The sequence below is a fragment of the Lathyrus oleraceus genome, chromosome 2 (genome assembly GCF_024323335.1).
Source record: "Lathyrus oleraceus cultivar Zhongwan6 chromosome 2, CAAS_Psat_ZW6_1.0, whole genome shotgun sequence".
Taxonomy (NCBI): Eukaryota; Viridiplantae; Streptophyta; class Magnoliopsida; order Fabales; family Fabaceae; genus Lathyrus; species Lathyrus oleraceus.
In genome coordinates, this window is record NC_066580.1 from 126,962,789 (window position 1) to 127,034,877 (window position 72,089).

The window sequence follows — 72,089 nt, forward strand, 5'->3', positions numbered from 1 at the left end:
GCTATCATCAAAGCCTACAAAACAACCAAATGTTAGAAATCAATAGAAAATATCAACATTCAAATGATGAAGCAATATCAACCATGGAAATTGGATGCTTGAACCTGAAATTCAAAGCTCACATGTAAGTACAAACCACTAGGTCAAAGCCTAGGGTCAAAGGTGAAGAAAAAATCCAAAACAGGAGCTAATATTCAACACAATGCAACTTCAAACACATATTAACATGTCCTAAAAAGGAACAAAACAAAATCATCAAGCAAAGGCATTTCATGTGCAAGGGAAGTCAAAGACAATTTCAAAGCTCACATTTGGACATTGAGAAAGAAAATTCCAAATCAAAACAGAAATGATTCAAATAATTCTAGAAAAATTCATGAGCATTCAACACATCCAATACAATCATCATACCAAAAATCAGAATCAACAGAGGTCATTTGATATGGAAATGAAATTGCACAAGTTGAACATCAAATTGTGTGACACAAATTGTCACACCATACAAACATGTGTGTAAAACAGAAATGGTAAACGAGAAAAATGCACAATTAAGCCTCAAACATCCATCAATATGTAAAGAATCATCATGCAAAATTTCATGTCCATTGGATTAAAATCAAGCATTTTATGATAAGATGAATGGAGCAAGGTCACAAATGTACACATGTTCACATATTCTAGCACAATCCAAAATCCAGCCATGCACAACTTCAGAATTTATCATCATCAAATAGAGGACATCTCAATAAACAAGTAGCAAAAAACTAGGGATTATTTGGAGCATTTTTCAATTTGTTATGAATTTACAAAGTTGGATAAAAAAAATTTGAAATGAAAATGAAGCATAGCATGAAATATGGAGGGAATTGGATAATTGATGTGAAATTTGAAAAACTGCTTGCGCCAGGAATCGAACCATGTCCATTTTCAAAAGAAGCGCGCGCCAAAACGGAACGCCGTCGTTTCACACGCAAACCCTAGCGAACTAGAGTGGACGCAAGGAAGGACGCTAGGTCGTCGCTAACCTGGAAAACATCGTCTTCCTCGCGAAGACGATGATGAACAGTAGACCTTCAAACAAATTTTCCAGAATTTTTCCAGAATTTCTAAAATCATACATCATCATGAAGCTCTTTCATTGGAGATCACATATCAACTAATATCTAATCCTAATTCATCAAGATCAAAGAGAATCGAGCAAAATAAAATTGATGCATCAAACTTCCATCACACATGACTCACTCAATAATGCACCAAATCATGTGAAATTTAGCTCAGAATTATCAGCAACACAAGATCTATATGAACATACACATAAAACAGAGAATTAAAAGGATCTAAAATGTGACCTCTTGAAGAACAACTCTTGAAAACGCACGATCCAAGGCCTTGCAATGATCCAAATCAGCTCCAGAGTACTTGTAATGATGTTTGATGAAGAATTTGAAGCTTGGAAATGTGTAGATCTAGCTCAACAATCAACTTCCATTTTCACCTTCATGAACTTGCTACACTTGATTCTTCCACAATCCAAAGCTTGATCTGCACTATATCAGTACTAGAGAACAAGAATATGAAATAAAATTGCAATGTTATTTGAAGAAAATTTGAATTATGATTGGAAGAAAATTTTGGAGGGAGAGAGAATTTGGATCTAGAAATGGTGAAAAAATGATTAACCTCCTTGAAATTCTGTTAGGTTTTAGTATTTATATGCTCTCTTAATCACATTGCTAATCCACACTTAATTTGGTTAATTGAAATTAGGCAAAATAAGGTGTTTTAGCAAAAATTGAAAATTGCATGGTGCATGTAGTAAACCCACGTGAACAGTGTCATGTGCTTGATCAAAGTCACTCAAAATCATTTTTTAAACACATTGGCAATGGTGGAAAGTTCTCATGATGCACCATTTTTGAATTTTCAAGTTTCCCTCCAAAATTGACTTGAATGCACAAATGATCATATGATGGAAATTCATGCAATGTGATGAATGGTTTGGAAACTTCATGTCATGACAAGCAATTTAGAAAAATAGGCACCAAATTTGGAGTTATGAATCAAAAGTTATGGCCATTTGAAGTTCCATATACACTTGGCAATGATTGGACCATATCTCCTCAACCATTCATCAGATGCTCATGATCTTGGACTTTTTGGAAATGGGAGAGAGAGATATTCAACTTTCATGTTGGACAAAAATTCATTTGAAGCTTCTTTGATGTTGGAAAGTTGAGTTGAAGTTGAACCAAAAACTTTCCATTTTTGGAAACTTGAAATTATAGGTCACTTTCCATTTTTGGAAACTTTTGACTTGACCTCAAATTCTTCAACCTTGATCTTTGGTATGATGAATAAGCATTGTTTGGACATGAATGGGAAGAAGAAACTCAATTTCCACACTCAAAATCCATAGTTGACTTTTCAGTTGACTGCATTGGTCCTTAGATGACCTGAACATGTTCTGATGAACTGGAGCTTCAACCACTTGGGGATTTGGTTCCAAAATGAACCTATAGCTCATATAAGCTCCATATGATGATCACATGATTCATATCTCAAGAAAATACCATCTGCTATTTGTACCATGAATTCACCTGATGCCTTGATCTGTTGATTGCTTAAGCTGCAAGTAACAAAGGTTAATGACATATTTTTGTGCATTTTTGGTTAGTGATGAAAAGAAAAGCAATGATATACAAATGCAAGCAATTCTTGGTGATCAAGAACCACTCTCAAGAGATATCCCACCCACAGGGAAGGAAGCAATGTGTCCAATGATCCTTGAGGCAATGCAATGAAATGATATGATGCCATGAGGGATCTTAGGGCCAAAATTGGGGTCTTACAGATGCCCCTATTTAAGGTCATTCTAGCCGGAGAAGTGAAGGTTAAAATCTTCATCTCGACGCGGTAGAATGGGCTTAAATAACAATAGTGAGACAAATTTTGGTCCCTAAGAGACCTCATGATGCAAATGTATGAATGCAAAAGAAATAAACTCTGCGGGGATATGTCCACAGAGGAGAAAAGACGATCCATCGGAGTAATACACTCACCAGTAACAGAGACTCTAACAGGACTCTTATGGGGATAAGAAAAAGATATGCATGAGCAGGACACGACTCGGAATTAGGGGAAACAGGAACTTGACACTGCGCGAGCAGCACATGACTCGACTGGAGACCTTACTGGGGAGTAAAGGACTCAAACTGGGGAAAAGAAATTTCCAAAGGGACAAAATCCATTGGAAAGACTCAAGCTGACTCAAAGATGCGTGTATTGGGGAAAACGCCAATACAACACAACTATCCACAAAGGATACTTCGGATAAAAATCCGGACTCGGACTGGGGAAAAGATTCACACAGAACCTCCCTGTCGGGGAAAAATTGCATATATTGGGGAAAATGCCAATACAGCAAAAGGGTAAAAATCACAACAGAAACTCCGCTGGGGAACGTCTAACAAAGACACTCTCCTGGGGAAAATCTGCAAGATGAGGTGTTACCGGTTACTGGGTAACAAGCTCAAAGAGACATGTGATCTAAACACCGGTTACTAGGTGAAAGAACAACAAGCTCAGGAAGAATGAATATCTAAGACCGGTATAGGGGTGAGAGATATCAATCAACCAAATCATCTGAGGAAGACCTGAAAAAGGTACGTCAACTCAGGAAAATCTGACTCCACAGGGGACCAAGGTCATAATAGGGAGCAGAAAAGAAGGAACACCAAGGATACCAGTTACTGGGTATATAATAGGTGACCAACCAAAGATGTGAATTGGTTTGTGTTCCAAAACACTCGTCATCCTGAAGAAAGCTGGAAAAGCAGACTTGTTTATAGGATGGACATTCGATTCTGTAAAGAATGCGAACCTTACTCAGTTGGGGAAACAAACAAAGGATTCAACCAAAGAGTGCATGAGATATATTATCTATAGCCGTCAAAACGTAGATAATATACTCGCATGGAAGATTATCCATAACCGGGTTGTAGGTTGTTAAAGGATAGATCAACCGAAATCGTGAATTGGTTTGTGTTCCAAAACACTCATCATCCTGAAGAGAGCGAAAGCAAACTTGTTTATAGGATGGACATTCGATTCCACAAAGGGAAATACGAATCTTACTCTGCTGGAGAAAAAAAAATCAAAAGATTTGACCCAAAGAGTGCTTGAGATATATTATCTATTACCGTCAAAACGTAGATAATATACTCGCATGGAAGGAACACCAGGGATACCGGTTACTGGGTATATAATAGGTGACCTACCGAAAAGAGAAACAATCATTACCAACAACAACAGGGTAGACGAGAGATAACTCGCTGGGGATAAATTACAAGCATACGACAATTATCAGAACAACTGGGGAATATTCGACTCCACAAAGGGACAACGAATCTTACTCGACTGGGGAAACACGAAAGGCTTCGACCGAAGAGTGCATGAGATATATTATCTATATCCGTCAAAACATAGATAATATGCTCGCAAGGAAGATTATCCATAACCGGGTTGTAGGTTGTTAAAGGATAAATCAACCGAAAAGAAAGGCATCGGGATACCAAACTAGGTATGATAATGATGACCAATCAAAAGGGACAACAAACATTACCGGCAAACGGTGAATGAAAGAGGACCCGCTGAGGATAAAATTGCTTACTCGGAGCAAATACCCACAAGGAAAGGGAAGACCCGCTGGAGATAAAATTGCTTACTCGGAGCACATATCCAAAAGGGGAAAGGAAAATCAATACTGCCAACTGGGTAATGATAACCGCAAAGAGGGGATTACATCTACCGGTTAGTAGGTAAAAGACCAAAGACTAAGCTGAGGATCAAAGGATAGGATTTATAACTACCGAATACTGGGTAAAAAACCATAAAATCCGCCATCAACCAGAATGAACCACAAAGGTTACCTCTGCTAGGGGACATAAATAGGATTTATAACTACCGGTTAGTAGGCAGTAAACCACACAGATAGGACTTACGACTACCGATTTGTAAGTAGAAAGCCAAAAGTTCCACTGAGGATAAGATGAATGAGTGCCGGTTAGTAAGCAACTATTCATTTATACCACAGGGAAGCACAAGAGACAGTTGAAAAAGGGCCAATTCAGGATCAAACTTAAAGGCAAACTGAATCAAGACTCATCCTAATGAGGAAATAACTCAAAAGGGAAAACCCATCCCATTATGTGTGTTGGGAGGAAACTGAAACAACCGTCATCCATGAGGATATATCTCAGTGGGGAACTGCAGAAGAAATGACAGACACTTTCTGCTCAAGGGGTTGACTCTATGTTGAGAGATTAGACACCCGACATCTGCTTGGGGAGATCTACTGGGGAGATCTATATCACCACTTAGCAGGAGACAACAATAAAAAGATATATGGCAAAAGAATGCAACATGAATATCTGAATGTTGAAAGTATGCATGAATATACGTGATTTATGTTTGATGAATGCTGACAAAACAGACATTTCTAACACAAACAGGCCCAAGAATCAAACGTCTGGTACTACACCACAGGAGAGAAACCTAGGATCGCCGGAGAGCGAACAATCTGCCGGGATCAAAGATAACCAAATCATCTGCAAGGATGGATCATCGTTCTCAACTGGGAAAGAGAGCTCACTGCATAAGCAAGAACTGCCACGAAATCAACTCCAAACAACTTCAATGGGGAAGACCCGTCTGAAGGAAAAAAAGATCACACAAGTAGATCCTGCCACACAAGCCACTCTATTGGGGATCAGAAGTATCAGGCAATCACCAAAGCTCTGCAGGGGAGGAAGGCCTCAAGAAGTTTCCAGAGGGATCGTCAGTCACCACCAGAGAAAAGAGTTCAATGCACAGGCAGAAACGCCGCAACAACAACTCATGCTTAGGGATCGGAGATGTCAGGAAGAAACCAGATCTCTGATGGGGATAGATAGCATAGATGAAGTTCATCATACCAACAACTCTGCTGAGGATCTATCCAAGGAAATGACGAAGTACTGGGATGTCAACCACCAACTACCAAATCTTCCAAAGAAAAGCACCCATGCTGGGGAGAGAATAATGCTGGAGAGGCAAGTTGAAGTCTTCAACAAGTACTCTGCTCGGGACTGGCCCACAAAAATGTTCAAACAACACTCTAATGGGGATGAAAACCACCATAGGGCTAGAACAACACTCCACTGGGGACAAAAACCACCATGGGGCTAGTAGAGGCTAGGAGGAAGAATGATGTACTGTCGGGGAAATGAAGCTGAACAACTTCAACCAACACTGCACTGAGCAACCTCGCTGAGGAGAAACCATGAAAGGTTCTACAAAAAAAAGATACAGTAATCTGAGATATGAACAAATGTCTTACCCTATTGGAAATCATACCACCCTCGGGAGAGCACTGAGGATCTCCTAAGTATCCTTTGATCATTGTGAATGTTCACTTTGTTTAAAGGTTGTTTTTTGTGAAAAATTTGTTTATTTTGAAAACAATGATATTTTATCAATTAAAACATGCAAAATATTTGTTGACTTGAAACAAATAAGAGTGCAAATAATTGGATAAAAGCTCAAATTGATTTGATGGAATGGTAGTCTGCAAATGGCAAGACTCCATAGATCTGTACAAATTTGAAATCAGTGATATATATTGGAAAGGGCTACATTGAACATAATGATCATTTCTCTACCAATTTGAATCCAATGTGTTTGAAGCTTCAACTGACGATGACTGAGCGAGAATCTTTGACGAAAAGACAGTTGTGGAACAGAAAGTCTTGTCAGGATGCAGTTACTTGCCAAATCCCTAATTTTTGCCTAGATTGCCCCAGGGTGAGGTACTCAATCTAGCGGGATGCAAATTTATTTTTTCATGTCTCTAATTTTGCCTAGATCGCCCTTTCGGGTTTTCAACTTAGCGAGCTATTCTGTTTTTTCTTTTTAGGCGAAGTATTTCTTGACTGCATCTGAATTCACATGACGAGTGAAATCCTCACCATCCATAGTTGTGAGCATCAAAGCTCCGCCTGAAAAGGCTCTCTTGACAACATATGGCCCCTCGTAGTTTGGAGTCCACTTGCCCCTGGAATCGGGCGCGAAAGACAAGACTTTCTTGAGCACAAGGTCACCTTCTCGGAATACACGAGGTTTGACCTTCTTATCGAATGCTTTCTTCATTCTCTGCTGATATAACTGACCATGGCACATGGCAGTTAATCGCTTCTCTTCAATCAAATTCAGTTGGTCATAACGACTCTGAATCCATTTAGCATCAGTCAACTTGGCTTCCATCAAGACTCTCATTGTTGGGATCTCCACCTCTACTGGGAGAACAACCTCCATGCCGTAGACAAGAGAGAAAGGGGTTGCCCCTATTGAAGTGCGGACAGACGTACGATATCCATGCAAAGCAAATGGCAGCATCTCATGCCAATCTTTGTACGTGACTATCGTCTTCTGGATAATCTTCTTGATATTTTTGTTAGCAGCTTCAACAGCCCCATTCATCTTGGGTCTGTAAGGAGAGGAATTATGGTGTGCAATCTTGAACTCAGCGCACAACTCTTCCATCATTTTGTTGTTCAAGTTAGATTCATTATCAGTAATGATCTTATCAGGCACACCATAACGGCAAATCAGCTGATTCTTGACAAACTTCACGACCACCTGCCTGGTCACATTAGCATACGACGCCGCTTCAACCCATTTGGTGAAGTAGTCAATTGCTACGAGAATAAACCTGTGTCCGTTGGACGCTTTCGGTTCAATCATGTCGATCATGTCGATTCCCCACATAGAGAAAGGCCATGGTGATGAAATCACATTCAGAAGTGTCGGAGGAATATGAATCTTATCCGCGTAAATCTGACACTTGTGGCATTTCTTCACATATTTGCAGCAGTCAGACTCCATTGTCAGCCAATAGTAGCCTGCTCTCAGCATCTTTCTAGCCATGGCATGTCCATTGGAATGAGTACCAAATGAACCCTCATGGACCTAAGTCATTAACAGGTTTGCTTCGTGTCTATCCACGCATCTGAGCAGAACCATGTCAAAATTTCTCTTATAAAGCACTTCACCACTGAGGTAGAAACTGCTTGATAACCTTCTCAGAGTTTTCCTATCTTTCACAGATGCCCCAGGCGGGTAGACCTGGTTCTGGATAAAATTCTTGATATCAAAATACCAAGGCTTATCATCTTTGACTTCTTCAATTGCAAACACGTGAGTTGGTCTATCCAAGCGCATCACGGTGATATTGGGAACTTCATTCCAATATTTGACCATAATCATTGAAGCAAGCGTAGCAAGAGCGTCTGCCATTCGATTATCCTCTCGATGAATATGATGAAAGTCAACTTCTGTAAAGAATGTTGAAATTCTCCTCGCATAATCTCTGTATGGAATAAGACCAGGTTGATTCGTTTCCCATTCACCCTTGATCTGATTGACAACCAGGGCCGAATCACCATAAACATCGAGATGCTTGATCCTCAGATCAATGCACTCTTCTAATCCCATAATGCAGGCTTCGTACTCAGCCATATTATTCGTGCATTTGAAAGTTAGCCTTGCTGTAAACGGAATATGTGTGCCCTGAGGAGTAATGATTACTGCCCCAATTCCATTTCCGTACTGATTTACAGCGCCATCAAACACCATCGTCCATTTGGAACCAGGTTCTGGACCTTCATCAAGTGTAGGCTCATCACAATCTTTCATTTTCAAATACAGAATTTCCTCGTCTGGGAAATCGTACTGAATTGACTGATGATCTTCAATCGGCTGGTGTGCCAAACGGTCAGCCAAGATACTACCTTTGATAGCTTTCTGAGCTCGATACTTAATATCATACTCAGATAACAACATCTGCCAACGGGCAATCCTCCCGGTTAAGGCATGCTTCTCGAAGATATACTTGATTGGATCCATTCTAGATATCAACCAAGTTGTATGATTTATCATGTACTGGCGTAAACGCTTAGCAGCCCAAGCTAATGCACATCACGTCTTCTCAAGCATAGAGTACCGAGACTCACAATCAGTTAACTTCTTACTCAGGTAGTAGATAGCAGATTCTTTCTTTCCCGATTTGTCTTGTTGACCAAGGACACAACCCATGGAGTCTTCAAGAACAGTCAGATACATGATCAGAGGTCTTCCTTCTACGGGCGAAGACAAGATCGGAGGTTCAGACAGATATTCTTTGATACTGTTGAAAGCTTTCTGGCAATCCTCGGTCCAATCAAGAGACTGATCTTTCTGGAGGAGCTTGAATATCGGCGCACATGTGGCAGTCATGTGGGATATTGTCGCATTACGCGAAAAACCGGCGGGAAACAGAACAACAGAGCCGCCACTGTGCGTTATTTATCCCAAAAGAGGGAAAGGAAACGCTCAGAGTAAACTTGGAAAAGACATGGTCTCGCGACCAAAGAGAATGGGATCGGGAGTCGGTTATGCGAAAGGAAGGTATTAGCACCCCTACGCATCTGTCGTACTCGACGGGATCCACGCACAAAAGGAAGGAATACGGTTGCTAAAACACTGCTCACAAACACACAAACATTGGCTGAAAGAGACACAAGAAAACAGCGAACTTGACTCGGCAGGATATCGCATCCTAGGCCTACGTAGTCTATCAGGCACAGACATCAGAGTCGACGTAGTTCGGACTGGGGGGAAAACATGCTTGCTAGGATGTCGCATCCTATGCATACGTATCTTCTTGGACTAAGAAGAATCAGAGCATCCGTAGCTCGGCTAACGCACGCAAACAAAACAGACACAGGCAAACGTGGAATCCGAATGCCAATCGCTGGACTTACATCAGACTCCGGACCAAAACACACCCACACTGGAAACCAGATGCCACTTGATGGACTTATACCGGACTCCAAGTACACAACAAGAGGATACAGAAAGCCAATCGCTGGGCTTACATCCATCTCCTAACACACACAAAGACAAAACAAAAAGGGCGCCCGAAGAGATCAGCTCATCACCTGCCTACGTACCTCATCTGGTATGAGGATCAGAGCGACGTAGTTCCCCTACGCAGGGACAAAGGACTAGCCTAACCAGATAACAGAGGGAGACACATCTAGGGAGACTAACTCGAGCCTAGATGTTATCATGCAAAAATCATCCCTAAGTTAAGGTTGCTATCTAACTTGCACAGGGAGCAAGCTATCCTAATCAGCACAGGCAAAACAAAGCAAACAATCACAAATAGCACACACTATATACACACAAAGTGGGCTCACACAAGGGTTAGGCTGCAAAAGCAAGCCAACTGTATCAGGGTGATGTTACCTCTTAACCCTAACATTGAGAGTTAGGGTGAAGCAGATGAAATAGGAAGTGAGGGGTGTGCCTCACAGCTCTTATCCCTGGCCTGGGAGAGCTTCAGACAAAAGAAGTGTGGGTTCAGAAAGTGGGAACCCTTCTACACTTATGACACTGACTCAACATAGATCTTGGGTTAATATCCACAATGCATCAACACAGTGGTGTGAGCAGATGGATGACTCAACAAGAATAGCAGGAGATGGATTGCACATCTCTTGTATCTGCCAATTGCCTTATCAAAGGTCTTTTCCTGCTTGGGGACAAAAATAAACAAGCACAAGCATTGCCTCTTAAGGAGGACTTCAGACAGGTGCCTGGCCAAGTAACAGGCCAGGTCTTCCAGACTACATGAAGTTAGAGACATTATACCTCAATGCTCAAGCTAGCAAGCAAAGCAAAAGCAAGTTCACAAGGGAACTATAGCAACTAAGGTACCTAAAAACAATCCAACATAATCAGTACTCAGCTAAAACAAAAGGCAAACAGACAATTACAAGTTCACAGCACAAACAGATAACAAGCATCAATGCACAAAGATGCAAGCCACAAGGCCTAAGCATAAGTCTCAATGCCTACAAAACAAACTCAAGGTTAGTCATAAAAAAGCAATAGACCAACTCCAATTGAGTGCACATCATCAAGTATAAGCAATTGTGCTCTTTGACCTGAAACAAAGCTCAAACATTAAGCACTAACCACTAGGACATGGCCTAGGGTCAAAATGGGAGCAATAAACCAAAACAGAACATGAAAATTATCAAGAATCAAGATTAATCAAATAAGAAACTAATCCAAGTGGTTTCACATTCATATCATCAACCAATTTCATTTCATGAGGCAAAGAAGGCAAAGCATGCAATTTAGAACCTCATAGGACCAAACAGAAAGATCCAATTCAAATCAACTCACAAACATTTCAATAAATCCCCAAACAATTCATGGCCAAACAGAATTCATAACATGATCTACACACCAAATTTCAAGTCATTTGGACAAAGGGAAGCAAGTCAATTAAATTCATCAAGCCAAAGCATACTCAAACAAGCTCATACAAGGCACCAAATCATGCATCAACTTCAAGCAAGCATAAAACAGAATTGGCATAAGATAAATGAACAAAATCAAAGCCATGGCACACTTCAAGCTGTCTAGAACACACATGCAAAATTTCAAGTTCATCCAATAAACAACAAGAATTTCACAAATCAAATAAGATCATGACTCACAAAAAGTCCACAATAGGTCAAACAGGGAAGAAAATCTGAATCAAATTGGAAATGCACTCAAAAAATCCACAAAACTTCACATTCAAAAGATTCAACATGCAAAAATTCAGGTCATTTTGAGTTCATATGGCATGGTAATGAAAATCCACAAGTTGGACAAGAAATGGTGTGACACACATTGTCACACATCTAATGATCAGGTCATATCTCACAAACCAGGAATGCAAAAATCACAAACTATATACCAAAATGTTCCTCAAGGTGTCTAGAATAAGCATGCAAAGTTTCAAGAATTTTGGATCAAGCATCCGGATTTCACAATCCAAATGGTAAGCAAGGTGTAACAAAACACATGTTCACATAAACCCTAAGCCCAAACAGATTCCACACGTGCACAATTTTCATAAAAATCATCAAAAAATAGTAGACATGGCAAGGATCATGGCACAAAAAATCTCATCTCAAATGGATTAATATTTTATGAGTTATGATTTTTTAGTGTGGAGAAAAAATAAAAATCATGTGGAAATGCATATGAATATGTGAAGCATACAAGAGGAAAATGCAAAAGCCAAAAAAAAGCAACTGCTGGAGCGGAGTATCGAACTCCGCTCGAATTCAAATCCAGTGCACGCTCCACGAAGCACTGCGTTTCACTAATACAGGTGGCGAGGCGCTATTGGTTACATGGCACACAAACACGAGATTCATGCAAAACACGGCCAGGCAGGATCAAAACAATTCTGGAAACGTGAAACCCTAAGCTTCATCATACATTCATCATGTTCATCAATCACCAAGAACAAACCATTCCAGAAATTCATGAAAATTATACCAATCGCTTCATCTTGCAATGCACATTAACAATCTAACAACAATTAAACCTAATTTTCACGAACAAGCTTGGATCGATCAAAAGAAGTTTTGCATCTCAAACTTAGAATCAGCATATCTTTCTTGTTTCTCAATGAAAATAAAAAATTCAAAGCTCAGCGTGTTCATCATGGAAAGATCTTTCATAAACACATGATAATTGCATGAATCGTGGAATTCGAAAACTGACCTTCAATCAAGTGCAGTGATGAAATCGTAGTTTTCTGGCTTTGTAATGGTGAAACAGAAGCTCCTTGATGCTCAGGTTGATGACTGGAAGAAGGAATGTTGCTCAATTGCCTTGGATCTAGCTCAGAAATGCATTTGCCATTGATGAAACTTGATGCAACAGTCCACGATTCAGCTTGAAATCCTTGCTCTCTTGCTTCAATCCAGCTCAATGATGATTGTAGATGATGATTCAATCGTGGAAATGGCAAGGTTCTATGAAAAATTTGCAGAAAAAATGAAGAGAAAAAGTTGAGAGAATTTGCACTTTTTTGATCTAGATCTGTGTGAATGAATGTTAACCCCAAATTCAGTTAGAATTATCTATTTATATGTGCTGCTAATCAATTTTGTTAATCAAGCTTAGCCAAAACCAAAGTGATTAATGAAATGAGTTTTTGTGCTAAATGGCCAAAGTAACCTTCATGTGCATGAGAACTTTGCTACAGTGCACGTTTTTCTGTCCAAACACACTCCAAATATCATTTAAGACCAAGTGCAAGTGAAATTATGTGTGGAAAATGCATATTTTTGAAAGTCACTTTTTCCCTCCCTTTTTTAAATTCAAATCACATGAAAAATGCCATTTTTGTGTGATGCGTTTTTATGAAATGTAATGAATGATTTGGATAGAGCATGTCAAAAGTGAAATGTTCCAAAAAGAACCACATGATTTGGCCAATTGGTGTGAAAGTTATCCAAGTTTGAAGTTCAAAATATCTTGACAATGATTTGATCATAACTTGCCAACCACACATGAGAAATGGATGTTCTTGGACTTTTTGGAAAGGTGAGAGCAAGATCATCAACTTTCATGTTGGACAAAATTTCATTTGAAGCTTTTATGATGATGTAAATTTGAGGAGAAGACCTTTCCATTTTTGGCAGTTTGAAATTACAGGTCACTTACTATTTTTGGAAACTTTTCTTCTGACCTCAAATTCTTCAATGTTGATCTTTGATATGTCAAATGAGACTTGTATGGACATGAATGAGGCCTTTCAAACCATCTCCCACCTTCAAATCCATGAATTCAGGCACAGTTGACCACAGTTGACTTTCTAGGGTTTCAGATGAAATTCAGCTTGACTGATGAACTTTGATCATCCAATCTTTGGCCAAACCTCTTCAAAATGATCCCTAGATCATATGAACTTGATGAACCAACCCTAGGGCTTTGCTTCAATAGGAAATGCACTTGCTTGCTTGCTCAACTGATCCTCCTAACCAGTCTTGACCTAATGACTTGCACTTGGGCAAATGGACAATGCAATGTTATGCAGTGGACAATGTAATGTTAATGACCTAATCATGAAATAGGAGGTGCAAATTTGAGGTGCTACAGCTGCCCCTATTCAATCAACTGAGAACCCGAACGGATGAGAGCAACGGCTGTCAGACTTTCAGGGTAAACAGGGATTGAATACCGAAGAACCGTAAAAATTTGCACAATGCGGGGATCCACCAACGGGAACGTCCACTGGGATCTGATATTTATTACTGAGGATTTTGATTTTTCTTTCAAAGGTATAGACACATCCAGACATCGAGACGGTGAATGGGAACGGAAATCATAACTAGATGCCAACGGACAACTAGGAAAAACTCGACGTTTACCGAGACCAACGGAGAGGTACCCAGACATTAACGAATGAACTGGGAAAGATACAACCATACGTCAATGGACGTAGTGGGAAAAACTCATCGTTTACCGAAACCAACGGAGAGGTAACTCAACTGGGGACGACCAGGAAAAACTCGACGTTTACCAAGACCAACGGAGAGGTGACCAGACATCAACGGATGAATGGGGAGACTCGACCAGACGTCAACGGAAGAAAGGGAGAAGCTCGACGTTTAACGACACCAACGGAGAAGGAGAAAACTCGACCAGACGTCAACGGATGAATGGGGAGACTCGACCAGACGTCAACGGACGAAAGGGAGAAGCTTGACGTTTATCGACACCAACGGAGAAGGAGAAAACTCGACCAGACGTCAACGGACGAAAGGGAAAAGCTCGACGTTTATCGACACCAACGGAGAAGGAGAAAACTCGACCAGACGTCAACGGACGAAAGGGAGAAGCTCGACGTTTATCGACACCAACGGAGAAGGAGAAAACTCGACCAGACGTCAACGGACGAAAGGGAGGAGACTTCACTAAGAAAGGGATATAACAACCGGAAATCGAATAGGACGTACACCGACGACTCTACTGGGGGATTCTGGCTGGGGGTCAACCAGACATTAATGAATGATTGGGGAATATGATATACAATCAGACGTCAACGGATGAATGAGAAAAAACTCCACGTTTACCAAGACCAACGGAAAGGTAACTCTGCATGAGGAAGGGTACAAATAGGCGCCAACGGACGACTAGAAAAAACTCGACGTTTATCGAAACCAACGGAGAGGTAACTCTACTGGGGAAGAAAACAACCAATCATCAACGGACGCTCGGGAAAAACTCGACGTTAACGAAACCAACGGAGAGGTAACTCTGCAGGGAATCATCAGGCATTACCAAATGATCTGTGAGGAACGAACAACTATACATCATCGGACGCATAGGAAAAACTCAATGTTTATCGAGACCAATGGAGAAAGGTGACTTTTATTGGGGATAATGAACACTACCAATCATCAACGGACGATTGGGAAAAACTCAACGTTTATCGAGACAAACGGAGAGGTAACCCTGGGGAGGGTAAGGGATGTTACGAACATCGAAAGATGATGTTTACCGACATCAAGGAAGACCAGACATTGACCGATGACTGGGGTGAGACTCGATGTTTACCGACACCGAAAGATGGTGTTTACCAACACCAAAGAAAGACGACCAGACATTAACGAAAATACGACTCGATGTTTACCGACACCGAAAGATGGTGTTTACCGACACCAAAGAAACAACACACGCGGGTGTTGTCATGACACTAATCAGTATCACAGGATGACATCTACATATGTCAGGGCAAGGCTAAACACTTGCTGGGATCTCACTGGGGAGAATCAGGCTTTCCTGTCACCAACGGATGAGGAAATAAACCTCTCTGGGGGGTATCAATCCTGAATGTTGCCAGGAGCAACTGTAGCAAATGTGCCGTACAGATGTTGAACAAATGATCCGCCTCTGTCGGGGATACGGTCTACTGGTTAACACATGAATGCATATGTTTGAATTTCTCTATGGCGTAATGCTCCATATGAAATGGAAATGCTACGCGTTTAGAGGATGCAATGATCACTATATGCAAAATGCAAATGAACTCCGGCTGGGGAGCCAAAACTGGTCAGATACTCCAACTCTGCGGGGAGACTCTGCCTGAGGAATGCTCTGCGGGGAGAGCACCGACTTCTCACTCATGCTGGAGAAACAATACTGTTGCTAGGAAAAGGATAGACTCCACTGGGGGACATCCTTCACAGGACCCATCCACTCGGGGATTCCGCTCGGGGAAACAGTCAATACAACTTTGCTGAGGACTACCCAACAACGACTGCGCTGAGGAACCATCAATACTACTCCGCTGGGGAGTAACAAGACGACTTTGCTAAGGATAACCAGGAGACTTCACTAGGGAGAGCCAACCAATCCACCAATAGGATAAACTCTGCTTTGGGAAATAACTCCGCTGGGGACGACCCACCCAATCCACATGGAGGATGAACTCAGCTGGGGATGCAGACATCATTCCACTACGGAAAACTCATCCAATCCACAGGTAGGATAACTGCTGGAGATAAATTTCTTTGAACCCGCTCCACTCGGGGATTCTGCTGAGGAAAAGCAATCAACACAAATCTCTGCTCGGGAAATCTGCTAGGGAAGGCAACTTTGTCGGGGATAACACACCAACCTGCTGAGGAAGAGCACAACCCTGGTGGGGAAAGCAAATATACCAGACTCTGTGCTAGGGAGAAATATCCACAACCCTACTGGGGATGAGCGCTTATGACCACGCTGGGGATAACAGTACTTCAAACCTGACTGCTGGGGAACAACGCTCCACTGACAACTCCGCTGGGGATACAACATCCTTCCAGCTCAGTGGGGAACTCTCCTGGGGAAAACATCTTCCAGGCACTCAACGGGGATCTCAACTTGGGAAATATTCGCTGGGGGATAACCCACTTCCCGGCCTGCTGGGGATAGGCAATCCTTAGATCTGCTGGGGAAAGAAGGCACTATCCACAGACATTTCTGCAGGGGAACATAGCTCTGACAGCTTCCATACTTACTTGGGAAATCTCTGCTGGGAAACATCCTCACAGATGACGACCTGCAAAACAACACAACAAAATGCCCCAGGGGATACATGATTTTCAAATGTTTTATCTTTCTGCAAGTTATTGTTAAGCCTTCATGTTTTTATATGCAACGTTTATCAAAAATTTGGACGTTTTTGCAAACAAAACAGTAAAAATAAAAACAAGAGAGCTATTTATCTGAATAACGACCTTTATTGATTGAAAATGTGCCTGAAAAAGCGAATACATCAGGAAGCAATTCCTAGGAAGAGGTAATTGCGCACAAAAGGAAAAATCTATCCTAATGGCAATGTGAACACGGCATCCACTATTTCTCAATTCTGTTATAACTCACAGATCATCATTTTTCCTCCCAACTTCCTTGCTTTCTGAGAAGAATGACTGGACCGATCACATTATTCGAGATGGCAGACGACGAAGCGCGATGAAGTACAGATAACTCAGACTGTAGTCTTCGCTCTAATCCCTCTTTTGGCTGGATCGCCCTTTCGGGTTTTCAATCCACCGGGATACCCTTTTTTGCCTAAGCCGCCCTTGCGGGTTTTCGAGTTACCGGGTGTACAAATTCTTTTCATTTATATCCCTAATTTTTACCCGAACCTTTTCTTTCTGTTTTTTTTTTGTTCGCCGGGATGCCCTTTTTTGCCTGGACTCTTTTTTTTTTTTTTGTCCAGCGGGTCAATTTATGCGAAGTATTTTTTTGACTACATCTGAGTTAACAGGGGACGGGAAATCTTCACCATCCATAGTTGTAAGCATCAAGGCTCCACCGGAGAAAACCTTCTTAACAACATATGGACCTTCATAATTAGGGGTCCACTTGCCCCTATTATCTGTACCGGGAGGAAGGATCCTCTTCAAAACTAGATCACCAGTTTGATAGCTCCGAGGACGCACTTTCTGATCAAAGGCTCGCTTCATCCTTCTCTGATACAACTGCCCATGGCACACAGCTGCTAGCCGTCTCTCTTCGATAAGGCTCAACTCATTAAACCTTGTTCGAATCCACTCGGCTTCGTCCAGCTTCACATCTAGCAAAACTCTTAGAGAAAGGATCTCCACTTCAACAGGTAGGACCGCTTCCATACCATACACAAGGGAGTACAGGATTGCCCCGTTCGACGTACGTACTGAAGTACGGTACCCATGCAAAGCGAAAGGCAACATCTCATGCCAATCCTTGTACGTCACAACCATCTTCTGCACAATCTTCTTGATGTTCTTGTTTGCCGCCTCTACAACACCAGTCATCTTTGGTCTGTAAGGAGAAGAATTGTGATGTTCAATCTTGAAATCTTTACAAAGTTCTTTCATCATCTTGTTATTGAGATTCGACCATTATCAGTGATGATTCTCTCAGGAACTCCATAACGACAGATGATTTCTTTCTTGATGAACCGGGCAACCACTTGTTTGGTAACGTTAGCATAGGAAGCTGCTTCCACCCACTTGGTGAAGTAGTCAATCGCAACCTAGATGAAGCGATGTCCATTCGAAGCAGTAGGCTCAATCTTCCCAATCGTGTCAATGCCCCACATGGAAAACGGCCAAGGCGAGTTCATGACATTCAACGGGCTTGGTGGTACATGCACCTTATCAGCATAAATTTGACACTTATGGCACTTCCGAGCGTATTTGAAACAATCGGATTCCATAGTCATCCAGTAATAACCGGCCCTCAACAGTTTCTTCGACATTGCATGACCACCAGCATGGGTACCAAACAAACCCTCGTGCACTTCCTGCATTAACATGTCTGCTTCGTGTCTATCCACGCATCTGAGCAAGACCATGTCAAAATTCCTCTTGTACAGCACATCATCCTGATTCAAATAAAAGCTTCCAGCTAGCCTTCTCAGGTTTTTCTTATCATTCTTCGACGCACCTTCAGGATACTCCTGGCTCTTGAGGAAGTTCTTGATGTCATAGTACCACAGCTTCTCATCAATCGCAACAGACTCGACTGCAAACACATACGCAGGCCTCTCGAGTCGATTCACCGCAACATGTGGCACATGATTCCACCAATGAACTTTGATCATAGAAGACAAAGTAGCCAAAGCATCAGCCATCTGATTCTCATCCCGGGGGACATGATACAATTTCACCTTTTTGAAGAACGTCAGTATTCTTCTGGTGTAATCTCTGTACGGAATCAAATGCGGCTGGTTGGTATTCTAATCTCCATTGACCTGGTTGATCACTAGAGCGGAATCCCCAAAAATGTCAAGCGTTTTGATCCTCAAATCAATGGCTTCTTCTATCCCCATGATACAAGCCTCATACTCAGCTTCATTGTTGGTGACGTCAAAAGTCAATCTGGCAGCAAAAGGTATATGAGCACCTTTTGGATTGATCAACACTGCACCAACACCGTTACCATTCACATTCACAGCCCCATCAAACATCAATGTCCACTTGTCATCAGGATCCGGTCCTTCCTCGACAAGAGGCTTTTCACAATCTTTCATCTTAAGATACATGATGTCTTCATCAGGGAATTCAAACATCATAGGCTGATAATCATCAATCGGTTGCTCGGCGAGATAGTCTGACAAAACACTACCTTTGATAGCCTTCTGCGACGTGTACTGGATATCATACTCTGTTAAGACATCTGCCAACAGGCAACACGTCCGGTGAGAGCCGGCTTCTCAAAGATGTATTTCACTGGATCCATCTTAGAAATCAACAAGGTAGTATGGTTCAACATATACTGCCTCAGTCGGCGAGCAGCCCAGGCCAAAGCACAACAAGTTTTCTCAAGCTGTGAATATTTGATTTCACAGTCGGTAAACTTTTTGCTAAGGTAGTATATGGCATGCTCTTTTCGACCAGACTCGTCATGCTGTCCCAATACACACCCCATCGAGTTCTCGGTCACTGACAGGTACATTATCAATGGTCTCCCAGGAACTGGAGGAATCAGGATTGGAGGTTTCTGTAAATACTCTTTTATCTTGTCAAAAGCTTTCTGACAATCATCATTCCACCTGATTGCTTGGTTCTTTCTAAGCAACTTGAATATCGGTTCACACGTGGCAGTTAGGCGAGATACAAACCTTGCAATGTAGTTCAATCTCCCTAAAAACCCACGAACCTGCTTCTCTGTTTTCGTTCAGGCATTTCTTGAATAGCTTTGACTTTCGCTGGATCAACCTCAATCCCTTTCTCACTAACAATGAAGCCTAACAGCTTCCCTGATCTCACGCCAAACGTACACTTGTTTGGATTCAGCCTTAGTTTGAACTTTACCAAACGGTCAAACAACTTCTGCAAATTAACCAGGTGCTCCTCTTCTGTCTGCGACTTCGCAATCATGTCATCCACGTACACTTCAATCTCTTTGTGCATCATGTCATGAAAGAGAGTCGTCATAGCCCTCTGATAGGTAGCACCGACATTCTTCAGCCCAAATGGCATCACCTTGTAGCAGAATGTGCCCCAAGGTGTAATGAATGTCGTCTTTTCCATGTCCTCTGGCGCCATCTTGATCTGATTGTAGCCCGAGAAACCATCCATGAAAGAGAATACCGAGGATTGAGCCGTATTATCAACCAATATATCAATGTGAGGTAATGGGAAATCATCTTTCAGACTCGCCCTATTCAGATCCCGGTAATCGACACACATTCTGACTTTGCCATCCTTCTTCGGCACGGGAACGATGTTGGCCACCCACGGAGGATAAGTCGTCACTGACAAGAAACCAGCATCGAACTCCTTCTGAACCTCTTCCTTGATTTTCACTGCCATATCAGGACTCGTTCTACGAAGCTTCTGCTTGACCGAAGGACAATCTTCTCTGAGAGGTAGTCTATGCACCACAATATTAGTATCCAGCCCAGGCATATCTTGATAAGACCAGGCGAATATCTCTACATACTCTCTCAGCATCTCAATCAATCTTCTCTTGACCTCTGTCTTCAAAGCAGCCCCGATCTTGATATCCCTTCTGGCGTCCTCAGTACCAAGATTCACAATCTCCAACTCCTCTTGATGAGGTTGGATGACCCTTTCCTCTTGCTTCAACAATCTAACCAATTCTTTCTGGAGTTCACAGTCTTCCTCACTCTCCTCTTCAGCTTGGTAGATGGGATTATTGAAATCATACTGAGCCATAACAGAACTGTTCATAGTAGATGCCGTGAGATCACTTCTGCATGTTTAATGCTTTGTTTTAGAAAAAAGAGTTCAATAAAGTCACAAAAACAAAAACATTGCCATTTTTATTTTTTTTTGAAGAAGTGAAAACAAAAATAGAAAGACAAGGATCACAAAATTGTTTGCAAAACGTCCTTTATTAATGATAAAAATTGTAAAACATGATGTGGCCCTACAATGAACCACTACGCCTTGGGCAGAACGTAGGGTTTTGTGCAAAATGAAAAAACAAAAGAAAATTACTCTGTTTGAAGAGTAACTTGGACCACATCCTCTGCTGTCCAATTGTTGACAATCTCCCCTGGCGCACGCGGGCGAACTAAGTTGTTGAGATCACAATCACTGTCACAGTCTTCAACATCAGCTGCAAAGACGTCACCGTGATTCATCAGCCCAACGCTGGTAAAGGTACTCGGACCTGCTGGCACACCCTGCTCCGCTTGCAACGGTTGATAGCCAATTCCAAACTTGTCCTCTTTAACCGGCATATCCACCATCTTGCCCCAGCCTTCAGCTCTGCCAGATTCAACAACCTCTTTGGCCTGCTTGTACGAAGCAATCGAAGCACCCGACTTCCTCTGATCAGCAAATGCCACCCTCTCGAGAGCAACAGTCTCAAACGCCTGGCATAAGGTTTCGTGAATATCGCCATCCACCTCTACATATTTGAAAGAGGACAGGTGACTCACCAGAATATCCTCTTCGCCGCACACGGTCACAATCTGACCATTCCAGACATACTTGAGCTTCTGATGGAGGGTCGACGAGACTGCCCCTGCTGCATGGATCCATGGACGCCCCAACAAACAACTGTAGGCGGGCTGAATGTCCATCACGTAGAAGATAATGTCGAACACCTCTGGACCTATCTTCACAGGCAAGGTAACTTCACCAAACACATAACATTTGGATCCGTCAAAAGCACGAACGATCAGGTCGCTAGGAGTAAGCACAACCCCTTCAACAGATATCTTCTTCAGAATTTGCTTCGGCAAGACATTCAGAGAAGAACCAGTGTCGACCAGCACATGCGACAATACAACCCCCTTGCACTCCATAGTGATATGCAAGGCCTTGTTGTGGTTTCGCCCTTCAGGCGTCAAATCAAGATCAGTGAACCCCAAGCCGTGTCTGGTGCTCACGTTGGCAATCACCCTCTCCAACTTGTTGACGGAGATCTCCTGAGGTTCATACGCCATATTCAACATTTTCAACAAGGTGTTACGATGTGCCTCAGAGCACAGCAGCAAAGAGAGGATTGAAATCTTGGACGGAGTTTGGTTGAGCTGATCTACAATCTTGTAGTCACTCTTCTTAATGATTTTCATGAATTCCTCCACGTCCTTTTCAAATGAACCCTCAGGCACATCCTTGTGAGCCGGTTCTTCGTCAACCACAGCCTGTTTGCCCTTCGACTTAGCAGAAGCCTCAGCATTAGCATCCCTCAACGGTTGAGGAGCAAACAGTCGTCCACTTCGAGTAAAACCTCCCGGTCCACCAACATTGTCCACAACTGGACTCACAACCGCGGGAGTTCTGCTAGGTGCAGCAATAGTTACTGGAGCCTGATTCGACGGCCTGACCCGATTCTCAGCCCTTCGATTATTCCGGTAGGCGTTGTCGTACCTCCAAGGCACAACCTTACTATTCTCAACAACAGGTCTTCCACCTGATACAACAATAGTAGTTGGAGTGTTGACAATTACTGGTGCGGGGATGGTAACAGGAGTACCACTTGTTGTAGGCGCACTACCAACAGTCCTCGGCCCACGTCCTTCAGATGGTTTGAAAAATATAGTGATAGTTGACACTGCCCTACGATCTCTATTATCAGCCCGGCCAAACTGAACACAACCCTCGTCAATCAGCTTCTGAATACCAGCCCGCAACTGATCACACCTCTTATCTGACTCTGCACAGCCCAAACAATCCTCCTCACATCCCGGGTATATACCTCCATCCAACAAACGGTCCTTCACAACTGACAAGGAAGTCTGAATCTCATCAACATTACCAACCAAATCCTCAGCTTCAACCCCTTCAATGCTGTTCACCTGGTGAGCACCATGCGCAGGCATAGGGTTATTCACGACATTCGGTACAGGAGCGAAATTGATAGTCTTAGCATCAATCAAGTCTTGGACTTTATGGTGGAAAGCCCTGCAGTTCTCTATATGGTGGCCAGGCGCACCAGAATGAAAGTCACAACGCACATTGGCATCATACCCAGGTGGTATTTTTGTCAATGGCGCCATGGTCCTTAACTCGACGAACCCTAGTCTGAGCAGCTCAGGTAGTAACTCAGCATAGGTCATGTGCAGCGGGTCGAAACGTCTATCAGGCATCCTCTGCCTCGGCTGATACGGACGTTGCTGCTGTTGTTGTTGTTATGGTGGCATCTGTTGTTGAACCCTCTGTTGTTGCGGTTGTTGACGTTGTTGAAGTGCAGGAATGGTTACCGCGGCAACCTGACGGTACTGACTTCTGTTCGGAACTCGGCGATGTTGAACAGCATTAGTCTCACCCTCTCTCCGGCGAGGTGCCCCAGAGAACGGTTTCTTGGAAGACGAGGAACCAGCATCTTGGATCTTACCAGCCTTGATCAAACTTTCTGTCCTCTCCCCACAAATGACTACATCAGAAAAACTACCAAATGGGCAGCTTCCCATCCGGTCCATGAAAACACCCTGAAGAGTACTGATGAACATATCAGTCAACTCCCTTTCCAGCATAGGGGGTTGAACTCTCACAGCCAATTCACGCCACCTCTGGGCGTACTCCTTGAAACTTTCACTGGATTTTTGGCAAAGACTCTGCAGCTGAGTCCGGCTAGGCGCCATATCCATGTTATGCTTATATTGCCTCAAGAAGGCTTCATCCAGATCCCTCCAGGGCATCCACCTTACGATCCCTATCCTCAACTCTTCCAACATCACCATCATCCTCACTCAGCAGCGTGAACATGTCCTCTTGTCTGTCGACAATAGGAGCTGGATGACGAACCGGAGCCTGGGTAGCTCTGGCATTGACAGTCTCTGCAGCAAGAGGCTGTCCATTAATCCTTATTCCTCTTAATTTATCCCCTACGGCATAGTCATTGGCGGGAGCAGCAACATTAACGTTTTCATGAGCAGGTGCACCAACAGGTGAAGCGCGGTTGGACGTCTGAATCACAGGCTCTTGTCTCTGAACCAAGGCTCGAAGCTCCTCCTGACCCTGCGCAACCCCTTGCATCATTGTCATAAACTGGGCCATGTTCGCCCTCATCTCAGCCAACTCGGTCTGAACCTGATCCATACTTCTCTGTTGATTGAGTCTGGTGGAATACCGGTGCGGTCTCTGATCAGCTATCCTGCCTGACACAGGAACTAGAGTGAGAAGTCGGGAACGAGAACACCTGTTATGCAAAATGATATGTGTATGATGTGCGTGATGTGTATGCAGGTTAACTTTTTTCAAGCATTATTATACATTTTTCTTCTTTTTTCTTTTCAAAAATAAACATGCTATGATGCAAATGATGAAGCCATGACTGGTCAGCTGAGCATCACGTGGCACAGGATCAAAGCTTCGACTTGAACTCGGAACCACAAATCATCTGAAACCCAAAGTCCTCTGAACCCAAATCACCTGAACCACATCCACATCTGAGCAAATACCCTCAAATTCATCCCAGGGATCCGAAATAAACGGAACCCTCTGATCAAAACCAGGGTCGAACCTCCGGCGTCTCAAAATAAAGATCCATAAATCCGACTTAACCATCAACACAGCATCACTGGCAGAAATCTGTACTTGCAAGGATCAAACCCTCCCCTCACAGGTGAATTCTAATCAGGTCATCCTAAGGCGGACAATGATCTCGACAATCGGGCAAAGATACTCAACGGGTTTGCCCTTTTGGGTGTGCCGTTGTAGCTCTCTTAAGATCGTCTCAATCAAAGATCCGGGAAAGAACGATCACCGAAGTCAACAGCTCAGATGAGATCATCCAACCTGAGTGGAATAACTCCAAACAGAAGGACTCCCTCAAATGAACCTCGTCCGGCTGTGGTGACACGTTGCAACAACATGCTGATACAGTAAGTGAGGAACGCGAGACCACACTAATCCTAGGTGTATACTCGGGCCTGGGTTTTAGCCCCACTCAGAACACCTACCCCAAACAGAGGAACCACCAGTACAGAAGACAGCTCAATGACAGTATGATGCATGCAAATAGATATGCACATATATACAACATAATAATCATGCATGCAATAAATAACAGCAAATAGCAACCAAAACCCTAACCTAGAGAGCGCTAGGAGAGACTCGCTTAGGGAAGATGGACCAGTAAGAGGTCAACTTCTCTCGATCCCCAGCAGAGTCGCCAGCTGTCGCATTACGCGAAAAACCGGCGGGAAACAGAACAACAGAGCCGCCACTGTGTGTTATTTATCCCAAAAGAGGGAAAGGAAACGCTCAGAGTAAACCTGGAAAAGACATGGTCTCGCGACCAAAGAGAATGGGATCGGGAGTCGGTTATGCAAAGGGAAGGTATTAGCACCCCTACGCATACGTCGTACTCGACGGGATCCACGCACAAAAGGAAGGAATACGGTTGCTAAAACACTGCTCACAAACAAACAAACATTGGCTGAAAGAGACACAAGAAAACAGCGAACTTGACTTGGCAGGATATCGCATCCTGGGCCTACGTAGTCTATCAGGCACAGACATCAGAGTCGACGTAGTTCGGACTGGGGGGAAAACATGCTCTCTAGGACGTCGCATCCTATGCATACGTATCTTCTTGGACTAAGAAGAATCAGAGCATCCGTAGCTCGGCTAACGCACGCAAACAAAACAGACACAGGCAAACGTGGAATCCGAATGCCAATCGCTGGACTTACATCAGACTCCGGACCAAAACACACCCACACTGGAAACCAGATGCCACTTGATGAACTTATACCGGACTCCAAGCACACAACAAGAGGATACGGAAAGCAAATCGTTGGGCTTACATCCATCTCCTAACACACACAAAGACAAAACAAAAAGGGCACCCGGAGAGATCAGCTCATCTCCTGCCTACGTACCTCATCTGGTATGAGGATCAGGGCGACGTAGTTCCCCTACGCAGGGACAAAGGACTAGCCTAACCAAATAACAGAGGGAGACACAACTAGGGAGACTAACTCGAGCCTAGATGTTATCATGCAAAAATCATCCCTAAGTTAAGGTTACTATCTAACATGCACAGGGAGCAAGCTATCCTAATCAGCACAGGCAAAACAAAGCAAACAATCACAAATAGCACACACTATATACACACAAAGTGGGCTCACACAAGGGTTAGGCTGCAAAAGCAAGCCAACTGTATCAGGGTGATGTTAGCTCTTAACCCTAACATTGAGAGTTAGGGTGAAGCAGATGAAATAGGAAGTGAGGGGTGTGCCTCACAACTCTTATCCCTGGCCTGGGAGAGCTTCAGACAAAAGAAGTGTGGGTTCAGAAAGTGGGAACCCTTTTACACTTATGACACTGACTCAACATAGATCTTGGGTTAATATCCACAATGCATCAACACAGAGGTGCGAGCAGATGGATGACTCAACAAGAATAGCAGGAGATGGATTGCACATCTCTTGTATCTGCCAATTGCCTTATGAAAGGTCTTTTCCTGCTTGGGGACAAAAATAAACAAGCACAAGCAGTGCCTCTTAAGGAGGACTTCAGACATGTGTCTGGCCAAGTAACAGGCCAGGTCTTCCAGACTACATGAAGTTAGAGACATTATACCTCAATGCTCAATCTAGCAAGCAAATCAAAAGCAAGTTCACAAGGGAACTATAACAACTAAGGTACCTGAAAACAATCCAACATAATCAGTACTCAGCTTAAACAAAAGGCAAACAGACAATTACAAGTTCACAGCACAAACAGATAACAAGCATCAATGCACAAAGGTGCAAGCCACAAGGCCTAAGCATAAGTCTCAATGCCAACAAAACAAACTCAAGGTTAGTCATAAACAAGCAATAGACCAACTCTAATTGAGTGCACATCATCAAGTATAAGCAATTGTGCTCTTTGACCTGAAACAAAGCTCAAACATTAAGCACTAACCACTAGGACATGGCCTAGGGCCAAAATGGGAGCAATAAACCAAAACAGAACATGAAAATTATCAAGAATCAAGATTAATCAAATAAGAAACTAATCCAAGTGGTTTCACATTCATATCATCAACCAATTTCATTTCATGAGGCAAAGAAGGCAAAGCATGCAATTTAGAACCTCATAGGACCAAACAGAAAGATCCAATTCAAATCAACTCACAAACATTTCAATAAATCCCCAAAAAATTCATGGCCAAACAGAATTCATAACATGATCTACACACCAAATTTAAAGTCATTTGGACAAAGGGAAGCAAGTCAATTAAATTCATCAAGCTAAAGCATACTCAAACAAGCTCATACAAGGCACCAAATCATGCATCAACTTCAAGCAAGCATAAAACAGAATTGGCATAAGATAAATGAACCAAATCAATGCCATGACACACTTCAAGATGTCTAGAACACACATGCAAAATTTCAAGTTCATCCAATAAACAACAAGAATTTTAAAAATCAAATAAGATCATGACTCACAAAAAGTCCACAATTGGTCAAACAGGGAAGAAAATCTCAATCAAATTGGAAATGCACTCAAAAGATCCACAAAAATTCACATTCAAACTTAACATCCAGAAAATTCAGGTCATTTTGAGTTCATATGGCATGGTAATGAGAATCCACAAGTTGGACAAGAAATGGTGTGACACACATTGTCACACCTCCAATGATCAGGTCATATCTCACAAACCAGGAATGCAAAAATCACAAACTATATACCAAAATGCTCCTCAATGTGTCTAGAATAAGCATGCAAAGTTACAAGAATTTTGGATCAAGCATCAGGATTTCACAATCCAAATGGTAAGCAAGGTGTAACAAAACACATGTTCACATAAACCCTAAGCCCAAACAGATTCCACACGTGCACAATTTTCATAAAAATCATCAAAAAATAGTAGACATGTCAAGGATCATGGCACAAAAAATCTCATCTCAAATGGATTAATATTTTGTGAGTTATGATTTTTTAGTGTGGAGAAAAAATAAAAATCATGTGGAAATGCATATGAACATGTGAAGCATACAAGAGGAAAATGCAAAAGCCAAAAAAAAGCAACTGCTGGAGCGGAGGATCGAACTCCGCTCGAATTCAAATCCAGCGCGTGCTACATGAAGCGCTGCGTTTCACTAATACAGGTGGCGAGGCGCTATTGGTTACCTGGCACACAAACACGAGATTCATGCAAAACACGGCCAGGCAGGATAAAAACAATTCTGGAAACGTGAAACCCTAAGCTTCATCATACATTCATCATGTTCATCAATCACCAAGAACAAACCATTCCAGAAATTCATGAAAATTATACCAATCGCTTCATCTTGCAATGCACATTAACAATCTAACAACAATTAAACCTAATTTTCACGAACAAGCTTGGATCGATCAAAAGAAGTTTTGCATCTCAAACTTAGAATCAGCATATCTTTCTTGTTTCTCAATGAAAATCAAAAATTCAAAGCTCAGCGTGTTCATCATGGAAAGATCTTTCATAAACACATGATAATTGCATGAATCGTGGAATTCGAAAACTGACCTTCAATCAAGTGCAGTGATGAAATCGTAGTTTTCTGGCTTTGTAATGGTGAAACAGAAGCTCCTTGATGCTCAGGTTGATGACTGGAAGAAGGAATGTTGCTCAATTGCCTTGGATCTAGCTCAAAAATGCATTTGCCATTGATGAAACTTGATGCAACAGTCCACGATTCAGCTTGAAATCCTTGCTCTCTTGCTTCAATCCAGCTCAATGATGATTGTAGATGATGATTCAATCGTGGAAATGGCAAGGTTCTATGAAAAATTTGCAGAAAAAATGAAGAGAAAAAGTTGAGAGAATTTGCACTTTTTTGATCTAGATCTGTGTGAATGAATGTTAATCCCAAATTCAGTTAGAATTATCTATTTATATGTGCTGCTAATCAATTTTGTTAATCAAGCTTAGCCAAAACCAAAGTGATTAGTGAAATGAGTTTTTCTGCTAAATGGCCAAAGTAACCTTCATGTGCATGAGAACCTTGCTACAGTGCACGTTTTTCTGTCCAAACACACTCCAAATATCATTTAAGACCAAGTGCAAGTGAAATTATGTGTGGAAAATGCATATTTTTGAAAGTCACTTTTTCCCTCCCTTTTTTAAATTCAAATCACATGAAAAATGCCATTTTTGTGTGATGAGTTTTGATGAAATGTAATGAATGATTTGGATAGAGCATGTCAAAAGTGAAATGTTCCAAAAAGAACCACATGATTTGGCCAATTGGTGTGAAAGTTATCCAAGTTTGAAGTTCAAAATATCTTGAAAATGATTTGATCATAACTTGCCAACCACACATTAGAAATGGATGTTCTTGGACGTTTTGGAAAGGTGAGAGCAAGATCTTCAACTTTCATGTTGGACAAAATTTCATTTGAAGCTTTTATGATGATGTAAATTTGAGGAGAAGACCTTTCCATTTTTGGCAGTTTGAAATTACAGGTCACTTACTATTTTTGGAAACTTTTCTTCTGACCTCAAATTCTTCAATGTTGATCTTTGATATGTCAAATGAGACTTGTATGGACATGAATGAGGCCTTTCAAACCATATCCCACCTTCAAATCCATGAATTCAGGAACAGTTGACCACAATTGACTTTCTAGGGTTTCAGATGAAATTCAGCTTGACTGATGAACTTTGATCATCCAATCTTTGGCCAAACCTCTTCAAAATGATCCCTAGATCGTATGAACTTGATGAACCAACCCTAGGGCTTTGCTTCAATAGGAAATGCACTTGCTTGCTTGCTCAATTGATCCTCCTAACCAGTCTTGACCTAATGACTTGCACTTGGGCAAATGGACAATGCAATGTTATGCAGTGGACAATGTAATGTTAATGACCTAATCATGAAATGGGAGGTGCAAATTTGAGGTGCTACAGATATAAATCTGGAAATATAATTCAAGCGGCCAAGAAAACCTCGAACTTGCTTCTCAGTTTTTGGTGCAGGCATCTCTTGTATTGCTTTGACCTTTGCAGGATCAACCTCAATACCTCTCTCGCTGACAACAAAACCCAATAGCTTGCCAGAACGGACTCCAAATGTACATTTGTTCGGATTCAGACGAAGCCTGAACTTCCTCAGACGCTGAAAAAGCTTCAACAAATGCTCAACATGTTCCACTTCCGTTCTCGATTTAGCAATCATATCATCGACATAGACCTCTATCTCCTTGTGCATCATATCATGAAACAAGGTAGTCATAGCTCGTTGATACGTGGCTCCGGCGTTCTTCAAACTGAAGGGCATCACTCGATAACAGAATGTTCCCCAAGGTGTGATGAATGTTGTCTTCTCCATATCCTCGGGTGCCATCTTGATTTGATTATATCCGGAAAATCCGTCCATAAACGAAAAGACTTTGAATTTAGCTGTATTGTCTACCAACGTATCAATGTGTGGTAGAGGAAAATCATCTTTCAGACTAGCTTTATTCAAATCTCTGTAATCAACACACATACGGACTTTTCCGTCTTTCTTAGGCACAGGCACAATGTTGGCCACCCATTAGGGATATGTGGAAGTCACCAGAAACCCCGCATCAATTTGCTTCTGAACTTCCTCTTTGATCTTCACTTCTATATCTGGATTAGTTCTTCTGAGCTTCTGCTTTACTGGCACGCACTCAAGCTTCAAAGGCAGGAAATGTTGCACAATATCTGTATATAGACCCGGCATATCTTCATACGACCAAGCGAAGATATCAAAATATTCTCGTAGCAAACTGATCAACCCCTTCTTTACAGACTCTTCAAGGAGTGCCCCAATCTTCACCATCCGAACACAATCTTCAAACCCCAAGTTGACTGTTTCCAGATTCTCAAGGTGCGGCTGAATGATCTTCTCTTCGTGCTCGAGAAGACGGGTAATCTCATCAGGAATCCCTTCAACATCATCTTCCTCTGCCTCAAATACAGGGAATTAAAAATTGGGAGATGGCGTTGGATCATTATGTTCAATGGGTTTTAGAATCAACCTGCATAATGATTTTGAATATAAAAAGATTTTTAGAAATCATACATGGCAATCATTATCCAGATGAAAAGATTGCTTTTATTCTTGTTTTTAGGGTTTTTTTGTGATCACCAATTTCATGCAAAAAAGCAAAAAGTGAAAACAATTGGAAAAACAAATGTTTAACATGCGTTTATTGAATGAAATATCATTGTATATATGATGCCAACAATGTTATCACTTCTCCTTTTGGCATGGGAGAAGGGATTTTTAAACAAAGTGAACCATTACTCTGATCTATGAATGACCGTAGGAACATCTACAGCAACCCAATTGTGGCAGATCCCGCCAGGGATGACAAAATTGTCAGTGTCCTCTGCATCCTCTTCTAAGATAGCAGCAGCTTTGTCAGCTTGATCGGCGTGGATGAAACCTCCACTCTTGAACAGCCCTCTGTCGTTGAAGACCCCAGAAGAATAGCCAATGCCAGCCCGGGATTTATTGTCTTCAAGCTCGATCATTTTTCCTAGACCAGCAACTGCACCACGTTCAATGGCCAGTTTCGCATCACGATAGGGAGCAAATGAAAGAGACTTCTTCTCAATTGGCTCAGCAATAGATAAAGCTTGGAAAGGAGTTCCAACTTCATCCTCAGCATCAATGTATGAGAAAGAAGACAAGTGGCTAACCAGGAGAGCCTTTTCTCCCCCTACCACAACCAATTTCTTATTCTTAACGAATTTCAGCTTCTGGTGTAGGGTGGATGTCACGGCGCCAGCCTCGTGAATCCATGGTCTACCAAAGAGACAACTATAAGATGGGTGGATATCCATAACCTGAAAGGTAACTTGGAAATCACTTGGTCCAATCTTGATTGGGAGATCAACTTCCCCAATCACAATCTTACGTGACCCATCGAAAGCTTTCACAACAACACTACTCTGCCTCATGGGAGACCCTTGATATGACAATCTAGAGAGAGTGGTCTTCGGCAATACATTCAGAGATGACCCAGTGTCCACCAGCACGTTGGACATGGCGTCGCTCTTGCAACTCATGGATATATGTAAAGCCATGTTGTGGTCTCTTCCCTCCTCAGGAAGATCAGCATCACAGAAACTCAAAGTGTTGCAAGCAGTGATGTTTGCAACAATGCTGTCAAACTGTTCTATAGTGACATCATGATCAACACAGTAGACGATCCAAAACTTTCTGCAGAGCTTCCCTATGGGGTTCTGAATTCAGAAGCAAAGATAACACGGAGATTTTGGACGGCGTTTGTAGAAGCTGGTCTACAACGTTGTACTCACTCTTCTTGATGAGCCTCAGCATCTCATCACAGTCTTCATTCACAGTGCCACTAGGGCCAACAGAAGAAGTAGGAGTCTTTTGTACAGAGGAGGGTTTAGCAACAGGTGCCGGATTCGGAGAATTAACCGCATTCCCAACCGGACGCTAAACAGAATCAGCAACAGCCTGAGGCTTCGGGGGTGCAGAAAACACACGACCGCTACGGGTCAACCCACTGACATCAGCTATGTTTACAACAGATGGAGAAGGCAGAGGCACTTCTTTCCCATCTTCAACAGAGACAACATTGTATCGGAATGGAATTGCTTTGTCAGATGAATAAGGCACAGGGCCTGCGGGCTTGATAACAAGAGCAGGAGAAGACTTCTGTTTGCTACCGTCATAACGAATGACAACAGGCTCAGGGATCTTGAACACAGGAGAAATTACATTCACCTCTGGCTCATCTTCATCAACATTTCTGTTCTGAAGAATCTTAATAGTCCCATCATCTAGCAATTCTTGCAGCTCTTTACGCACTTGGCGACATCCCAATCTGTTGACAGAGTAGATACGGCATTTGTCATGGTCGTGCTCCATATGACTGTAATCACACAGTAGACGATGCAACTCAACCAATGACTGTCGAATATGGCTTACATATTTGACCTTGTATTCGCCAGGGCAACCCTGGACCATGTTAACTGACTTCCCATGCTCGGGCAGTGGGTTCTTTTTAACATTAGGACCTGCGTCCTCAAAGCTCAGAATACCGCATCTCATAAGGTCTTGAACCTTAGTCTTCAACTAAAAGCAGTTCTCTACATCATGACCGGGAGCACCCGAGTGAGAAACACAATGTTGATCAGGCTTATACCACCACTGCGGGTTGACCGGTATAGCTGGAGGGTCTCTCGGAGTAATCAGTTTCCGCTCTATCAAAGAGGGATACAGCTCTGCGTATGATACAGGAATAGGATCGAAAGTGATCTTCTTCCTTTCATAACTTGTACTAGCTTGATTACTGTTGCGAGGCTGGTAGGCCTGCTGTTGAGGATGATGATGTTGCTGATACTGCTGCTATGGTTGTTGATTATTGTGTTGCTGATATTGCTGATTGTTGTCTCTGAAGACAGGTGCTATGTGAGCCACCTGATGCTGGTTGCTGGCTGAACGTACAGGCTTCCGCCCCACGGAGGGTCTTCTGGGTTTGACATGGGATTGCACAGCATGTGCCTCCCCATCTTTCTTCTTCACAAACGCCCCATATTGCTTGCTAGAAGAGCCTTCGTCTTTGGATAGCCGTCCTTCACGGACTCCTTCCTCCAATCGCATCCCCATGTTCACCATTTCAGTAAAATCAGAGGGAGCACTAGCAATCATAAGCTCATAGTAAAATAAACTCAAAGTCTTCAAAAAGATTTTGGTCATTTCCTTCTCTTCCAGCGGAGGAGTAATCTGAGCTGCCAGCTCTCGCCACCTCTGGGCGTACTCTTTGAATGTCTCTTTGTCCTTCTGGGACATGGCTCTGAGTTGATCACGGTCGGGAGCCATATCCACGTTGTATTTGTACTGCTTGACGAAAGCTTTGCCAAGATCATTGAAGGAACGGATGTTTGCACTGTCCAAACTCATATACCAACGAAGTGCAGCACCGGATAGACTGTCCTGGAAATAATGAATCAGCAGTTGATCATTATCCGTTTAAGTAGACATTTTCCTGGCATACATAACCAGGTGGCTGAGAGGGCAGGTGTTCCCCTTATACTTCTCAAAGTCTGGGACTTTGAATTTGACGGGTATTTTCACACCGGGAACTAAACAGAGCTCGGCCACAGATTTGCCGAACAAATCCTTTCCTCGAAGGGTCTTCAATTCCTTGCGGAGTTCAAGGAATTGGTCATTCATTGCATCCATCTTCTCATGAAAATCTGGGCCCTCAGACGGCTCAGAATGATAGATGGATCGTCTACCCTAGGAGTGGTATGCACGACAGGAGGAGGCGTCGCAAAGACCGGGCTAGATGCCGGCATGGAAGCAAATGTCGGAGCTGGAATATCAAGCATATAACTAGGAGGCATCCCCCACGGAAACCCGGGTGGCATGGCTGTTGGCATAAAATGCGCACTGGCAGCTGGCACTGTTGACGAAACAACCTCAGAGATAATAGTCCTCTGGGGAGTGTCGCATTACGCGAAAAACCGGCGGGAAAAACAGAACAACAGAGCCGCCACCGTGCGTTATTTATCCCCAAAGAGGGAAAGGAAACGCTCGAAGTAAACCTGGGAAAGACATGGTCTCGCGACCAAAGAGAATGGGATCGGGAGTCGGTTATGCGGAGGGAAGGTATTAGCACCCCTACGCATCCGTCGTACTCGACGGGATCCACGCACAAAAGGAAGGAAAATGGTTGCTAAAACACTGCTCACAAACAAACAAATACTGGCTGAAAGAGACACAAGAAAACAAACAAGACTGACTCGGCAGGATATCGCATCCTGGGCCTACTTAGTCTATCAAACATAGACATCAGAGTCTAAGTAGTTCGGACTGGGGGAAAAACATGCTCGCTAGGATGTCGCATCCTATGCATACGTATCTTCTTGGACTAAAGAAGAATCAGAGCACTCGTAGCTCGGCTAACGCACGCAAGACAAAACCACACAAACACGGGCAAACATGGAACCCGAATGCCAATCGCTGGACTTATATCAGATTCCAAACCAAAACACACGCACACTGGAAACCAGATGCCACTTGATGGACTTATTTCGGACTCCAAGCACACAACAAGAGGATACGGAATGCCAACGCTGGGCTCACATCCATCTCCTAACACACACAAGACAAAACAAAAACGGGCGCCCAGAGAGATCAGCTCATCTCCTGCCTACGTACCTCATCTGGTATGAGGATCAGGGCGACGTAGTTCCCCTACGCAGGGACAAAGGACTAGCCTAACCAGATAACAAAGGGAGACACAACTAGGGAGACTACGACTCGAGCCTAGATGTTATCATGCATAATCATCCCTAAGTTAAGGTTTCTATCTAACTTGCACGGGGCAAGCTATCCTATACAGCACAGGCAAAGCAAAGCAAACAATCACAAATAGCACACACTATATACACACAAAGTGGGCTCACACAAGGGTTAGGTTGCAAGAGCAACACAACTGTATCAGGGTGATGTTAGCTCTTAACCTTGACATTGAGAGTCAAGGTGAAGCCAGATGAAATGGGAAGTGAGGGGTGTGCCTCACAGCTCTTATCCCTGGCCTGGGAGAGCTCAAGACAATGAAGTGTGGGTTCAGAAAGTGGGAACCCTTCTACACTTATGACACTGACTCAACTGTACAACTGTACAAGGATCTTGGGTTAATGTCCACAATGCATCAACACCAGTTGTGTGAGCAAAGGGATGACACAACAAGAATAGCAGGGGATGGATTGCACATCCCTTGTGTTCTGCCAATTGCCTTATCAAAGGTCTTTTGCTGCTTGGGGACAAATATAAACAAGCACAAACATTGCCTCTTAAGGAGGACTTCAGACAGGTGCCTGGCCAAGTAACAGGCCAGGTCTTCCAGACTACATGGAGAAGAGATCATTATACCTCAATGCTCAAGCTAGCAAGAAAAGCAAACACAAATTCACAAGGGAACTATAGCAACTAAGGTACCTGAAATCAATCCAATATAATCAGTACTCAGCTCAAATAAAAAGCAAACAGACAATGGTCTACAGTTAACTATACAGTCAAACAACAGTCAATGCACAAAGGTGCAAGCCACATGGCACGAACTCAAGTTTCAAAACCTACAAAACAAACTCAAAATGAGTCATAAACAAGCTATAAACCAACTCCAATTGTATAAGCATCATCAAGCATAAGCAATTGTGCTCTTTGACCTGAAACAAAGCTCAAATGTGAGAACACAAACAACTAGTACAAGACTAGGGTCAAAATGGGAGCAAAAAGTCAAAACAGAACCTGAAACTTATAAAAAATCAAGATCAATCAAATAAGAAACAAATCCAAGTGGTTTCACATTCATATCATCAACCAATATCATTTCATACATCAATCATGGTCAAACATGCAAGTTAGAACCTCATAGAACCAAACAGAATGATTCAACTCAACTCAACTCACAAACATTTCAATAAATCCCCAAAACATTCATGGTCAAACAGCATTCATAACATGACAATCATAGCAAATTTCAAGTCATTTGGACCAAGGGAAGCAAGTCATTTAAATTCATCAAGTCAACACAAGTTCAAACAAGCTCATACAAGGCACCAAAACATGTATCAACTTCAAGCAAGAATAAAACAGAAACCAAACATGATAAATGAATGAAACCAAAGCCATGGCAAACTTCAAGAAGTCTATAACACACATGCCAAATTTCAAGTCCATCCAATTAACAACAAGAATTTCACAAATCAAATGAAATCATGTCTCATAAGAAGTCAACAATTGGTTAAATAGGGGAGAAAATCTCAATCAAATTGAAAATGCACTCAAAAAATCCACAAAGTTTCACGTTCAAACTTAACATCCAGAAGATTCAACTTGCAAAAATTCAGGTCATTTAGAGTTCATATGGCATGGTAACAAAAATCATGAAGTTGCACAAGAAATGGTGTGACACAAATTGTCACACCTCTAATGATCAGGTCATATCTCACAATCCAGGAATGCAAAAATCAAAAACCATATACCAAAATGACCAGGAATGAGTCTAGAACACACATGTAAAATCTCAAGAGATTCCAATTAAGCATCATCATTTCATGATCAAAATAGTAAGCATGGTGCAACAAATGGCATATGAAAACAAACCCTAGGCCATTATTTTTTCCAACCGTGCACAAATTTATTAAAAATCATCAAAAAAAGAGGACATTACAAGGATCATGGCAGAAAAAATCTCATGTTGATTGGATTATTATTGAGAGAGTTATGAATTTTCTATTAAGAAGAAAAAATAAAAAAAAGTGAAACAAGCATGGTGAAACATGATAACATGAAATGAGAAAAATGCCAAAGCCTAAAAGAAAGGCGCTGGAGCTGAGGATCGAACCTCCTCCAAATTCAAACTGGCGCGCGCTTAGCCTAAGCGCTGCGTTTAACTAATACACCTGGCGCAACGGGATTGGTCACATGGGAAACAAACACAAAATTCATGCAAAACACACGGGAAATGGATCTACGCTAGTTCTGGGCAAAGTTCTTGAGCGCATTCAAACTGTTCTTCATCGAAAATCCAGGTCATGAACATTTTTCCCCAAAATCAACAAACGATACATCATTCGATTCGTCTTCTCAAGCACAACAACAATCCATAACCAATTAAACCTAACTAATGCTAATAAATCCAGATCGAGCGAAAAAAGATTTGAACATCAAACTTCAATTCACAATATCTCATTTGATTCTCAATGAAATTCAATTCTACGAAGTTCAGTGTGATCTACAATCAAAAATCTACAAGAAGCATAGCATGATTTCAACAATTAGAGAATTCGAATTCCAACCTTGTTTGAAGTGCAGAGTTGAAATCGTGCTCCTCAAGGCTTGGAAGATGAAAACAGATGCTCAATGATGATGCAGAAGATGGATGAATGATGTACTTTAGCTCAGCAATGCTCAGATTCGAATAAATCTCCAAATGTCATGTGAATGCTCAAGCTTCAACAGCCACGATCTTCAAGAATTTTCCACAATTCTTCTTCAACAGATCTCCAATAACACCTGTAGATGATGATCAACACAAGCACAAGCAAAAAGAATGGTGAAATTTGATGAACAAAGTGAAAAAAAGTTTGAGAGAATTTGAGAGAATTTGAGTTTGGATCTGAAATTGTGAATTGTTAATGCAGAATTCTGTTACAATTAGTGCTTTATACCACCTGTTAATCACACTAGCTAAACATGATTAGCAAAAATGAAATGGATTAGTGAAGTTGAACATGTTATGCAAAAATGCCAAAATGCCCTTATGATCATGTGCCAATGGAACAGTGCCAAAATCCCTTGCAGCAAGTCATAATTTCTGTTTCAAGGCCAATGCAATTGGTTTGGAGTGAAAATTATGTGTACTTTTCAAATTCACCTTTTTTCCCACCAAAATTCAAATTGATTCACTTGAAAAATGGACTTTTTATATGATGATTTTTGATGAAATGTGATGAATGATTATGATAAAGCATGTCAAATGGAGTTTGCTCAAAAAAGAATCACATGAATTGGCCTTTTGGTTCAAGAGTTATGCCTCCTTGAAGTTCAAAATTTCTTGCCAACGATTTGATCATAACTTGCCAACCACACATGAAATATGGATGTTCTTAGACTTTTTGGAAAGGTGAGAGCAAGATATTCAACTTTCATGTTGGACAAAATTCCATTTGAAGCTTGTATGATGATGTAAATTTGAGGAGAAGACCTTTCCATTTTTGGCAGTTTGAAATTACAGGTCACTTACTATTTTTGGAAACTTTTTATCTAACCTCAAATTCTTCAATCTTGATCTTTGAAATGTCAAATGAGACTTGTATGGACATGAATGAGGCCTTTCAAACCATCACCCACCTTCAAATCCATGAATTCATGCACAGCTGACCACAACTGACCACAGTTGACTTTCTAGGGTTTCAGATGAGATTCAGCTTGACTGTTGAGCTTTGATCATCCAATCCTTGGTCAAACCACTTCAAAATGATCCCTAGACCCCATGAACTTGTTAAACCAACCCTAGGGCTTTGCTTCAATAGGATATGCACTTGCTTGCTTGCTTGACTGGATCTCCTGACCAGTCTTGACCTAATCTTGTCTGATGACTTGCACTTGGGCAAAGGACAATGCAATGCTATGCAGTGGACAATGTTATGTCATGACCTAATATGAAAATGAATGTACAAAAGGCATGTGCAAATTTGAGGTGCTACAGCTGCCCCTATTCAATCAGCTGGGAACCCGAACGGATGAGAGCAACGACTGTCAAACTCTCAGGGTAAACAGGGATTGAATACCAAGAACCGTAGAAATTTGCACAATGCAGGGATCCACCAACGGAAACGTCCACTGGGATCTGATATTTATTACTGGGGATTTTGATTTTTCCCAAGGATACAGTCACATCCAAACATCACAAGACGATGAATGGGAACATAAATCACAACTAGATGCCAACGGACAACTAGGAAAAACTCAACGTTTACCGAGACCAACGGAGAGGTAACCAGACATTAATGGATGACTGGAAGAGATACAACCATACGTCAACGGACGTAATGGGAAAAACTCAACGTTTACCAAAACCAACGGAGAGGTAACTCTACTGGGGACGACCAGGAAAAACTCGACGTTTACCAAGACCAACGGAGAGGTAACCAGACATCAACGGATGAATGGGAAAGACTCGACCAGACGTCAACGGACGAACGGGAGAAGCTCGACGTTTATCGACACCAACGGAGAAGGAGAAAACTCGACCAGACGTCAACGGACGAACGGGAGAAGCTCGACGTTTATCGACACCAACGGAGAAGGAGAAAAACTCGACCAGATGTCAACGGACGAACGGGAGAAGCTCGAAGTTTATCGACACCAACGGAGAAGGAGACTTACTGGGAAAGTACAACTAGATATCAACGGATAACTAGGAAAAACTCGACGTTTATCAAAACCAACGGAGAGGTGAAGCCACTTTGCTAAGGAAAGGAGATGACAACCGGAAACTGAATAGGACGTCTATCGACGACTTTACTGGGGATTCTGGCTGGGAAGCAACCAGATATTAACGAATGACTGGGGAATAGGATACACAATCAGACGTCAACGGACGAATGAGAAAAACTCAACGTTTACCGAGACCAACGGAGAGGTAACTCTGCATGGGGAAATATCACCAACAACTGTCAATAGACGATCGGGAAAAAATCGTCGTTTATCGAAACCAACGGAGAGGTAATTCTGGGGGGAATCAACAGCCATTAACTAATGATCTGTGGGGAATAAGCAACTATACGTCATCGGACGCATAGGAAAAACTCGGCGTTTATCGAAACCAACGGAGAGGTAACTCTGTGGGGATAATGAACACAACCAACCGTCAATGGACGATTAGGAAAAACTCGACGTTTACCAAAACCAACGGAGAGGTGACCCTACTGGGGAAATAGAACAAGACTCAACCAAACGTCAACGGACGATTGGGAAAAACTCGACGTTTATCGAAACCAACGGAGAGGGGACCCTACTGGGGAGAGAGAACAAGACTCAACCAAACGTCAACGGACGATTGGGAAAAACTCGACGTTTATCGACACCAACGGAGAGGAGGACTCTTCTGGGGAAGAATAAGGGTATTACAAACATCGAAAGATGATGTTTACGGATACCAACAGAAGACCAGACATTAACGAATGACTGGGAAATACTCGATGTGTACACCGAAAGATGGTGTTTACCGACACCAAAGAAAGAACACACACGGGTGCTGACGTGACACTGATCAATATCACAAAATGACATCTACATATGTCAGGGCAAGGCTAAACACTTGCAGGGACCTCACTGGGGAGAATCAGGCTTTCCTTTCACCAACGGATGAGGAAATAAACCTCTCTGAGGGTATCAATCCTGAATGCTGTCAGGAGCAACTGTAGCAAACGCGCCGTACAGATGTTGAACAACGATCCGCCTCTGCCGGAGATATGGTCTGACTGGTTTCGAACACATGAATGCATATGTTTGAATTTTTCTATGGCGTAATGCTCCATATGAATGGAAATGATACGCGATTTAGAGGATGCAATGATCACTATATGCAAAATGCAAATGATGAAAACTCCGGCTGTGGGAGCCAAAAGATCAGATACTCCAACTCTGCGGGGAGACTCTGCTTGAAGAATACTCTGCGGGGAGAGCACCGACTTCTCACTCCTGCTGGAGAAACAAACTGTTGCTGGGAAGAGGACAGACTCCTCTGGGGACATCCTTCACAGGACCCAATCCACTCGGGGACTCCTCTCGGGGAAACAACCAATACCACTCTGCTGAGGAATACCCAACTGTGACGGCGCTGAGGAACCAACAATACGACTCCACCGGGGAAGTAAACAAGGCAAATCTCTGGTGAGGCTACTCGCTGGGGAGTAACAAGACGACTTTGCTAGGGATAACCAGGCGACTTCACTGGGGAGAGCCAACCGATCCACAAATAGGATACTCTGCTATGGGGAATAACCTCCGCTGGGGACGACCCTTCCAATCCACAGGTAGGATAGACTCAGCTTGGGGATGCAGATATCATTCCGCTACGGGAAACTCATCCAATCCACAGGTAGGACAACTGCTGGAGATAAATTTCTTTGAACCCGCTCCACTCGGGGACTAGCTGGGGAAAATATTCACTGGGGAATACACCCACTGGGGAAATCTACAAACTCAGGCCCGTTGGGGATAGACAATCCATAGATCTGATGAGGATAGGCAATCCTTAGATCTGCTGGGGAACATAAGGCGCTATCCAAAGGCACCTCTGCAGGGGAACATAGCTCCGATAGCTTCCATATTCGCTTGGGAAACATCTGCTGAGAAACATCCTTACAGATGACGACCTGCAAAGCAGCACAACAAAATGCCCCAGGGGATACATGGACAAGATACGCTCAAGTGTCCTCAACATTCAAAATGATTTTCAAATGTTTTATCTTTCTGCAAGTTATTGTTAAGCCTTCATCTTTTTATATGCAATGTTTATCAAAAATTCGGACGTTTTTTGCAAACAAAACAGTAAAATAAAAACAGGAGAGCTATTTATCTGAATAACGACTTTTATTGATTGAAAATTTGCCTGAAAAGGCGAATACACAGGGAAGCAATTCCTAGAAAGAGGTAATTGCGCACAAAAGGAAAAATCTATCCTAATGGCAATGTGAACACGGCATCCACTATTTCCCAATTCTGTTATAACTCATAGATCATCAGTTTTCCTCCCAACTCCTTGCTTTCTGAGAAGAATGACTGGACCGATCACATCTTTCGAGATGGCAGACAACGAAGCGCGATACAATACAGATAACTCAGACTGTAGTCTTCGCTTTAATCCCTCTTTTGGCTGGATCGCCCTTTCGGGTTTTCAATCCACCGGGATACCCATTTTTGCCTAAGCCGCCCTTGCGAGTTTTTGACTTACCGGGTGTACAAATTCTTTTCATTTTATCCCTAATTTTTGCCCGAACCTTTTCTTTCTGTTTTTTGGTTCACCGGGATGCCCTTTTTTTGCCTGGACTCTTTTATTCTTTTTGTCCAGCGGGTCAATTTATGCGAAGTATTTTTTGACTACATCTGAGTTAACAGGGGACAGAAAATCTTCACCATCCATAGTTGTAATCATCAAGGCTCCACCGGAGAAGACCTTCTTCACAACATATGGACCTTCATAATTAGGAGCCCACTTGCCCCTGTTATCTGTACCGGGAGGAAGGATCCTCTTCAAAACTAGATCACCAGTCTGATAGCTCCGAGGACGCACTTTCTGATCAAAGGCTCGCTTCATCCTTGTCTGATACAACTGCCCATGGCACACAGCTGCTAGCCGTCTCTCTTCGATAAGGCTCAACTCATTAAACCTTGTTCGAATCCACTCGGCTTCGTCCAGCTTCACATTTAGCAAAACTCTCAGAGAAGGGATCTCCACTTCAACTGGTAGGACAGCTTCCATACCATACACAAGGGAGTACGGGGTTGCCCCGATCGACGTACGTACTGAAGTACGGTACCCATGCAAAGCGAAAGGCAGCATCTCATGCCAATCCTTGTACGTTACGACCATCTTCTGCACAATCTTCTTAATATTCTTGTTTGCCGCCTCTACAGCACCATTCATCTTTGGTCTGTAAGGAGAAGAATTGTGATGTTCAATCTTGAAATCTTTACACAGCTCTTTCATCATCTTGTTATTGAGATTCGAACCATTGTCAGTGATGATTCTCTCAGGAACCCCATAACGACAGATGATTTCTTTCTTGATGAACCGGGCAACCACTTGTTTGGTAACGTTAGCATAGGAAGCTACTTCCACCCACTTGGTGAAGTAGTCAATCGCGACCAGGATGAAGCGATGTCCATTCGAAGCAGTAGGCTCAATCTTCCCAATCATGTCAATGCCCCACATGGCAAACGGCCAAGGAGAGTTCATGACATTCAACGGGCTTGGTGGTACATGCACCTTATCAGCGTAAATTTGACACTTATGGCACTTCTGAGCGTACTTGAAACAATCGGATTCCATAGTCATCCAGTAATAACCGGCTCTCAACAATTTTTTCGACTTTGCATGACCACCAGCATGGGTATCAAACGAACCCTCATGCACCTCCTGCATCAACATGTCTGCTTCGTGTCTATCCACGCATCTGAGCAAGACCATGTCAAAGTTCCTCTTATACAATATATCATCCTGATTCAGATAAAAGCTTCCAGCTAGCCTTCTCAGGGTTTTCTTGTCATTCTTCGACGCACCTTCAGGATACTCCTGACTTTTGAGGAAGTTCTTGATATCATGATACCACGGTTTCTCATCAATCACAACAGAATCGGCTGCAAACACATACGCAGGCCTCTCGAGTCGATTCACCGCAACATGTGGCACATGATTCCACCAATGAACTTTTATCATAGAGGATAAAGTAGCCAAAGCATCAGCCATCTGATTCTCATCCCGCGGGACATGATACAACTTCACCTTCTTGAAGAACGTCAGTATTCTTCTGGTGTAATCTCTATACGAAATCAGATGCGGCTGGTTCGTATTCCAATCTCCATTGACCTGATTCATCACTAGAGCGGAATCTCCAAATATGTCAAGTGTTTTGATCCTCAAATCAATGGCTTCTTCTATCCCCATGATACAAGCCTCATACTCAGCTTCATTGTTGGTGACGTCAAAAGTCAATCTGGCAGAAAAAGGTATATGGGCACCTTTTGGATTGATCAACACCGCACCAACACCGTTACCATTCACATTAACAGCCCCATCGAACATCAACGTCCACTTGTCATCAGGATCCGGTCCTTCCTCGACAAGAGGCTCTTCACAATCTTTCATCTTAAGATACATGATGTCTTCATCAGGGAATTCAAACATCATAGGCTGGTAATCATCAATCGGTTGTTCAGCGAGATAGTCTGACAAAACACTACCTTTGATAGCCTTCTGCGACGTGTACTGGATATCATACTCTGTTAAGACATCTGCCAACAGGCAACACGTCCGGTGAGAGCCGGCTTCTCAAAGATGTATTTCACTGGATCCATCTTAGAAATCAACAAGGTAGTATGGTTCAACATATACTGCCTCAGTCGGCGAGCAGCCCAGGCCAAAGCACAACAAGTTTTCTCAAGCTGTGAATATTTGATTTCACAGTCGGTAAACTTTTTGCTAAGGTAGTATATGGCATGCTCTTTTCGACCAGACTCGTCATGCTGTCCCAATACACACCCCATCGAGTTCTCGGTCACTGACAGGTACATTATCAATGGTCTCCCAGGAACTGGAGGAATCAGGATTGGAGGTTTCTGTAAATACTCTTTTATCTTGTCAAAAGCTTTCTGACAATCATCATTCCACCTGATTGCTTGATTCTTTCTTAGCAATTTGAATATCGGTTCACACGTGGCAGTTAGGTGAGATACGAACCTGGCAATGTAGTTCAATCTCCCTAAAACTCCACGAACCTGCTTTTCTGTTTTCGGTTCAGGCATTTCTTGAATAGCTTTGACTTTTGCTGGATCAACCTCAATCCCTTTTTCACTGACAATGAAGCCCAACAGCTTCCCTGATCGCACACCAAACGTACACTTGTTTGGATTCAGCCTCAGTTTGAACTTTACCAAATGGTCAAACAACTTCTGCAAATTAACCAGGTGCTCCTCTTCTGTCTGCGACTTCGCAATCATGTCATCCACGTACACTTCGATCTCTTTGTGCATCATGTCATGAAAGAGAGTCGTCATTGTCCTTTGGTAGGTAGCACCAGCATTCTTCAGCCCAAATGGCATCACCTTATAGCAGAACGTGCCCCAAGGTGTAATGAATGTCGTCTTTTCCATGTCCTCTGGCGCCATCTTGATCTGATTATAGCCCGAGAATCCATCCATGAAAGAGAATACCGAGGATTGAGCCGTATTATCCACCAATACATCAATGTGAGGTAATGGGAAATCATCTTTCGGACTCGCTCTATTCAGATCCCGGTAATCGACACACATTCTGACTTTGCCATCCTTCTTCGGCACTGGAACGATGTTGGCTACCCACGGTGGATAAGTTGTCACTGACAAGAAACCCGCATCGAACTGCTTCTGAACCTCTTCCTTGATTTTCACTGCCATATCAGGACTCGTTCTACGAAGCTTCTGCTTGACCGAAGGACAATCATCACTGAGAGGTAGTCTATGAACCACAATATCAGTATTCAGCCCAGGCATATCTTGATAAGACCAGGCGAATATCTCAACATACTCTCTTAGCATCTCAATCAACCTGCTCTTAACCTCTGACTTCAAAGCAGCCCCGATCTTGATATCCCTTCTGGCGTCCTCAGTGCCAAGATTAACAATCTCCAACTCCTCCTGATGAGGTTGGATGATCCTCTCCTCTTGCTTCAACAATCTGACCAAATTCTTTGGGGAGTTCACCGTCTTCCTCACTCTCCTCTTCAGCTTGGTAGATGGGATTGTCGAAATCATACTGAGCCATAACAGATTTGTTCATAGTGGATGCCATAAGATCACTTCTGCATTTTTAATGTTTTGTTTTTAGAAAAAGAGTTCAATAAAGTCACAAAAACAAAAACATTGCCATTTTTATTTTTAAAAGTGAAAAGAAAAAATAGAAAGACAGGGATCACAAAATTGTTTGCAAAACGTCCTTTATTAATGATAATCATTGTAAAACATGTTGTGGCCCTACAATGAACCACTACGCCTTGGGCAGAACGTAGGGTTTTGTGCAGAATGAAAAAAACAAAAGAAAATTACTTTGTTTGAAGAGTAACTTGGACTACATCCTCTGCCGTCCAGTTGTTGATAATCTCCCCTGGCGCACACGGGCGAACCCAGCAGTCGAGATCATAATCACTGTCACCATCTTCACTATCAGCAGCAAAGACATCACCGTGATTCATCAGCCCAGCGCTGGTAAAGGTGCTTGGACCTGCTTGACCACCCTGCTCCGCTTGCAAAGGTTGATAGCCAATACCAAACTTATCTTCTTTAACAGGAAAATCCACCATCTTGCTCCAGCCTTCAGCCTTACCAGAGTCAACAACCTCTTTGGCCTGCTTGTACGAAGCAATCGAAGCACCCGGTCTCTTCTGATCAGCACACGCCACCCCCTCGAGAGCAACAGTCTCAAACGCCTGGCATAAAGTTTCGTGGATCTCACCATCCACCTCAACATATTTGAACGAGGACAAGTGACTCAGTAAAATATCCTCTTCACCGCACACGGTCACAATCTGACCGTTCCAAACATACTTGAGTTTTTGATGGAGAGTCGATGAGACTGTCCCCACTGCATGGATCCATGGACGCCCCAACAAACAACTGTAGGCGGGCTGAATGTCCATGACATAGAAGATGATATCGAATACCTTCGGACCTATCTTCACAGGCAAGGTAACTTCACCAAATACAGAACGTTTGGATCCGTCAAAAGCACGCACGATCAGGTCACTAGGAGTAAGCACGACCCCTTCAACAGATATCTTCTTCAGGATTTGCTTCGGCAAGACATTCAAAGAATAACCCGCGTCCACCAGCACATGAGATAATACTGCCCCCTTGCACTCCATCGTGATATGCAAGGCCTTGTTATGGTTTCGCCCTTCAGGCGTCAAATCAAGATCAGTGAACCCCAAGCCGTGTCTGGTGCTCACATTGGCAATCACCCCTTCCAACTGGTTGACGGAGATCTCCTGAGGTACATATGCCATATTCAACATCTTCAACAAGGCGTTGCGATGTGCCTCAGAACACAACAGCAAAGAGAGAATCGAGATCTTGGACGGAGTTTGGTTGAGTTGATCTACGATCTTGTAGTCACTCTTCTTAATGATTCTCATGATTCCTCCACGTCCTTTTCAAACGAGCCACCAGGCACATTTGTCTGAGCAGGTTCTTCGCCAACCACGACCTGTTTGCCCTTCGACTTAGTAGAAGCCTCAGCATTGGCATCCCTCGCCGGTTGAGGAGCAAACAGTCGTCCGCTTCTAGTAAAGCCTCCCGGTCCACCAACATTGTCCACAACTGGACTCACAACCGTGGGAGTTCTATTCGGCACAACAATAGTTACCGGAGCCTGATTGGTCGGCCTGACCCGATTCTCAGCCCTTCGATTATTCCGGTAGGCATTGTCATATTTCCATGGAACAGCTTTACTATTCTCAACAACAGGTCTTCTACCTGATACAACAATAGTAGTTGGAGTGTTGACAGTTACTGGTGCGGAGATGGTAACAGGAGTACCACTCGTTGTAGGCGCACTGCCCCTCGAACCACGTCCTTCAGACGGTTTGAAAAAGATAGTGACAGTTGACACTGCCCCATAATCTCTATTATCAGCCCGAACAAACTGGACACAACCCTCGTCAATCAGATTCTGAATACCAGCCCGCAATTGTTCACAACCATTATCTGACTCAGCACAGCCCAAACAATCTTCATCACAGCCCGGGTAGACACCCCCACTCAGCAAACGGCCCTTTACCACAAGCAGAGAAGTCTTAATCTCGTCAACATTAACAACAAGATCTTCAGCTTCAACCCCTTCAACACAGTTCACCCGGTGAGCACCATGCGCAGGCATAGGATTGTTTACAACATTTGGTACAGGAGCGAAATTGATAGTCTTAGCATCAATCAAGTCCTGGACTTTATGGTGGAAAGCCCTGCAGTTCTCTATATGGTGTCCCGGCGCACCAGAATGAAAGTCATAACGCACATTGGCATCATACCCAGGTGGTATTTTTGTCAATGGCGCCATAGTCCTCAATTCCACAAACCCTAGTCTGAGCAACTCAGGCAGTAACTCAGCGTAGGTCATGGGCAGCAGGTCGAAACGTCTATCAGGCATCCTCTGCCTCGGCTGATACGGACGTTGCTGTTGTTGTTGTTGTTGTGGCATTTGTTGTTGAACTCTCTGTTGTTGCGGTTGTTGACGTTGTTGAGGTGCAGGAATGGTCACTGCAGCAACCTGACGGTACTGATTTCTGTTCTGATTTCTGCGATCTTGAACAGCATTAGTCTCACCCTCTCTTCGGCGAGGTGCACCAGAGAAAGGTTTCTTGGATGACGAGGAACTAGCATCATTGATCTTCCCAGCCTTGATCAAACTCTCAGTCCTCTCACCACAAATGACCACGTCAGAAAAGCTTCCAAATGGGCAACTCCCCATTCGGTCCATAAACACACCTTGAAGAGTACTGATAAACATGTCAGTCAACTCCCTTTCCAGCATAGGGGGTTGGACTCTCGCAGCCAGCTCACGCCACCTCTGGGCGTACTCCTTGAAGCTTTCATCGGATTTCTGGCAAAGACTCTACAGCTGAGTCCGACTTGGTGCCATATCCATATTGTGCTTGTATTTCCTCAAGAAGGCTTCACCCAAATCCCTCCATCATCGGATAGAATCTCTCTTCAATTCCATGTACCAGTCCAAAGAAGCCCCAGATAGACTATCTTGGAAAAAGTACATCCACATCTTTTCATCATCAGTGTACGCAGAGATTTTCCGATAATATGCCTGCACGTGAGTGCGAGGGTAGGAAGTACCATTATACTTGTCGAAGGATGGTGCTTTGAATTTGTACGGGATTCTCAAACCTTCAACTAACCCCATATTTGTCACATCGAACCCAAGGGAGTTCTGGCACTCCATTGCTCTGATTTTCTCAGCCAGGGCATCCACCTTACGATCCCTATCCTTAGCTCTTCCCACATCACCATCATCCTCACTCAGCAATGTGAACATGTCCTCTTGTCGGTCGACAATAGGAGCTGGATGACGAACCGGAGCTCGGGTAGCTCTAACATTGACAGTCTCAGCAGCAAGAGGCTGTCCATTAATTCTTATACCCCTGAGTTCATCTCCCACGGCATAGTCATGAACGGGAGCAGCAGCAACATTCTCCTGAACAGGGATACCAGCAGGTGAACCACGGTTGGACGCTTGAATCACGGTCTATTGTCTCTGAACCAAAGCTCGGAGCTCCTCCTGACCCTGAGCAACCCCTTGCATCATTGTCATAAACTGGGCCATGTTCGCCCTCATCTCAGCCAGCTCGTTCTGAACCTGATCCATGCTTCTCTGTTGATTGAGTCTGGTTGAATACCGGTGCGGTCTTCGATCAGCTATCCTGCCTGACACAGGAACCGAAGTGAGAAGTCGGGAACGAGAACACCTGTTATGCAAAATGATATGTGTATGATGTGCGTGATGTGTATGCAGGTTAACTTTTTTCATGCATTTTATTTGTTTTTATTTTGGAAAATAAACATGCTATGGTGCAAATGATGGAGCCAAGACTGGTCGGCTGAGTATCACACGGCACAGAATCGAAGCTTCGGCTTGAACTTGGAACCAAAATTCATCTGAAACCCAAAGTCATCTGAACCCAAGTCAACTGAACCATATCCACATCTGAGCATCCTCAAATTCAGCCCAGGGATCCAAAATGAACGGAACCCTCCAATCAATACCAGGATCAAACCTCCGGCGTCCAGAAATAACGATCCATAAATCCGACTTATAAATAGGACTCTGATCAACCAATAGTCACCAACAAAGTCACCATCAGAACATGCATCTGTAAGAATCAACCCTCCCCTCACAGGTAAATTCTAATCAGGTCATCCTAAGGCGGATAATGGTCTCGACAATCGGGCAAAGATACTCAACGGGTTTGCCCTTTCGGGTGTGCCGTTGTAGCTCTCTTAAGATCGTCTCAATCAAAGATCCGGGAAAGAACGGTCACCGAAGTCAACAGCTCAGATGAGATCATCCAACCTGAGTGGAATAACTCCAAACGGAAGGACTCCCTCAAATGGACCTCGTCCGGTTGTGGTGACACGTCGCAACAACATGCTGATACATCAAGTGAGGAAACGCGAGACCACACTAATCCTAGGTGTATACTCGGGCCTGGGCTTTAGCCCCACTCAGAACACCCACCCCAAACAGAGGAACCACCTGTACAGAAGACAGCTCAATGACAGTATGATGCATGCAAACAGATAAGCACTTATATACAACATAATAATCATGAATGCAATAAATAACAGCCAATAGCAACCAAAACCCTAACCTAGAGAGCGCTAGGAGAGACTCGTTTAGGGAAGATGGACCAGCAAGAGGTCAACTTCTCATTTCCCCAGCAGAGTCGCCAGCTGTCGCATTACGCGAAAAACCGGCGGGAAAAACAGAACAACAGAGCCGCCACCGTGCGTTATTTATCCCCAAAGAGGGAAAGAAAATGCTCAAAGTAAACCTGGGAATGACATGGTCTCGCGACCAAAGAGAATGGGATCGGGAGTCGGTTATGCGGAGGGAAGGTATTAGCACCCCTACGTATCCGTCGTACTCGACGGGATCCACGCACAAAAGGAAGGAAAATGGTTGCTAAAACACTGCTCACAAACAAACAAATACTGGCTGAAAGAGACACAAGAAAACAAACAAGACTGACTCGGCAGGATATCGCATCCTGGGCCTACTTAGTCTATCAAACATAGACATCAGAGTCTAAGTAGTTCGGACTGGGGGAAAAACATGCTCGCTAGGATGTCGCATCCTATGCATACGTATCTTCTTGGACTAAAGAAGAATCAGAGCACTCGTAGCTCGGCTAACGCATGCAAGACAAAACCACACAAACACGGGCAAACATGGAACCCGAATGCCAATCGCTGGACTTATATCAGATTCCGAACCAAAACACACGCACACTGGAAACCAGATGCCACTGGATGGACTTATACCGGACTCCAAGCACACAACAAGAGGATACGGAATGCCAATCGCTGGGCTAACATCCATCTCCTAACACACACAAGACAAAACAAAAACGGGCGCCCGGAGAGATCAGCTCATCTCCTGCCTACGTACCTCATCTGGTATGAGGATCAGGGCGACGTAGTTCCCCTACGCAGGGACAAAGGACTAGCCTAACCAGATAACAAAGGGAGACACAACTAGGGAGACTACGACTCGAGCCTAGATGTTATCATGCATAATCATCCCTAAGTTAAGGTTGCTATCTAACTTGCACGGGGCAAGCTATCCTATACAGCACAGGCAAAGCAAAGCAAACAATCACAAATAGCACACACTATATACACACAAAGTGGGCTCACACAAGGGTTAGGTTGCAAGAGCAACACAACTGTATCAGGGTGATGTTAGCTCTTAACCTTGACATTGAGAGTCAAGGTGAAGCCAGATGAAATGGGAAGTGAGGGGTGTGCCTCACAGCTCTTATCCCTGGCCTGGGAGAGCTCAAGACAATGAAGTGTGGGTTCAGAAAGTGGGAACCCTTCTACACTTATGACACTGACTCAACTGTACAACTGTACAAGGATTTTGGGTTAATGTCCACAATGCATCAACACCAGTTGTGTGAGCAAAGGGATGACACAACAAGAATAGCAGGGGATGGATTGCACATCCCTTGTGTTCTGCCAATTGCCTTATCAAAGGTCTTTTCCTGCTTGGGGACAAAAATAAACAAGCACAAGCATTGCCTCTTAAGGAGGACTTCAAACAGGTGCCTGGCCAAGTAACAGGCCAGGTCTTCCAGACTACATGGAGAAGAGATCATTATACCTCAATGCTCAAGCTAGCAAGAAAAGCAAACACAAGTTCACAAGGGAACTATAGCAACTAAGGTACCTGAAATCAATCCAATATAATCAGTACTCAGCTCAAACAAAAAGCAAACAGACAATGGTCTACAGTTAACTATACAGTCAAACAACAGTCAATGCACAAAGGTGCAAGCCACATGGCACAAACTCAAGTTTCAAAACCTACAAAACAAACTCAAAATGAGTCATCAACAAGCTATAAACCAACTCCAATTGGATAAGCATCATCAAGCATAAGCAATTGTGCTCTTTGACCTGAAACAAAGCTCAAATGTGAGAACACAAACCACTAGTACAAGACTAGGGTCAAAATGGGAGCAAAAACTCAAAACAGAACCTGAAACTTATGAAAAATCAAGATCAATCAAATAAGAAACAAATCCAAGTGGTTTCACATTCATATCATCAACCAATATCATTTCATACATCAATCATGGTCAAACATGCAAGTTAGAACCTCATAGAACCAAACAGAATGATTCAACTCAACTCACCTCACAAACATTTCAATAAATCCCCAAAAAATTCATGGTCAAACAGCATTCATAACATGACAATCATACCAGATTTCAAGTCATTTGGACCAAGGGAAGCAAGTCATTTAAATTCATCAAGTCAACATAAGTTCAAACAAGCTCATACAAGGCACCAAAACATGTATCAACTTCAAGCAAGAATAAAACAGAAACCAAACATGATAAATGAATGAAACCAAAGCCATGGCAAACATCAAGATGTCTATAATACACATGCCAAATTTCAAGTCCATCCAATTAACAACAAGGATTTCACAAATCAAATGAAATCATGTCTCATAAGAAGTCAACAATTGGTCAAACAGGGGAGAAAATCTCAATCAAATTGAAAATGCATTCAAAAAATCCACAAAAATTTACATTCAAACTTAACATCCAGAAGATTCAACATGCAAAAATTCAGGTCATTTAGAGTTCATATGGCATGGTAACAAAAATCATGAAGTTGCACAAGAAATGGTGTGACACAAATTGTCACACCTCTAATGATCAGGTCATATCTCACAATCCAGGAATGAAAAAATCACAAACCATATACCAAAATGACCAGGAATAAGTCTAGAACACACATGTAAAATCTCAAGAATTTCCAATTAAGCATCATCATTTCATGATCAAAATAGTAAGCATGGTGCAACAAATGGCATATGAAAACAAACCCTAGGCCATTATTTTTTCCAACCGTGCACAAATTTATTAAAAATCATCAAAAAAACGAGGACATTACAAGGATCATGGCAGAAAAAATCTCATGTTGATTGGATTATTATTGAGAGAGTTATGAATTTTCTATTTAGAAGAAAAAATAAAAAAAAAGTGAAACAAGCATGGTGAAACATGATAACATGAAATGAAAAAAATGCCAAAGACTAAAAGAAAGGCGCTGGAGCTGAGGATCGAACCTCCTCCAAATTCAAACTGGCGCGCGCTTAGCCTAAGCGCTGCGTTTAACTAATACACCTGGCGCAACGGGATTGGTCACATGGGAAACAAACACAGAATTCATGCAAAACACACGGGAAATGGATCTACGCTAGTTCTGGGCAAAGTTCTTGAGCGCATTCAAACTGTTCTTCAGCGAAAATCCAGGTCATGAACATTTTTCCCCAAAATCAACAAACGATACCTCATTCGATTCGTCTTCTCAAGCACAACAACAATCCATAACTAATTAAACCTAACTCATGCTAATAAATCCAGATCGAGCGAAAAAAGATTTGAACATCAAACTTCAATTCACAATATCTCATTTGATTCTCAATGAAATTCAATTCTACGAAGTTCAGTGTGATCTACAATCAAAAACCTACAAGAAGCATAGCATGATTTCAACAATTAGAGAATTCGAATTCCAACCTTGTTTGAAGTGCAGAGTTGAAATCGTGCTCCTCAAGGCTTGGAAGATGAAAACAGATGCTCAATGATGATGCAGAAGATGGATGAATGATGTACTTTAGCTCAGCAATGCTCAGATTCGAAGAAATCTCCAAATGCCATGTGAATGCTCAAGCTTCAACAGCCACGATCTTCAAGAATTTTCCATAATTCTTCTTCAACAGAGCTCCAATAACACCTGTAGATGATGATCAACACAAGCACAAGCAAAAAGAATGGTGAAATTTGATGAACAAAGTGAAAAAAAGTTTGAGAGAATTTGAGTTTGGATCTGAAATTATGAATTGTGAATGCAGAATTCTGTTATAATTAGTGCTTTATACCACCTGTTAATCACACTAGCTAAACATGATTAGCAAAAATGAAATGGATTAGTGAAGTTGTACATGTTATGCAAAAATGCCAAAATGCCCTTATGATCATGTGCCAATGGAACAGTGCCAAAATCCCTTGCAGCAAGTCACAATTTCTGTTTCAAGGCCAATGCAATTGGTTTGGAGTGAAAATTATGTGTACTTTCAAATTCACCTTTTTTCCCACCAAAATTCAAATTGATTCACTTGAAAAATAGACTTTTTATGTGATGATTTTTGATGAAATGTGATGAATGATTATGATAAAGCATGTCAAATGGAGTTTGCTCAAAAAAGAATCACATGAATTGGCCTTTTGGTTCAAGAGTTATGCCTCCTTGAAGTTCAAAATTTCTTGCCAACGATTTGATCATAACTTGCCAACCACACATGAGAAATGGATGTTCTTGGACTTTTTGGAAAGGTGAGAGCAAGATCTTCAACTTTCATGTTGGACAAAATTCCATTTGAAGCTTGTATGATGATGTAAATTTGAGGAGAAGACCTTTCCATTTTTGGCAATTTGAAATTACAGGTCACTTACTATTTTTGGAAACTTTTTATCTGACCTCAAATTCTTCAATCTTGATCTTTGAAATGTCAAATGAGACTTGTATGGACATGAATGAGGCCTTTCAAACCATCTCCCACCTTCAAATCCATGAATTCATGCACAGTTGACCACAGTTGACCACAGTTGACTTTCTAGGGTTTCAGATGAGATTCAGCTTGACTGTTGAGCTTTGATCATCCAATCCTTTGCCAAACCACTTCAAAATGATCCCTAGACTCCATGAACTTGTTAAACCAACCCTAGGGCTTTGCTTCAATAGGATATGCACTTGCTTGCTTGCTTGACTGGATCTCCTGACCAGTCTTGACCTAATCTTGTCTGATGACTTGCACTTGGGCAAAGGACAATGCAATGCTATGCAGTGGACAATGTTATGTCATGACCTAATATGAAAATGAATGTACAAAAGGCAGGTGCAAATTTGAGGTGCTACAGGGAGGAGTTGCAGGTGGTGGAGACGGTTGATTCTGAGCAGCTAGGAATTGCTCCATCAAAGCAGTGAGTCTGGCAACTTCATCCTTCAGCTCACGGTTCTCTTGCTCGAGATGATCCATTAATCTTGCAGAGTTGGCTCTGGTGTAGTACCGATGAGTCAGCTTGTCTTCAAAATAAATGAAGAGCACAGAGTTAGGTCACAAACAAGAAGACCGGAACAAACACCTGCTTATGCAAATGATGCATGCAATGCTCGTGCATATGCTTTGTTGTTTTTAATTCAAGGAACTTTTAGGGTATTATTTGCAAATTTTTGAATATTAAGCATTTGATCGCATATGGAAAATATCTCATCAAATATATTTGAGAAAAGAAGTACAGCATTGTCAATTATTACAAGAGAAAAGGAAAATAAACATCCTATGGATCCCTAGAAGCTCGGGATGCCGGAAGATAAGCTGCGCGAAGCCTCTTAATCTCTCTCTCATATGCTGCTTCCATATCCGCCTTGTCTTTGGCGAGTCTATCATACCTCCTTTTCCAGAACATGGAAGACTGAGGAAGTAGAGAAGTCCAAGTATCATCAGGATCATCAATGACTTGATGCCCGAGGAACTCGATCAAAGCGTCTTTCTCCTTCAGTTGTTGAAGCAACTCTTCTCTTTCACGGATCCAGGCACGTGAAAGGTCTTCATCTCTCAACTCCTCTACATCTTGGTTAGGGAGGGTTGAAGGCCCAGCCACAACCAATGGTGTAGGTCTCGGATAATCATAAGGCATGAGATACTCAGATGCTCTCTTCCTCACCCAAGTAGTATACGGCTCCAAAGCAATGCAGTTCTTCGAACCCAACTCCCTTCTACCCTTCTTGTGAATCTTGCGCCAAGCGCAGACCATCCTTGCTTTCAGGCCTTGGGGATCTTTACCCTCCTGAAAGAACACACCTTCTAACAGAATGTTATTAGGTTTATCCTTTAGGGGGAACCCAAGCTGACGTCGTGCTAAGATAGGGTTGTAGCTAATCCCACCACATGTACCAAGAAGAGGAACATTGGAGAATTCACCACAAGAATCAATAATCTGGACACCGTCATATGCACGATCATATCAAGAGGTATCATCATTAGTGAGAGACATGAGTCTCATAGACCACCGTAGACATCCCTTGTTCTCCTTGAAAGCAACCGTCTGCGGTAAGTGAGAAATAAACCACTTATACAACAGAGGCAAACAACACACAATAGCACCACCACCCTTTGCATTCCTCAGCTGCAAAGAGACATAGGCATCACCCAACAGAGTCGGAACGGGATTAAGAACAGAGAAGATCCTAATAGCGTTCACATCCACAAATCTGTCGATGTTGGGGAACAATACCAGTCCATAGATGAGCAGCATGATTATGGCCTCAAAGGCATCCTCACTCATGGCCTTCCCATACACGGTAGCTTGAGCGATGAGGAACTCAGAAGGGAGACCTTGAATTCCACCCTTGGTAATCATATGAGCTTTAACCAAAGATTCATCTATGTGCAACATGTCTGCGATCTCTCGAGAAGTAGGAATACTCTCTAAGCCACTGAATGGCATCTAATCCAGAATCGGAATACCCACAAGATGAGCATACTCCTCAAGGGTAGGCAATAGCTGAAAGTCTGGAAAAGAGAAGCAGTGATACAGAGGATCAAGAACTGCGCCAAAGTACTCATCTGTTGGTGTAAGCCCTATAGGCCAATACTTTTGGTACTTGTATCAAATTATTTAAAGGAATTTTCTTTATTATGGTTGATTAATAAAGTCCCTAGAATAGATAGTCCATTTAATGTATTAAGTGTGACTTAATCATGAGAACACATTAAACATAAGGGCACTATTCTTAAAGTATCCGTAGTCGAGCTTTAATGTGAAGTGGGATAACATTAAAGCATTAAGACTATTATGTTTGTAGACTGATGATCACATCTCATGGATCATGGATAAAGAGTTATCAAGTCTTAAACATAGGTATGAATATTAGGAGTAATATTTATACCGGATTGACCCGCTATGAGAATACTATATAGAAAGTTATGCAAAGTGTCATAAGTTATTCTCATGGTGATAATAGTGTATACCACTCTTCGATCTGAAACCACTATGGATCCTAGATGTAGAGTCGAGTGATTTGTTGTTGATCCAACGTTGTCCGTAACTGGATAACCATAAAGACAGTTGATGGGTACTCCACAAAGCATGCTGAGGGACATGAGTGTCCTAGATGGAATTTGCCCATCCTGCGTAACAGGATAAATGTCTATGGGCCCAATATTGAACTGGACAAGGATGACACGGTCTATACCTTGTGTTCAATATAGACATAAGGGCAAAGGGGTAATTATACACATAATTATTATCACAGGAGGTTTTGTCAGATCACATGACATTTTCGTGACTTGGGTAGCAGTGATGTGTTGCTAGATACCGCTCACTGTTTATTATGTTAAATGCATGATTTAATATAATTGCCAACGCCGCGAAAACCTATAGGGTCACACACAAAGGACGGATTGATGAGAGATAGAATAATTAAGGAACATCGTAAGGTACGGTGTATTTAAGTAGAATACGAAATATGGTAAGGTACCAAATACTTAAGTGATTTTGGCATTTTATGAGATATGGGCCAAAATGCACTTAAGTGGGCTTTTTGGCTTGAAGCCCACACAAGTGGTTCTATAAATAGAACCCCTTGGGTAGAAGCATTGTGACTCACTGAGACAGAAAACACAACTGAAGAGTTGGAATTTCGTATCTCTCTCTCACTCAAAGCCTTCATTCATAACAGCTAGCACTGCGATTGAAGGAATTCGTTCGTGTGGACTGAGTAGAGACGTTGTCATCGTTCAACGTTCGTGATCGCCCCGTGGATCTGTATCAAAGGTTTTGATCATTATCAAAAATCTGCACCAAAGGTTTGAATCGCCACAAGAGGTAACGATTCTATCATTGATCATGCCCATTCGTAAGGATCACTAAATGGAGAAATTTTTAAATTCCGCTGCGCCTTGGATGGCAATTCTCCTACATCATCAACCCTTCGTCAACCTTCCCATACCGAGCTTTGAAACCCAAGGGATCTAATACATAGGATGTCAAATTCCTTAACTCTTTCAGATCAGGTTGTCTAAAGCTGTACTTCTTCGTATGCCTTTTTTGCCTTTCCATCTCTGAAAATTTTGCAAATAAACCCCTTCAATTCCTTGAAAATTTTCTTTTTATCTGATGATATGGATGCAGATGAATGCATGAATGTATGAATGCAACAATCACACTCAAGGATCAAGCAAAGCACACCAGACAAAGGTCATGGGATGGTTCATAGCATCCCTAATATCAATCATCCATTTTGGTGGATTATGGTTTTCACCTTATCGACGCGCAAGTTCCATTGATATTAACGATACATGAACCGGCTCAATCATCCTTAATATCAATCATCCATTTTGGTGGATTAGGTTTTCACCTTATTGACACCCAAGTTCCATTGATATTAAGGATGTCTGAACGACTCAACCATGAATCACGGGTTTGTTGTGAGTCACGAGCATGGAGTCTCGGTTAAGAACCACCCAAAGGGAGTGTACTATGGTTTAAACCTGCCTAACATGTTCCACCAGAGGTTCCCATAGTCATCATCCCATCTTTCGAATATTATCGGAGGAACGAATACTCGTATTCCAAAAATATTCTCAAGAGAGACTCTTATGAGTGTAGTATCGCGTAACAATCGCATCAAATCTGACATTTGAACGATCTCCGCACTACGTCCTAAAATAGGCCAAGATGGACTTGGTTAACTAAGGTTCTTGGCTTCTACGACACATATCGGAAGAATAATGCCTAACCACAAATAACTTGTGTGACACCATTAATCCAACATGACCTCCACCAAGTGAATGGACTCGCAAGTCAACTTGCTAAGGAATAACTCCACACAAGTTGACGAGACTATGCCATTCTCCTATCATAGGGTGCACTCGAGTTCGGGTATAGAACTCATCTCACAGAGATCACCAAAGCAATGCAAGCAATTGATATATCAAGCAATTCAAACATTACAATCAATACAGTAATCCCAAATTGTACAAAAAATATGTCATATAAACAAATATAATACAACAAAGTGTGAAAAGTAGGCAAACCCACCAGGAAAAATCTCACTCCCCAGCAGAGTCGCCACTTTTCTATAGCGGTGTATTCATCATTTTATGATTTATTGACTAAATCAAAAGCAAAGCATACAAAGATAGAGTCGCCACCGCACTTTTATTTATCCAAAGGAATGGCTAAAAAGCGAACAAAAGCCTAAGAAGTTTTACACATAGAAAACTAATGAAAGGTCAGAGATCTGGGTAAGGGGGTAATTATGCAAAGGTAAGGTGTTAGGCACCCAAAGCATCCTAGGTACTCCTAGGGAACCCTTTTCACAAATTGTTGCAAAAGATATTGTTTATGAAAATATTTATTGTGCAAACATTGATTGGGAGGATGAGAAAAGAATATACAATTTTTATTATTTTTGTGTTTGGATGGAAAGATTCATTGCCTACGTACCTTTACAGGATCAAAACCTCGTAGTTCGGCTAAAACATTTCCAAAAAGTAAGTGGATTGATTTTAAACAAAAGCCCTAAGGTCTTTCATTATCCATGGGAGAAAACTCAACCTATACAACCACAAGTCCACCATGTGAGAAAAACTTCAACTTGCTAGTGAGGGACCATACCCTATAATAAGCAAGGAAGTCTTACAATTCAATCACTAAGGACAAAAGGTGAGATTTACATCAACCATTAAGATAATTGAGATCTATGGCTAATGTATGAAAACTTATCAAGAATGGACAAAGGGCCACAAAAGCAATTGAATGAGTGGAATTAACCAATTAGAGTATTCACAAAAATGAAATCAAAGTTGGTATTAGATTCAATTCAGAAGAAGTATTGTGAAAAATGAAGTTTGAAAATCAGAGGCTTAAGGCCTAGGTTTCTAATTTGAAAAGAAGTGAAAATGTTTGCACAAAGTTTCTGGTTTTGGGTTAACATGCAAATGGAGGTTTAAAGAAATAAAAGGTGGGAGGTTAAGGGATGCAAAACTTCTTAGGTGTTCACCTCTTGAGATCATATGTAGATGATCCAAGTGATTCCTTTGGAAAAGGAAACAAGCAAAGCAGATAAGCAATGTATCAGAAACGAGTCAACATAAATGGAAACCAGATGCCAATCAATGGACTTATACTAGGCTCACAAAACAAAGATGGATACCAGATGCCAATCTATGGACTTACACTAGTCTTACAAAGCAAAGAAAACATGGATACCAGATGCCAATTTATGGACTTACACTAGTCTCACCAAACAAAGAAGACAAATGCAATAAGCAAGAGGAAACAAGTTGCCAATAAATGGTCTTACACTCGACTCCAAGGAAAAGGAATGCCAATTAATGGTCTTAGTTCCAACTCCTACCAGATCACAGGAAACAACTGCCAATAGCTGGACTTACAATTGACTCCTCAATGGACAAAGCAACATGTCACAAAGTATGAACAATGATCATGAAATGATATACAATTAATGCTCAAAGATGAAAACAATGCACAGAGGCACACCCAAACAATTATGCACAGATGAACAAATAAGCAATCAAGCAATCAGTTATCACCCACTATACACAACCAATGGGCTCAAGCAAGGTTGGGCTTTAGTCAAGGGGTCATATCGACCTTGACAAACAAGCCAAATACTGGAATGGGTAGTCAGGCTCTTAACCTCTAACATTGAGAGTTAGGGTGAGCAGATGAAATGGGAGTGAGGGGTGTGCCTCATAGCTCTTATCCCTAGCCTGGGAGAGCTTTAATCAATAGAAAGTGTGGGAGTTCAGAATGAAGGAACTCTTCTCCACATGAATGACACTACAAGATTTTTTTGGGTTTTTTTATTCAAAGTGCATCAACACATGGTGTGAGCAAAATGAATGACACAACTCAATAGTAGGGGATGGATTACACATCCCTTTTATCTGCCAATTGCCTCTTAAGAGGACTTAACCTGCTTGGCACAAAGATAAACAAACAAGAACACGGCCTCTTAAGGAGGACTTTAGACAGGTGCCTGCCAATAACAGCAGGTCTTCCAGACTACATGAAGAATAGGGATTATACCTAAGCGATATGCCAACCACAAGCAAAGCAAAGTTCAAATGAACTTAAAGCAACTTAGGTACCTGTGTAAACAACTAAACAAATCAGTACAGTATTCAGACAAACAGACAACAGTCAACAACAAACAGACAATCCCAATGTACAACATATAAGCCAAACAACTCAAGTGAGCTATCATCAAAGCCTGCAAAACAACCAAATGTTAGCAATCAATAGCAAATATCAACATTCAAATGATGAAGCAATATCAACCATGGAAATTGGATGCTTGAACCTGAAATTCAAAGCTCACATGTAAGTACAAACCACTAGGTCAAAGCCTAGGGTCAAAGGTGAAGAAAAAATCCAAAACAGGAGCTAATATTCAACACAATGCAACTTCAAACACATATTAACATGTCCTAAAAAGGACCAAAACAAAATCATCAAGCAAAGGCATTTCATGTGCAAGGGAAGTCAAAGACAATTTCAAAGCTCACATTTGGACATTGAGAAAGAAAATTCCAAATCAAAACAGAAATGATTCAAATAATTTTGGAAAAATTCATGAGCATTCAACACATCCAATACAATTATCATACCAAAAATCAAAATCAACAGAGGTCATTTGATATGGAAATGAAATTGCACAAGTTGAACATCAAATTGTGTGACACAAATTGTCACACCATACAAACACGTGTGTAAAACAAAAATGGTAAATTAGAAAAATGCACAATTAAGCCTCAAACATCCATCAATATGTCAAGAATCACCATGCAAAATTTCATGTCCATTGGATTAAAATCAAGCATTTTATGATAAGATGAATGGAGCAAGGTCACAAATGTACACATGTTCACATATTCTAGCACAATCCAAAATCCAGCCATGCACAACTTCAGAATTTATCATCACCAAATAGAGGACATCTCAATGAACAAGTAGCAAAAAACCAGGGATTATTTGGAGCATTTTTCAATTTGTTATGAATTTACAAAGTTGGATAAAAAAATTTTGAAATGAAAATGAAGCATAGCATGAAATATGGAGGGAATTGGATAATTGATGTGAAATTTGAAAAACTGCTTGCGCCAGGACTCGAACCATGTCCATTTTCAAAAGAAGCGCGCGCCAAAACGGAACGCCGTCGTTTCACACGCAAACCCTAGCGAACCAGAGTGGACGCAAGGACGGACGCTAGGCCGTCGCTAACTTGGAAAACATCGTCTTCCTCGCGAAGACAATGATGAACAGTAGACCTTCAAACCAATTTTCTAGAATTTTTCCAGAATTTCTAAAATCATACATCATCATGAAGCTCTTTCAATGGAGATCATAGATCAACTAATATCTAATCCTAATTCATCAAGATCAAAGAGAATCGAGCAAAATAAAATTGATGCATCAAACTTCCATCACACATAACTCACTCAATAATGCACCAAATCATGTGAAATTTAGCTCAGAATTATCAGCAACACAAGATCTACATGAACATACACATAAAACAGAGAATTAAAAGGATCGAAAATGTGACCTCTTGAAGAACAGCTCTTGATAACGCACGATCCAAGGCCTTGCAATGATCCAAATCAACTCCAGAGTACTTGTAATGATGTTTGATGAAGAATTTGAAGCTTGGGAACGTGTAGATCTAGCTCAACAATCAACTTCCATTTTCACCTTCATGAACTTGCTACACTTGATTCTTGCACGAATTCCACAATCCAAAGCTTGATCTGCACTATATCAGTACCAGAGAACAAGAATATGAAATAAAATTGCAATGTTATTTGAAGAAAATTTGAATTATGATTGGAAGAAAATTTTGGAGGGAGAGAGAATTTGGATCTAGAAATGGTGAAAAAATGATTAACCTCCTTGAAATTCTGTTAGGTTTTAGTATTTATATGCTCTCTTAATCACATTGCTAATCCACACTTAATTTGGTTAATTGAAATTAGGCAAAATAAGGTGTTTTAGCAAAAATTGAAAATTGCATGGTGCATGTAGTAAACCCACGTGAACAGTGTCATGTGCTTGATCAAAGTCACTCAAAATCATTTTTTAAACACATTGGCAATGGTGGAAAGTTCTCATGTTGCACCATTTTTGAATTTTCAAGTTTCCCTCCAAAATTGACTTGAATGCACAAATGATCATATGATGGAAATTCATGCAATATGATGAATGGTTTGGAAACTTCATGTCATGACAAGCAATTTAGAAAAAGAGGCACCAAATTTGGAGTTATGAATCAAAAGTTATGGCCATTTGAAGTTCCATGTACACTTGGCAATGATTGGACTATATCTCCTCAACCATTCATCAGATGCTCATGATCTTGGACTTTTTGGAAATGGGAGAGAGAGATATTCAACTTTCATGTTGGACAAAAATTCATTTGAAGCTTCTTTGATGTTGGAAAGTTGAGTTGAAATTGAACCAAAAACTTTCCATTTTTGGAAACTTGAAATTATAGGTCACTTTCCATTTTTGGAAACTTTTGACTTGACCTCAAATTCTTCAACCTTGATCTTTGATATGATGAATAAGCATTGTTTGGACATGAATGGGATGAAGAAACTCAATTTCCACACTTAAAATCCACAGTTGACTTTTCAGTTGACTGCATTGGTCCTTAGATGACCTGAACATGTTCTGATGAACTGGAGCTTCAACCACTTGGGGATTTGGTTCCAAAATGAACCTATAGCTCATATAAGCTCCATATGATGATCACATGATTCATATCTCAAGAAAATACCATCTGCTCTTTGTACCATGAATTCACCTGATGCCTTGACCTGTTGATTGCTTAAGCTGCAAGTAACAAAGGTTAATGACATATTTTTATGCATTTTTGGTTAGTGATTAAAAGAAAAGCAATGATATACAAATGCAAGAAATTCTTGGTGATCAAGAACCACTCTCAAGAGATATCCCACCCACAGGGAAGGAAGCAATGTGTCCAATGATCCTTGAGGCAATGCAATGAAATGATATGATGCCATGAGGGATCTTAGGGCCAAAATTGGGGTCTTACACATGGCATGTTCATTTCTTAACCAAATTCGAATATAATCATATCAGCATTCTCAGTGTAACAAGCTCTACATGTTTATGGCAATAAATTGGCAAAAAGAGAGAATCGAATTTCACCTACCTGAACTTGCAGTGATCCAAATTCGTGTGTTCAAGCTTCCAAAACTTCCAGATCTTCTCCAATATCCTTGCCTTGAAGCTTGATACAAATGTATGCATGCAAAGGTTAATACTCTGTGGGGAAATATGGCCACAAAGGAGAAGAAATTAGGAGAAACCGAACATCCATAGGAGTAATACACTCACTAGGGAGACATAGACTCTGGGGAGATATAAGGGTAAACTGCGTGAGCAGGTCACGACTTGAAAACTTGCTGGGAGACACTAAGGAATTCCATGAAAATAAATCAATGGAAAGACTCGAGCTGACGCAGAGATGCATGTATTGGGGAATATGCCAATACAGCAAAACTATCTGCGAAGGATACTTCGGATAAAAGTCCGGACTCAGATGGGGAAATCCAATAAAGGATCCAGCTGAGGAAGAAAAACGAGATATTACCGGCATCTGGGTAATAAACTCCAAGAGAGACATGCCATCAAAACACCGGTTACTGGGTGAGAGAACAACATGCTCAGGGAGAAAGAATATCTAAGACCGGTATAAGGGTGAGAGATATCAATCATCCAAAACATCTGAGGAGGGCCCAAAAGGCATGTCTGAACTCAGGAAGAATCTGAATCCACAGCGGACAAAAAGTCATAATAGGGAGCAGAAGGAAGGAACACCAGGGATACCGATTACTGGGCATATAATAGGTGACCAACCAGACATGAATTGGGAACATATCCCAGACACTCATCATCCGGAAAGGAGGGCTGAAAAAGCAAACTCAATTTACAGGATGGACATTCGATTCCATAAGGAAAATGAATCTTACTCAACTGGGGAAGAAAAAGACTTCGACTGAAAAGCGCATGAGATATATTATCTATTACCGTCAAAACATAGATAAGATACTCGCATGGAAGATTATCCACAACCGGTTACTGGGTTAATAAAAGATAAATCGACCGAAAAGAAAGGACATCGGGATACAAGATACTGGGTATAAAATGATGACCAATCAAAAAGGAGAAACAATCATCACCAAACAAGGGTAAATGAAAGATGACTCGTGGGGGATGAATTGCTTAGTAAAAGCAATCATCCGAGAGATATATCACCGGTTACTGGGTGGTATACTCACAAAATGAAGGAATATCAATACCGAATATTGGATAAAGGTAACCAGCAAAGAGGGGATTACATCTACCGGTTACTGGGTAGGAAACCACAGAAATAGGACTTACAACTACCGGCTACTGGGTAGAAGGCCACAAAGATCCATTGGGGAAAGGATGAAAAATTACTGGTTAATGAGCAACTGAACACCTAACTTGTAGGGAGCTGCAGGGGGAAATAACAAGAAAGGAGTCAATCTAGGAACAAAACTAGAAAGACACAATCAAACATGACTCAACCCAATGAGGATATAACTCAAAGGAGTAATTCCATCCCAATACATATTTAGGGAGGAAACTGAAACAAAAATCATCCACGAGGACATAACTCAGTGGAGGATATAGAAAGAAAGATAAACACTTTCTGCTTATGGGGCTGACTCTATATGGAGAGATCAGACACAAACATCTGCTTAGGGAAGAATATTTCACCAATTAGCAGGAGATAACAATCAAAGATATATGGCAAAGAATGCAACATGAATATCTGAATGCTGTAATTATGCATGTATATGCATGCTTTATGTATGATTAATGATGAAAGATAGACGCATCTAACACAAACAAGTCTGAGAATCAATGGACGGACATCCAGTATAACATCTCAAAAGAGAAAGGCCAGGCCCACAGGAGAAATCAAATCTGGTGGGGAGCATCAAATACCAGGAGACACCAATCACCGATGGGGACAAAAGAACACTACAGGGGATAAGCAAAGGCCACAGCTATCAACCGCCGGGGATAGGCAAAGTCTCAGCTGGGGAACATGCAGAGATATCAATAAGATCTATCATAGAAGAACTCTCCTGGGGATCTTATCAGGGATTTGCTGTTGAACAGACATAAGATCCATCGTAGAGGAAACTCTATTGGGGGAGATCAACATGGATAAGATCCATCGTAGAAGGAATTCTATTGGGGAAAATTATCAAGGAATGATATGAAATTCTGAGGGGAATAACCACCAAACAGAGGTTCCAACAATAAAAACATTCCTTCTCATCTGTTGGAGAGACATCTCTGCCAAGGAGAGAGAGAATCAATTGCTCCGCTGGGGAAGGAAACAAAATCTTCACCACCAGCTCAACTCAGAGGAAAATTTCCAATGAGGAGGGGAAAACAAATTAATAGGCTCTGATCAGGCAACTCCGCTAGGGATAGACTGTAGGTGACCATACCGGGGATAGTCTGTTGTGAGCAATCCTACTGGCGATGAGTTGTAAGCCAACCTGCTGGGGATAACTACAAGTATCTCCAGAGGAACTGCCTTGGCTGAATTCTCCCTCAACATGCGCCATGCTGGGGATGAAAAGGGGAACAAACCCTTCACCAACTGCTCTAGGGAACTATTGCTGAGGAGATATCTGAAAGATAGCTTTGCAGGGAACACATGCTTACTCCTGCTGAGGATTTCTGCTCATGCTGGGAATTCCTGCTCACTCTGCTGGAGATTTCTATTTATGTTGGGAAGACCAACTTCCTCGTGGATAGATAACATATCAACTTTTATCAATCTATAAGAGATTTTAGGTCAGTCCTACACAAGGGATGACAACCATATGACTGATAAAACATAAATGCTAGACTCAGACTCTCTAGGGAGTTGAGGATGTTTCATTCTTCTCTGCGCTCGCTGAGGAGACAACCTGAAAGATGATAAAGAGGATACAAACATGCCAGAAATATGACCAAATGTCTTACTCTTTAGGAGATCATACTATCCTTGGGAGAGCACTGAAGACATTCCATTTACCTTTTCAATCATTGTAAATGTTCACTTTGTTCAAAAAAATAGTTTATAAAAACTTTATTTGTTTAAAACAATGATATTTATCAATTAAAACATGCAAACATTTACTAAACAGAAAAAAATAAGATTGCAAAGAATTGGATAAAGGCTTAAATTTTTTTAATAGAATGGTAGTCTGCAAATGGCGAGACTCCATGGACTTTTACAAATTTGAAATTGGTGATATATATTAAAACAGGGCTACATTGAACATAATGACCATTTCCCCACCAACTCTGAATCCAATGTATTTGAAGCTTCAGTTGACGATGATTGAGCGAGAATCTTTGACAGATGGCGGCTTGTAGAACGAAGTCTTGTCAGGATGCAATTACTTGCCAAATCCCTAATTTTTGCCTAGATTTCCCCAGGGTGAGGTACTCAATCTAGCGGGATATATATATATATATATATATATATATATATATATATATAATATATATATATATATATATATATTCATTTTTTATGTCTCTAACTTTTGCCTGGACCGCCCTTTCGGGTTTTCAATCCACCGAGACGCTCATTTTTGCCTAAGTCGCCCTTTCGGGTTTTCAACTTAGCGAGCCATTCTGTTTTTATTTTTAGGCAAAGTATATCTTGACTGCATCAGAATTCATAGGACGAGTGAAATCCTCCCCATCCATAGTTGTAAGTATCAAAGCACCGCCTGAAAAGGCTCTCTTAACAACATATGGACCTTCATAGTTTGGAGTCCACTTACCCCTGGAATCGGGCGCGAAAGACAAGACTTTCTTGAGCACGAGGTCACCTTTTCGGAACACACGAGGCTTGACCTTCTTATCAAAGGCTTTCTTCATCCTTTACTGATACAACTGACCATGGCACATAGCAATTAATCTCTTCTCTTCAATTAAATTCAGCTGGTCATAACGACTCTGAACCCATTCAGCCTCAGTCAACTTGGCTTCCATCAAGACTCTCATTTATAGGATCTTAACCTCCACGGGGAGCACAACCTCAATGCCATATACAAGGGAGAAAGGGGTTGCCCCTGTTGAAGTGCAGACGGATGTACGATAACCATGTAAAGTAAATGGCAGCATCTCATGCCAATCTTTGTACGTAACAACCATCTTCTAGATAATCTTCTTGATGTTCTTGTTAGCAGCTTCAACAACCCCATTCATCTTGGGTCTATAGGGAGAAGAATTATGGTGTGCAATCTTGAACTCGCTACACAACTCTTTCATCATCTTGTTGTTCAAGTTAGATCCATTATCAATAATGATCTTGTCTGGCACACCATAACGTCATATGAGTTGATTGTTGATAAACCTCATAACCACATGCCTGGTCACATTCACATAAGATGCCGCTTCAACCCACTTGGTGAAGTAATCAATTGCTACGAGAATAAAACGGTGACCATTCGACGCCTTCGGCTATATCATGCCAATCATGTCAATTCCCCACATGGAGAAAGGCCATGGTGATGAAATAAAATTCAGAAGTGTCGGGGGAATATGAATCTTGTCCGCATAAATCTGACACTTATGGCATTTCTTCACATATTTGCAGCAGTCAGACTCCATTGTCAACCAATAGTAGTTTGCTCTCAACGTTCTCTTTGCCATAGCATGTCCATTAGAATGAGTACCAAATGAACCCTCATGGACTTCAGTCATCAACAGGTCTGCTTCGTGTCTATCCACGCATCTGAGCAAAACCATGTCAAAATTCCTCTTATAAACCACATCACCATTAAGGTAGAAACTGTCAGATAATCTCCTCAAAGTCTTCTTATCTTTAACAGATGCCCCAGGTGGGTAAATCTGACTTTGGAGAAAGCACTTGATATCATAATACCATGGCTTATCATCTTGTACCTCTTCAACTGCAAATACATGAGCTGGTCTATCCAAGCGCATTACAGTGATATTGGGGACTTCATTCCAATATTTCACCATAATCATGGAAGCAAGTGTAGCAAGAGCATCTTCCATTCGATTCTCATCTCGAGGAATATGATGGAAGTCAACCTCAATAAAGAAAGTTGAAATCCTCCTTGCGTAATCTCTGTATGGGATGAGGCCAGGCTGATTTGTTTCCCATTCACCCTTAATCTGATTAACAATAAGGGCCGAATCACCATAAACATCAAGATGTTTGATCCTAAGATTAATACACTCTTCCATTCCTATAAGACAAGCCTCATACTCCGCCATATTATTCGTGCATTTGAAAGTTAGCCTTGCTGTAAAAGGAAAATGTGTGCCCTGAGGAGTAATAATCACTACCCCAATACCATTTCCATATTGACTAACAACGCCATCGAACACCATACCCCAACGGGAACCAGGCTCTGGCCCCTCATCGAGCGTAGGCTCATCGCAATATTTCATCTTCAAATATAGAATCTCCTCATCAGGGAAGTCGTACTGAACATGCTGATAATCCTCAATTGGTTGATGTGCCAAGTGGTCATCCAAGATACTACCTTTAATAGCTTTTTGAGCTCGATACTCAATATCATACTCAGACAACAACATCTGCCATCGGGAAATCCTCCCAGTTAAAGCAGGCTTCTCAAAGATATACTTGATTGGATCCATTTTGGATATCAACCAAGTTGTATGATTTAACATATATTGGCGTAAACGCTTAGCGACCCAAGCCAAAGCACATCATGTCCTCTCAAGCGTTGAGTATCGAGACTCACAATCAGTGAACTTCTTACTCAAGTAGTATATATCATATTCTTTCTTCCATGATTCATCTTGCTGACCCAATACACAATCCATGGAGTCGTCAAGCACGGTCAAATACATAATCAATGGTCTCCCTTCAACAGGCGGGGACAAAATCGGAGACTCAGACATATACTCTTTGATACTGTCAAAGGCCTTCCAACAATCCTCGGTCCAATCATGACGCTGATCTTTTCGGAGGAGCTTGAATATAGGCGCACATGTGGCAGTCACGTGGGATATAAATTTGGAAATATAATTCAAGCGGCCAAGAAAACCTCAGACTTGCTTCTCTGTTTTGGGCGCAGGCATCTCTTGTATTGTGTTGACCTTGGCAGGGTCAACCTCAATACCACTTTCACTGACAATAAAGCCCAATAACTTTCCGAAACGGACTCCAAATGTACACTTGTTCGGATTTAGGCGGAGTTTGTACTTCCTCAAACGCTGGAAAAGCTTCAAAAAGTGCTCTACATGTTCAACTTCCGCTCTTGTCTTTGCGAAAATGTCATCAACATATACCTCGATCTCCTTGTGCATCATATCATGAAAGAAGGTAGTCATCGCTCGTTGATACGTGGCTCCAGCGTTCTTCAAACCGAAGGTCATCACTCGATAACAGAATGTTCCCCAAGGTGTGATGAATGTTGTCTTCTCCAAATCCTCGGGTGCCATTTTAATCTGGTTATAACCGGAAAATCCGTCCATAAATGAGAAGACATTGAATTTAGTTGTATTATCTACCAACATATCAATGTGTGGTAGAGGAAAATCATCTTTCGGACTGTTAGTGTAAGCCCTAGAGGCCAATACTTTTTGTACTTGTATCGAATTATTTATTAATAATAAAAGGCTTTTTCTTTATTATGTTTGTTTAATAAAGTCCCTAGAATAGCTAGTCCGTTTAATGTATCAAGTATGACTTAATCATGAGATCACATTAAACATAAGGACAATATTCTTAAAGTATCCATAGTCAAGCTTTATTGTGAAGTGGGATAACATTAAAGCATGAAGACTATTATGTTTATAGACTGATGATCACATCTCATGGATCATGGATAAAGAGTTATCAAGTCTTAAACATAAGTATGAATATTAAGAGTAATATTTATACTGGATTGACCCACTATGAGAATACTATATAGAATGTTATGCAAAGTGTCCTAAGTTATTATCATGGTGATAATGGTGTATACCACCCTTCGACCTGAAACCACGATGGACCCTAGATGTAGAGTCGAGTGCCTTATTGCTGA